The sequence below is a fragment of the Rhinolophus ferrumequinum genome, unplaced genomic scaffold (genome assembly GCF_004115265.2).
Source record: "Rhinolophus ferrumequinum isolate MPI-CBG mRhiFer1 unplaced genomic scaffold, mRhiFer1_v1.p scaffold_84_arrow_ctg1, whole genome shotgun sequence".
In the NCBI taxonomy this organism is placed as follows: domain Eukaryota; kingdom Metazoa; phylum Chordata; class Mammalia; order Chiroptera; family Rhinolophidae; genus Rhinolophus; species Rhinolophus ferrumequinum.
In genome coordinates this window covers 2,022,455-2,094,543 of record NW_022680440.1, presented here as the reverse complement: position 1 = coordinate 2,094,543, position 72,089 = coordinate 2,022,455, and the positions used below count along the sequence as shown (strand labels likewise).

Below are 72,089 nucleotides of genomic sequence, written 5' to 3'. Positions count from 1 at the left end.
AGAACAGAATATTTGCAGTTCTGAGAACTGTGGCCAACAGCCATGGACACGCAGCCCAACTAGTTCTGGCAAAGGGGAAGAAGCTGTGGGGACATGACTGGCTGTGGTGGTGGTCACCACCATTGCTCTGGGCCACCTCTCACAACCCACCCCGCCCCTCTCCCTACCTATCTGGGAGGATCCCTGCAAAAGTAAGGTTGTGCCACTGAAACACACAGGCACTGATTCCGGTGCAGGAAGAGCTTGGGAACTTCAAAAGCTTTCCACATCCCCCCAAAGAGGCAGTGCCCTGTGATCCAGGTGAACTGTTCACAGAGGAGAAGCCCACCTTCCAGGGAATTCCCCTGTTGTGTGAGAAGCCAGAACAGTGCAGAGAAAATATAACACTACAGCGTGAGAGAGAGTAAAAGGCTACAGTCGGAGAGAAAATAAAACATTCTACCAACAAAACAAAAAGAAAACAAAAGACCTCTTCCTATCAACCTGTTTCAGAACCCACTCCTGTAGATGCCTAGGAAGAGAAATAATAATTCATTAATTGCCGCAAATAACCAAGATAACAAGACAGCTCAGAAAGAAAATGAAAACTCTCCAGAAAATGAACTTGAAAACATGGAAATATGTGACTGAAATGACAGAGATTTCAACATCGCAGTTTTGTTTTTGTTTGTTTTTTTTAAAGATTTTATTGGGGAAGGGGAACAGGACTTTATTGTTATTGGGGAACAGTGTGTACTTCCAGGACTTTTTTCCAAGTCAATTTGTTGTCCTTTCAGTCTTAGTTGTGGAGGGCGCAGCTCAGCTCCAGGTTCAGTTGCCGTTGCTAGTTGCAGGAGGCACAGCCCACCATCCCTTGTAGGACTCAAGGAATTGAATTGGCAACCTTGTGTTTGAGAGCCCGGGCTCTCAAATATCTTAACATAATAAAGGCCATATTTGACAAACCCTCAGCTAATATCATAATTAATGGTGAAAAACTGAAGCCCTTTGCTCTACATTCAGGAACATGACAGGGCTGTCCCCTATCATCTCTGCTTTTCAACATAGTATTGAAATTTCTAGCCAGAGCAATCAGGCGAGAGAAAGAAATAAAGGGCATCCAAATTGGGAATGAAGAACTTAAATTGTCACTTTTTGCAGATAACATGATGGTATATGTAGAAAACCCTAAAGAATCCACCCAAAAGCTATTAGAAACAATAAACAAGTACAGTCGAGTTACCAGCTACAAAATCAATGTACGAAAGTAAGGACGTCCATTGCATTCCTATATGCTGATAACGAAATCTCAGAAAAGGAAATAAAAAAAAAAAAACCTCTTGCAATTGCAGCAAAAAGAATAAAATACCTAGGAATAAACTTAACCAAGAATGTGAAAGACCTATATGCTGAAAACTATAAGATATTTTTAAAAGAAATTGAAGAAGACCCCCAAAAATTGAAAGACATTCCATGCTCATGGATTGGAAGAATCAACATAGTTAAAATGGCCATATTACCCAAAGCAATATACAGATTTAATGTAATCCCATCAAAATCCCAATGGCATTAAAAAAAAATAGAACAAAAAATCATCAGATTTGTATGGAAACACAAAAGACCCCGAATAACCAAAGCAATCCAAAGAAAAATGAATATTGCTGGAGGTATCACCTTCCCTGACTTCAGCTTGTATACTACAGGGCAACAATAATCAAAACAGGACGATATTGGCAGAAAAACAGACACATAGACCAACGGAATAGAACTGAGAACCCAGAAATAAAGCTATATATATATATGGACAGGTAATTTTCGACAAACAAGCCAAAAACATAAAATGGAGAAAAGACAGCCTCTTCAATAAATGGTGCTGGCAGAATTGGAAAGGCACATGCACAAGAATGAAACTAGACTGCTATCTGTAACCATGCACCAAAATTAATTCAAAATGGATCAAAGACCTAAACATAAGATCTGAAACAATAAACTGCATAGAAGAAAACATAGGTATTAAACTTATGGACCTTGGGTTCAAAGAGCATTTTATGAATTTGACTCCAAAGGCAAAGGTAGTAAAGGTTAAAATAAATGAATGGGACTATATCAAACTAAAAAGTTTCTGCACAGCAAAAGAAACCATCGACAAAGTAAAGAGGCTACCAATCGAATGGGAGATTTTTCCAAACAACGCCTCTGATAAGGGGCTAATATCCAAAATATACAAGGAACTCATACAACTTTACAACAACAAAACAAACAATCCAGTTAAAAAATAGGCAGAGGACCTGAAGAGACATTTCTCCAAAGAGGACATACAAATGGCAAATAGACATATAAAAAAAAATGCTCAAAATCACTAATAATCAGAGAAATGCAAATAAAAACCACAATGAGATGTCACCTCACCCCAGTCAGAATTGCTATCATCAGCAAGACAAATAGTAACAAGTGTTGGAGAGGCTATGGAGAAAAAGGAACCCTCATACACTGTTGGTGGGAATGCAGACTGGTGCAGCTGTTGTGGAAGGCCGTGTGGAGGTTCCTCAAAAAATTAAGAACAGAATTATCATATGACCCAGCAATCCCTCTCCTGAGTATCTACCCAAAAAATCTGAAAACATTTATCCATAAAGACACGTGTGCTCCAATATTCATTGCAGCTTTATTTACGGTGGCCAAGACATGAAAATATCCAAAGTGCCCTTCAGTAGATGAATAGATAAAGAAGTTGTGGTATACATACACAGTGGAATACTATTCTGCCATAAAAAAGATGAAATAGTATCTTTTGCGGTAACATGCATGGATCTTGCGATTATAATGCTAAGCAAAGTAAGTCAGACAGAAAAAGTAGATAACCATATAATTTCCCTGATATGTGGTATATAAAACTGAAAACAACAAAAGAACAAGACAAACAAATGAAGAAACAAAAACTCATAGACACAGACAATAGTTTCGTGGTTATCAGAGGGTAAGGGGATGGGAGATTCTTGAAAAGGGAAAACAGGATCAAACATATGGTGATGGATGTAGAACTGGCTCTGAGTGGTGAACACATAATGTGAGATATAGATGATGTATTACAGAATTGTACACCGGAAATCTATGAAACTTTACTAACAATTGTCACCCCAATAAACTTTAATTTAAACAAAAAAAGAAAAGGAACTACAAAATATTTACAAAACAATAAGATGGGAATAGTAAGTTCTCACCTATCAATAATTACTTAAATTAAGTATATTAAATTATCCAGTCATAAAATATAGAGTGAATGAATGGATTTAAAAAAAAACAACACAAAACACACAAGTACATGCTGCCTGCAAGATATTTTAGCTTTAACCTTAAAGGTCACATATAGACTGAAAGTGAATAGATACAAAAAAGATATGCTATGCAAATGGAAAACAAAAGAGCAGAGGTAGCTATCACTATGTCAGACAAAATAGACTGTAAGTCAAAAACTGTAACAAGTCAAAGAAGGTTATTATACAATGATAAAGGAATCAAATCATTAAGAGGATATGTTAGTATATATGCTCCAAACATCAGGGCACTGCACCATACTGAGCAAATATTAACACTTTGAAAAAAAGAAATAGGGGTGGCCGGTTAGCTCAGTTGGTTACAGTATGGTGCTAACACTAATATTGTGGGTTCGATCCTTGCATGGGCCACTGTGAGATGTGCCCTCCTTAAAAAAAAGAAGAAAAGAAAAAAGAAAGAAATAGGCAGGAACACAATAAAAGTAGGGAATCAATACCCCACTTTCAACAATTAATAGATCATCCAGACTGAATATCAGTAAGGAAATATGGGGCTTTAACATATTGTACCAAATAAGGAATGTAAAGAACGTTCAACACAACAGCAAAAGAATACACATTTTTCTCTAGTGCACGCAGAACATTCTCCAGGATGGATTATATATTAGATCACAAAACAAGTCTTAATACATTTAAGAAGATTTGGATTCATATTGTGTTATGTCTGATCACAATGATATGAAACTAGAGGTCAATAATAGAAGGAAAACTGGAATATTTACAAATATGTGGAAATTAACACACTTCTGAACAACCAATGGGTCAAAGAAGGAATCAAAAGAGGGATCAAATACTATTTTGAGACACATGAATATGAAAATATACCAAAACTTATGGGATGCAAAAAAAGAATTTTTTTAAAAAAGATTTTATTGGGGAAGGGGAACAGGAGGGAACAGGATTTTATTGGGGAACAGTGTGTACTTCCAGGACTTTTTTCCAAGTCAAGTTGTCATTTCAATCTTAGTTGTGGAGGGCGCAGCTCAGCTCCAGGTCCTAGTTGCTAGTTGCCGTTGCTAGTTGCAGGGTGTGCAGCCCACCATCCCTTGCGGGACTCGAGGAATTGAACTGGCAACCGTGTGATTGAGAGCCCACTGGCCCTTGTGGGAATCGAACCAGCAGCCTTCGTAGTTAGGAGCATGGAGCTCTAACCGCCTGAGCCACCGGGCCGGCCGCAAAAGAAAAATTTTAAGAGAGAAGTTTATAGTGGTAAAAGCCTACATTAAGAAAAAATAAATAACCTAACTTTTTTCCTCAAGGAAATAAAAAAATAACCAACTAAGCCTAAAGATGGCAAAAGGAAGGAAATAACAAAGATCAGAGCAGAAAAAATGAAATAGACACTAGAAACATAATAGAAAAGGTCAATGAAACTAAGAGCTGTTTTGCTTGAAAAGATAAGCAAAATTCTGCCATAAGAAAAGATGAAATAGTGCCATTTGCAACAACATGGATGGATCTTGAGATGATTATGCTAAGCGAAATAAGTCAGACAGAAATAGTTAAGAACTGTATGATTTCACTGATATGTGGCATATAAAACTGAAAGTAACAAAGGAACAAGACAAACAAAGAAAGAAATAAACCTCATAGACACAGACAATAGCTTAGTGGTTACCAGAGTGTAAGGGGTTTTAGAGGGGTGGTAGGTGAGGGTAAACGGGATCAAATATATGGTGATCGAAGGAAAACTGACTCTAAGTGGTGAGCACAATGTGATATATAGATGTTGTATAACAGAATTGTATCCTTTACTAACAATTGTCACCCCAATAAATTAAAAAAAAAAGAATTGTATCCTTGAAACCTATGTAAATTTACTAACCATTGTCACCCCAATAAACTTTAATTAAAAAAAAAAAGAAAAGAAAATATAAGATAAGCAAAGTTGATAAACCTTTAATTAAAGAAAGGGGAAAAAAGAGAAGACTCAGCATATAAATGAATCATAAAAAAAACACTATAAACAATTGTATAACAACAAATTGTATAACCTAAAAAAAGGATAAATGTCTATAAACACACAATATACGAAGATTAAATCATGAAGAAAATGAATAGATCCATAAATGGTAAAAGATTGATCAGTAATCGAAATTCCCCCAAAATGAAATCACTAGGATAAAATAGTTTCATGGGTGAACTATTTAAAGAAGAATATTTAATATTTACCAAATAGTTCAAGAAGAATGAATGCATCTCTTCTCCAACTCTCCCAGAAAATTGAAGAGGGAGGAACACTTTCACACTCGTTTTACAAACCATTAACGTAATTAACCTAATAACTTAACTCATTAACCTAATAGTGAAGCCAGACAAAGACACCACAAGAGGAAAAAAATCACAGGCCAATATGTCTGATGAACATATGTGTAAAAATCCACAACAAAATTCAAGCACTGGATTCAGCAGCATATTAAAATGATCATACACCAGTTACATGGTCCAAGATAGTGGATTAAGTACATGCTATTGCCTCCCAGGATCATACCAAAATTACAAATAAATTATAGTGCAATCAACCTCAAGAATCATCTGAAGCCCAGCTGAACAGAACTCCTACAACTGGAGATCTGGGAAAGAGGCCACATCAAGACTGGTAGGAGGGGTGGAGACAAGAAACGGGCTGACCCCAAACCTACATGTAGTGATTGAACACTGGGAGGGACACTGCCTTGGTAAAGTTCCTCCCAAAGGATAAAGGGGTCCGAGCCCCATGCTGGGCTTTCCAGCTCTGGGGTCCTATACCAGGAAGTGGAATTTCCACAAAAACTTGCAGTGAAGATTAGCAAGGACTCTGTCCCTCACAGTGCGACAGAAGATGGTTGGAAACCCAAATGCCCTCTAAAGGGGATTGCATGCAGACTTACTGGGTTGCAAACACTCATCTGGTTTCTGATGGAGGGACAACAACTCAAGAGGCACCAGAGACATACAGGGAAAGACTGACTTGTGTGGGTTTGGGGTGAGGGGTGGGAGGACCAGCCATTGTTCCTGTGTAGAGCCTGCCTCACATGTAGACATTTTCCTGCGTTGAATTGCCCCCAAAAGGCCAAATCTGAGATTGCATTGTTCTGGTAAAATTTACACAAGCCTACCACACTGGTTACACCCTGGGTCCCAGCCCCACATACCTGGTGCTGCATCGCTGGGAGCTACTGAGCACCTGGCCACACCCCTTGAGCCTCAAAAGCCTTTTGCAGCAGCAGACAGCCCTTGGCGACCCAGTTTGTGAGCAGTGAGCCACAACCTTCACCACAGCCTCTTTTGGGTGGCTCTCGAAGATCCGTGAGCCTGAGGGAAGCAGTGGCTGTCAACGATATTCTCAGGGTGTTTTTGTGAAGTGGCCATGAGCCCAGCACCAATGCCAGAAATGAAACTGCATTAACTTTGTAAAAACCATCACCCACGCCTCGTAACTCCCTGGAACTCTGTTATGCCTACTTAAGGCTGCACTGCCAGGGGCCCTCTCAACACCTGGCCAACAGCCTGGCCCCAAGAACCTAAGAAGATTCTTTCAACAACTTAGCATTATGGGCAGCTGGCAGGTAACAACAGACATGGGGGGGGGGGCATAGGCCTTTTGCTAAGCTGCCCCAAGCCTAATACTGGTGGCAGCTGGCCTTCATTCACAGAAAGGTCACTCACACACACCTATAGGTCCAATATAGGCAGCAGCCAACTACATAGCTCCTACTGGGTAGCCCCGGCCCATCAAAGGCAAAGCTGAAATAGGTCTGCACAGGAGCTCCTTCCAAGAGACACGAGAAACAACACACCCAGAGCCTGGCTTCAGACCACACCAGAGCACTACCTGGTTAGCCCCACAAGCAGCACAGCCAAAGAGTGGACTAAACAGGCATAAGAACCTGTGGGAGCAAACCCCACTCAGAAGGGTCAACCCCCACAGCACAACACATACACTATCGGCATAGCCAATATTCACAGTCACAGTCTTTACAGCCTGTGAGTCAACCCCACCCACTGATGTGCCAAATGCAATCTAGGCTCAAGTACAACAGGAGAATATACACAACACACACAAGGGACACTCCCAGAACACATGCACAGGTGATCAGGGATATTGTGCATTGGACCACACAGGATACAAGCTATGTAAGGCACCCAGCAAAAATTGAGACACATAGGAGACTGGCCTAATACAGAGAAGCAAACATGGAGAAGCAGACAGAATATAGAAACAGAGAAACATATCCCAAATAAAAGAACAAAAGGAATCTCCAGAAATAGAACTGAGCAAAATGTAGGCAACCAACCTACCAAAGACAGAGTTTAATACACTGGTTATAAGAATGCTTAAAGAATTAAATAATAATTTCAACAGAAAGACAGTAAACATAAAGAAGGACATAGAAACCATAAAAAAAAAATAAAATAAAAACAGTCAGAAATAAAGAATACAATAACGGAAATGAGGAAACACTAGGAAAAAAATCAACAGCAGATTAGATAAAGCAGAGGATCAAACTGATGATTTAGAAAACAAGGTAGTAGAAACCACCGAATTATAACAGTAAAAAGAAAAAAAGAATTAAAAAAAAACAAACCCTGAAGATAGTTTAAGGGATCTTTGGGACAAAATCAAGCATAAAAACATTCACAGGATAGGAGTACCAGAAGAAGAAGAGAGGGAACATATCGAGAAACTGTAATATTTGAATAAATAATGACTGAAAACTTCCCTAACCTGGTGAAGGAAATAGACATACAAGGCCAGGAAGCACAGAGAGTCCCAAACAAGATGAGTGCAAACAGGCCCACACCAAGACACATCATAATTAAAATGGCAAAGCAGCAAGAGAAAGACAACTAGTTACTTAAAAGGGAGCTTCCATAAGACTGTATGCTGATTTCTCAATAGAAACTTTACAGGCCAGAAGGTAGTGTCAGGAAATATTCAAAATGATGAAAAACAAGGGCCTACAACCAAGACTACTGTACCGGGAAAGGCTATCATTTAATATTGAAGGATAGATAAAGAACTTCCCAGACAAGAAAAAGCTAAAGGAATTTATTACCACCAAGCCAGTATTACAAGAAATGTTAAAAGGACTTCTTTAAGAAAAATAAAAAAAAAAAGATTTAAAAAATGTGAATAATGAGGGGCCAGCCCTGTGGCTCAGGCAGTTGGAGCTCTGTGCTCCTAACTCCGAAGGCTGCCGGTTCGATTCCCACATGGGCCAGTGGGCTCTTAACCACAAGGTTGACGGTTCAATTCCTCAAGTCCCAGCAAGGGATGGTGGGCTCCGCCCCCTGCAACTAAGATTGAGCACGGCACCTTGAGCTGAGCTGCCGCTGAGCTCCCGGATGGCTCAGTTGGTTGGAGTGCATCCTCTCAACCACAACGTTGCCGGTTCAACTCCCGCAAGGGATGGTGGGCTGTGCCCCCTGCATCTGGCAACGGCAACTGGACCTGGAGCTGAGCTGCGCCTGACACAACTAAGACTGAAAGGACAACAACTTGAAGTAGAACGCCACCCTCCACAACTGGGATTGAAAGGACGACAACTTGACTTGGAAAACAGGCCTGGAAGTACACACTGTTCCCCAATAAAGTCCTGTTCCCCTTCCCCAATAAAATCTTTTAAAAAAAAATGTGAATAATGAAATGGCAGTAATTGCATATCTACCAACAATTACTTTCATTGTAAATGGAATAAATGCTTCAATCAAAGACATTGGACAGCTGAATAGATGAGAAAACAAGATCCTTACATATGCTACCTACAAGAGAGTAACTTCAGATCAAAAGACACACAGACTGAAAGTAAAGGGATGGAAAAAGATATTTCATGAAAATTGAAACAAACAAATAAAAGCTGGGGTAGCAATACACTTATACCAGATAAAATAAACTTTAAAACAAAGATTATAAAAAGAAAGACAAAGAAGGACCCAGTAATCCCACTTCTGGGTGTTTATCTGAAGAAAACCAAAATATGTTCACCCATATGTTCAATAGCTAAGATATAGAGGCAACCTGGGTGTCCATCAATGAATGAATGGGTAGAGAAGAAGCAGTACATATATATAATGGAATATTACTCAGCTATTAGAAAGAATGAAATCTTGCCATCTGCAACAAGATGGCCCTAGAAGGTATTGTTCCGAGTGGAGTAGGTCAGACAGAGAAAGACAAATGCCATATGATTTCACTTACGTTTGGAATCTGAAGAACAAAATAAATAAACTGAACAGAAACAAACTCATAGACACAGAAAACATTTTGATGGTTGCCAGATGCGAGGGGGGTTCGGGATGAGTTAGAAAGGGGAAAGGATTAAGAAGTACAAATTTGTAGTTACAAAATAGTCATGGGGATGTAGGGTGTAGCATAAGGAATATAGTCAATAATATTGTAACAACTCTATATTGGGTCAGATGAGTACAAGATTTATCGTGATGATCATTTCATAAGTTTTGTAAATGTCTAAGCACTATGTTTTACACCTAAAATTAATATAACATTGTATACCAACAGTAATTGAAAATAAATTAGTTTAAAAAGTCAATTGCTTTCCTGTGCACCATTAAAGAACAATTGAAATTTGAAATTTTAAAAATGTATCAATTATATCATTTTTAAAAATGAAGCATTTAGCTATAAATCTAACAAAATATGCAGAGTCTGAATGCAGAATGCTACAAACACAAAGGGAAGAAATCAGCTATCTAAATAATTGAAGATACTTTTCAAGTTCATGAATTATAAGATGTCAATGCTTCTCAAACTGACATATAGATTCTATGCAATATAAATCAAAATATTTGCAAGTTACTTTATAGATATTAATAAACTGATTATAAAATTTATATAGAAAGGAAAAAGGACAAAAACACAAATATGAGGGACAAAAAACAAAACTGAAGAACTCACTCTACACAATTTCAAGATATGCTATAAAGGTACAGTAATCAAGACAGTGTGGTATTAGTGAAAGCAGATTGGTATGTAGATCAATGAATCAGTATTATTTATAAATGGATCCACAACAATATAGTCAACTAATGTTTTAATAGGGCATGTAAATAATTCAATGAAGAAAGGATAGTTTTTATAATAAATGGTACTGCAGTAATGTGGTGTCATAAGGGTTTGATCACCTCATTCTCACTCTGTTGTTGAGTGAGGGATTCCCATACATCTTTTGGTATGGCCCAACACAATGTATCTGACACTAGACAGATGAGATTGACAGCAATTTATTAGTTACATATAAACAGACTGGGAGTAAAGGACTCTGAACTACGCAGTGCCACAAGAGTTGCACTTCTCAAAAAAACCAGGGCTGTGGGAGGCAGGATCTGTATAAGATAGCCACTAGTGACCTCTGAAGCATATAATTGGTTTATTTGTATAATTCCTTTGTCTGGGAGTGAACTGAAGCCCACTACTTGGGGATATGCCTGTTTCCCATTAGAAACTTTTTTTGGCTGTGGGACCATAAACATGTGAGCAGATTAGGACGAGAATTTGCAGTTATGCTATTCAATGCCTTCCTGATTTCATCAGATGTAAAGTATTGAATGGCATATGCATAGTATTGAATCTTAAATTAAAGACTTCTACCACAATATGCAATATAAATTATCTTAGGCACAAATCTTATACCTTATACAAAAATTAACTCAAAATGTATCATAAATTTAACTGTAAAATTCAAAGTTCTAAGATGTATACAAAAAAATACCAGAAAATCTAGGTGACTTTGGTTTGATAATAACTTTTTAGATGTAACACCAAAAACACAGTCCATGAAAGAACAAATTGATGTTGTAACTTATTAAAAATAAAGCTTTTGTTCTGTGAAAGATTCAGATAAGATAATAAACATACAAATTACAAATTGTGACAAAATATGTGCAAAATCCACATATCATAAAGAACTTGTACCAATATATACAAAAAAAAAAAAACCTCTTAAAAGTCACCAATAAGAAAACAGATAACGTAATTAATACATTTCCCAAAGATCTCAACAGACACATCACTAAAGAAGATACACAGATTGGAAAGAAGCATGTGAATAAGTCATCAACATTATTTGTCATTATGGAAATGCAAAACAATAATGAATTTCCACTATACACTTAATAGAATGTCTAAATATTTTTTTAAATGAAAAAGAAAACAGAAACCTGACATTACTAATTTGCTCACTATGATGAGGAACAACAAAACCTATTTATTGCTGGTTGAAATACAAAATGGTACAGTCATGTTGGAAGAGGATTTGACAAAGTCTGATAACATTAAACAGGTTTAGCATATGTTTATTATAGATAATATAACAAATTTAGTGACTTAAAACAATGCAAATTCATTATTTAGTGACTAAAAACAACACAAATTTCTTCCCTTACATTTCTGGAGACCATAAATTCAAAATGAATTTAACTGGGCTAAAGTCAAGATGTTGGCAGGCTTCCCTCCAGAGATTCTAGAGGAAATTTTATTTCTTTGCCTTTTCCAGCTTCCAGAGCTGCATTCCTTGCATCCCTTCTTCTATTTTAAAAGCTAGTAGTGTAGCATCTTCATCTCTTTCTACTTTTTTCACATCATCTGCACTGTAGTCAATTTTCTCACTCTGCCTCTTATAAAACATTTGTGGTTACATTTATGGTTCATCCAGATAATCCAGGATAATCTCTTCAATTCAAGATTATTAACTTAATCACATATGAAAAGTCCATTTTCCCCCCAAATATAGTAACATTTACAAGTTGTAAGGATTAGGGCCTGGATATCTTTGGTGGCCATCACTCAGCTTGCCACACAATAGAATCCAGTAATTGTGCACCTACATATTTACCCAATTGATTGAAAACTGCTCACACAAAATCTGCAAATTAATGTTTATAGTAATCTCATTCATAACTGGAAACAACCAATATTCAGTAAGAGAGTACATAGACAAAGGGGGTATATCCATGAAAAGGAATACTATTCAGTAATAAAAAGCAATGAGCTATCAAGTCTACATCTAAATGCATATTGCTAAGTGAAAGAAGCTAGTTTGAGAAGGCTACATAGTGGATGACTCTATTTATATGGCATTATGGAAAATATAAAACTGCAGAGATGATGAACTGATCAGCGGTTTCTAGGGAGAAAAATATTCAATTGGAGATTCACAGGAGATTTTTATTAGAATGGTGAAACTATTATGTATGACACTGTAATGATGACTACGACAGTAAGCCCCATAAAATTCTATAGCTGGAGCATTAATAATTATCTATGCAAATTTTAAAAATTAAAAGGTCAGCAGACCCCTGGATGGAATGCAAAATGTGACAAAATAATCCAACTTTTATTACTGAAGGGAATATGAGAAAATTTACTGACCTAAGTAACTTTTGAAATGTGGAGTATGTAAACTAAAGATAAAAAGATCTGCACTGATAAAGTAGCTTCACATGGCTATGGATTAAACATTTTGTAACCACCATACATGTGTACTGGAATTGAAAAATTAAATAAATATATAACAGATAGCGAGAGGCAAGTTTCTCACTGTTGGAGTAGAAGATTACTGATAAGCAGGGGGAGGAGGCTAGAACAACCCGTATAATAATGAACTGGAGTTGGAAACATCAGTATGAACTCATGTTTATTGTCATGTAGATATAGATTTTTTAAAAAGATCATTTATTGATATATATGTATACATAGGTTAGCACACATGTTTTCTTTCTCTGTCAGCTGAAACAGTCCAGAAGCAATAATACCTCAGAAGCAATGAACAGACCTAGTGGCCAGATCTTAGTTTCTCTACTAAAAGGAACTAAGGATCCTTGGAAAAATGTCTGATTCTAGGATGGGATAAGGAAATATACAAGGTGAGTATGAAGAATTCAGAAAATAAGGAAATGCTCAAACAAACAAACCACAATGATAGGAATATCTCAAAAGGACATAATAGCCAACAGAAGTGGTCCCAATAGTCAAAACTGGAATAAATTGAGCAAATAAAATAAAATAAGGTTGTTTGGGATTATAACCCTAAGCATAACATAAATATCCATGAGTCCACACTGACATAATTAAATAATTTAATAAATAAAAGGGGGAATATACCTAAATCTTTCAAGAAGAAGAATTCAAAATAATTTATATACTCTTTGATACAATGCCTTCAAGTAAGTAAAGCAAAACGCCCCACCTTTTATGTGCAAACTACAAACAGTGACTTCCTTCCAAAGAGTATGGTATTGAAAGGGGGGAAAAAGTTACTTTACAACCCTACTTCAGCCTGGTGAATAAAATTAATTTCAACAGTTATGTCATGTTGGTAGTATATACTGTTGATATGATGTGTTAAAAATGACACTTTACGTCTATAGTTTTCCTCTTAGACTTTCATATCTCCCACTTCATTATGAGAAAAACACCTGAAAAACCCCAATTGACCGGTACATAGCAAGTACTCCTGATAATTCTCAAGTCATCACAAACAAGGGCAGTCTAAAAATCTATCACAGTGAAGAGGAGCCTTAAGTGACTTGATGACTATGTGTAATGTGTTAACCTCATGGGATCTGGAAGAGTTTATTAATTGTGAAAAATTGCCATGCTAATGTGAATATTAATAATAGGGTAAATGGATCTATATTATATGAAAAATCTATGTATATCTTGCAACTTTTTCTGTAAATCATAATCTATTATATATTTATTATAAGTAAAAAATGTAGGGTAACCCTATTTTTAATGTCCCAAGTATCCCAAGTAATTCTGGACTATTCCTTTAAGGCCTGGGATAATTCCTTTTCCTGAAAATACCATGTTGGAATCCATATTTCTACAATTTCCCACTTGGATCTCCCAGCTGCTTTGAGCTCTGACTTTGCAATGAATATCCACATTCAGCAATCTTTTCTCTCCATGGAAAATCAAACCAGCACCAAATCTAATTAAAAGTCCCCATACAAGGGACTCAGCATGAATTGAATCAATGAGTATTTTATCATCCTGTGTCTAGGGTGACCATACAGAGAATAATATATTATCCTTGGGAATAAAAACTCACATATCCTGTTGGTTTCTAAAACACAGGCTGCTGTACATAAGCATGTACTGGGAGGTTTATTAAAGCTTGTGTTTTCCAGTAAATACTATAAACACATTAAACATATATTATTTTTGAACAAAATAAAAAAATTATCTCCTCTTTTAATCATGATTATATATAAAGATAAATGAAGGGAACATATATTTTCCCAATTACCCATGTGCAATTTTACAATTAAAGAATTAAATTGTGCTAAAAACTCAAGTTTGGAACAACAGAATTCAGAAATATTACAAAATGACATTAAATTTGTGTATACTGGTTTCCCAAACTGTAAAATAAAAATAATTGATTTGGCTTATGGGTATTAGCATAATAAGACACTAAATACACTTAAAATTTTCTACTACAAACATCTAGAAATGCTAGAAAACTATTTAATAAACATACATAGCTTGCACAAAATAATGTGAGTAATGGAGAAATCCTCAGGTTCCAAGAGAAGAGAAATGAAACAAAGACCAATAAACAGAAAAGTTTATGCAGAAACTACCATAGGGGAAAGATAGGTTGATGGTCTTGGCAACCCAATAACTGCAATTTAATGCCTTCTTGGAGATAATAGACTATATCTAGGAGGAGCATTAGTTAGGAAATAATAAACTAAGTTCGTTATATAAATATTATATCTGTATTTCGAGTGAATTATTTAATTTGAAATAATTCATCTACCAGCATAAGATTAGAGAAAAAAATCTTAGCTCATTTCATTTGGGCTCAGTGGAGAAGATAAAAGTATTACCTCCTAAGAATACATAGTATAAACTTCTTCACACTTGTGATTGGTGTGGACAGAAAAGGGGCCACATGTTAAACCTGACAAGCTCAGGAGACTGAAAATAACCACATAGGATAGTGTGAACATAAAAATTCCTAACTAAGGTGGGCCATGGCGGGAAGTCACATCCTTGGCCTGTAGCTCCCTTGACAAAGGTCAAGCTTTACCTTAAGTGAGTCTATCTGTTGTCTTTTTGCATCTAAGATAACATACCCTTGAAATGTCAGAGCAATCCCTTTTTCTGGAGGCCCCCCCAGGAAGCACAACCCACCACACCAGAGCAGGAGACTACAAAATCCCTCATTGTTATCTTGTTCCCCAAATACCATCTCTATGTGCTGCAAAATGCTATTAACTATCCTTTACCCACCAATGTAAAATAAGTATCTGTCTCTCCAATTTACTTTTTATCCAATCCCAGAGATTCCCCCCTTTGCTTTGTCCCATCCCTTAATCTACAACCAATGGATTTCATGTAACCTTCCTCCTTTGATTCTAATGTATAAAATAAGTTGCAAAATGGCCATTTGCTGGAGCATTTTCTCAATCCATTGAGACTTTGCTTCCCGGCAATTGTCATCAGTTTAGCTCATAAGCTTTCTCTTAGGCTGGATGTTTTTTCACTGACATTGGGATTTTAATTTACTCTATTAACATGGTCTGTAATAGGTAATTTTATACATGAATTTGAGTGGGCCACAGGTTTCCAGATGTTTGGTGAAACATCATTCTAAATATTTTTGTGAGTATGTTTTTGGATAATATTAACATTTAAGTCAATAGACTGAATGAAGCACCTCCCTTCCATGATGTAGATAGACCTCATCCAATCATTTGTAGGACAGAATAAAGCAAAAGGTGGACCTTCTCCCAAGTAAGAAAGAATTCTCTTACCTGATGACTTTAAAACTGGAATATTTACTTTTTTCTACCTGATGACTTTCAGACTATGACATCAGCTGTTCCTGGTTCTACAACAGCCTCCTGGCTTGGACTCAAACTGGGATATCAGCTCTTTCTGTTTCTACAGTAACTTCTGGCTGTAGACCTTAACTAGAACATTGGCTCTACAAATTTTGGACAGCATTTGTAATTCCATTAGTCAATTCCTTATAATAAATTTATTTATAGATGATAGAGAGGTAGATAGATAGGCGATGATAGATAAATAATGATAGATAAATAGATAGCTAGATAGATAGATATCTTATTGGTTCTGTTTTTCTGGAGGATTTGGAATAATGCATGGTCTTAAGACATTACTATAAAAATTGGTCTCAGGCCAGTGATGTTCCTAGAGTGACTTACAGAGCCAATTCAAAAGCTCATTGTTAGGAATGTCCTCAATGCAGGTAATGAATAATTTCCACAGATGAAGCACCTTTAAAAATGAGCTCACAATCCAAAGTAATGAAGTCCATGAAAAAATAACCATACACGGTCTTCAGTGAGGATCAAAATAAATAGAATATTAAGACTCCCTTAGAATTTCAGATAATACAAGAGTATAAAATTAGTATATTTAAAATGATTAAACATATACAATGAATCAAAACCATAAGAACAAAACACTAATAAAAATTACTTTCAGAAATTTAAAAAAAAGAAATTTAAAAGATTTCAGAGATATACAGGTACAGAGAGACATTAAGAGATTTAGAAGACACAAGATCCAATTTATTTCGTATATGAATTCTTTAAATATAGAATAAAAGAGTAGCAATATTTGAAGAGAAAACAGCTTAAATTTCTCAAATTTGATTAAAAACACGTTTTCTCACATTCAAGAAATGCAATGGTTACAAGTCAACTTAATAAAAGGAAGATGATATATAGGTACATTGTAGTAAAATTTTAAAATATCTGAAATTCTAAAAGTTGTCAAATAAAAAAAATATTATTAGCAATGGAATCATAATTAAATTGACATCAGACATGCCATCAATAGCAACAAAATCTGAAAGAGCTTGATTACTTTCTTCAATGCACAGAGAAAATATAATGGTCAATGTGCAGTCATATACCCCTAAACTATTATTCAAGAGTATAGACAAAATCAAGACATCTTTAAACAGTTTTTGAGAGTTTACTACCCATAAACTCTAGTCAAAAGAATTATAGAATAACTAAATTTAGGGAAAAAAATTATCTCAAAAGAAAGAATGTAATGGGAAAAAGAATGATGAGTAAAAATATTGGCAAATAATTAGATATCCAACTAATTATTTATGAATAAATAATAATGACAATAATTCCTAATTTTAGAGATATAAAAGAGATGAAAATAATATACTAAACATGTATGTACGGCAGGAGAGGATAATAATTAAGTATTGCAGGTAAGTCCTTGTTTTATTCAGGAAATTGTGGAGATTATTAATTAATGATAGAATTTCTTAGGTCAAGTATGAATGTTAAAAACACAGCAGTTGCTACGGAAGGCAATAAAGCAGAAAAGCAGTCAGGTCGGAAGATAGGAAAGGTAGACATGAGTTCAAAATTGGGTAAAGATTTTAAAAATTCTGATGAAAAAAATCATGACCAATGGAAAAAGAGAGGAGAAATAAATTAAAGGAGCCAAGGAATAATATAATAAATAGAAAGTAAACATAAAATAAAATAAATCAAACGTAGTCAAACAGGATGGTGAGTTCGCACTTTAATCGTTCCCTCTGCTTCTCTGCTCCAGGCACATAGAAAAGACAGAAAACGTCAGATTGATTAAAAAAAAAACCACAACAACCACAGATTAAATAATAAGGAAGCCATTTTTATAGACTGGAACTACAATTGAAAAACAACTTTCGGTCCCACTTAGTGGGAGGCTGCCGCTGCAGAGGAATCACCCAAAGAGAAGCTGCAAAGATGCTGTCCGTGCGTTTCGCCGCCACTGTGGCCCGCACCATGTCTCAGCGGGCCGGGCTGGTCTCCAAAAATGTTTTGGAATCATCTTTCACTGCTGCAAGGAACCTCCATGCCACCAGTACTCCTCTTCGGAGGACTGGCACTGCCAAGATGTCCTCTGTTCTTGAGGAGCGCATTCTTGGAGCTGATACCTCTGTTGACTTTGAAGAGACTGGGCGCGTCTTAAGTATTGGTGACGGTATTGCCCGAGTACATGGGCTGAGGAATGTTCAAGCAGAAGAAATGGTAGAGTTTTCTTCAGGCTTAAAGGGTATATCCCTAAACTTGGAACCCGACAATGTTGGTGTTGTCGTGTTTGGAAACGATAAACCAATTAAGGAAGGAGATATTGTGAAGCGAACAGGAGCCATTGTGGACGTTCCAGAGTTGACGAGGAGCTGTTGGGTAGTGTAGTAGATGCCCTTGGAAATGCCATTGATGGAAATGGTCCAATTGATTCCAAGACCCTTAGGCGAGCTGGACTGAAAGCACCTGGGATCATTCCTCGAATTTCTGTGCAGGAACCAATGCAGACTGGCACCAAGGCTGTGGATAGCTTGGTGCCAATTGTCGTGGTCGGCGTGAGCTAATTATTGGTGACCAACACACTGGCAAAACATCAATTTCTATTGACACAATCATTAACCAGAAACATTTCAATGAAGGAAGTGATGAAAAGAAGAAGCTGTACTGTATCTATGTCACTATTGGTCAGAAGAGATCCACTGTTGCTCAGTTGGTGAAGAGACTTACAGATGCAGATGCCATGAAGTAACCATTGTGGTTTCAGCTACTGTTTCTGATGCTGCCCCACTTCAGTACCTGGCTCCTTATTCTGGCTGTTCTATGGGAGAATATTTTAGGGATAATGGCAAACGTGCTTTGATCATCTTTGACAACTTATACAAACAGGCTCTTGCTTATTGTCAGATGTCTCTGCTGCTCCACCGAAGCCCTGGTCGTGAGGCCTATCTTGGTGATGTGTTCTACCTACACGCCCATCTGCTAGAGAGAGCAGCCGAAATGAACGATTCTTTTAGTGGTGGCTCATTGACTGCTTTACCAGTCATAGAAACACAAGCTGGTGATGTATCTGCTTACATTTCAACAAATATCATTTCAATCACTGGTGGACAGATCTTCTTGAAAATAGAATTGATCTACAAATGTATCCCCCCTGCCATTAACGTTGGTTGCATGAGTTCCTTATATATTTTGGATATTAGCCCCTTATTAGAGGCACTGTTTGCAAAAATCTTCTCCCATTCAGTTGGTTGCCTCTTTATTTTGTCGATGGATTCTTTGCTGTGCAGAAGCTTTTAAGTTTCATATAGTCCCATTCATTTATTTTAGCTTTTACTTCCCTTGCCTTTGGAGTCAAATTCATAAAATGCTCTTTGAACCCAAGGTCTCATACACTGCTGGTGGGAATGCAGACTGGTGCAGCTGCTATGGAAAGCAGTGTGGAGGTTCCTCAAAAAATTATGAATAGAATTACCATATGACCCAGCAATCCCTCTCCTGGGTATCTACCCAAATTATCTGAAAACATTTATCCATAAAGACATGTGTGCTCCAATGTTCATTGCAGCTTTATTTACAGTGGCCAAGACATGGAAACAACCAAAATAGCCTTCAATAGAGGAATGGATAAAGAAGTTGTGGTATATGTACAGAATGGAATACTATTCAGCAGTAAGAAAAGATGAAATAGGACCACTTGTGACAACATGAATGGATCTTGAGATTATAATGCTAAGCGAAATAAGTCAGATAGAAAAAGCAGAGAACCATATGATTTCACTGATATGTGGTATATGAACCAAAAACAACAAAAAAACAAGACAAACAAATGAGAAACAAAAACTCATAGACACAGACAATAGTTTAGTGGTTACCAGAGTGTAAGGGGTTAGGGGGTGGTAGATGAGGGTAAAGGGGATCAAATATATGGTGATGGAAGGAGAACTGACTCTGGGTGGTGAACACACATTGGGATTTATAGATGATGTAATACAGAATTGTACACCTGAAATCTATGTAACTTTACTAACAACTGACTTAAACTTTAATTTAAAAAAATTTAATGAAAAAAAATTGGGATGCAGAAAAAGTGGTATTAAGAGGAAAATTTATATCATTACAGGACCTCTCAACAAATAACATAAATCCCAAATAAACAAACTAACATTACATCTTAAAGAAGTAGAAAAAGATGAACAAATAAAACTCAAAGTCACCAGAAGTAAGGAAATAATAAAAACAAGAGCAAAGCTAAATGAAATAGAGAACAAAGAGACAATAGAAGAAAACTAATGCAACAAAGAGCTGGTTCTTTGAAAAGATTAATAAAATTGAAAAACCCTTGGCTAGACTCACTGAGAAAAAAAAGACACAAATAAACAAAAGCAGAAATGAAACAGGAAAGTTACAGTGAATACAACAGAAATACAAAATATCATACAGGAATACTATGCAGGACTATATGCCACTAAATTCAATAACCTAGAAGAAATGGACAAGTTCTTAGAAATATATAGCCTTCCTAGATTGAATCACAAAGAACCAGAAAATCTAAATAGATAAATCAACAGTAAGGAAATTGAAACAATCATTTAAATCATGCCCAAAAGCAAAAGTCCAGGACCATATGGCTTCACTAGTGAATTCTACTAAACATTCAGAGAGGATCTATACCTGTCCTACTCAAACTCTTCCAAAAAATTGTAGAAGAGACAGTACTCCCTAACTCATTTTATGAGGCCAACATTACCCTGATACTAAAACCTGGCAAGGACAACACAAAAAAAGAGAACTACAGACCAATATCTCTGATGAATACAGATGCAAAAATCCTAAACAAAATTCTAGCAAATCGAATACAACAATGCATTAAAAAGATTATTCATCACGATCAAGTGGGGTTCATCCCAGGGCTCAAGGATGGTTCAACGTCCGCAAATCCATCAATCTGATAATACATCACATAAACAAAGTAAAGGACAAAAATCATATGGTTATATCAATTGATGCAGAAAAAGCATTTGACAAGATACAACATACAATTATGATTAAAACACTTAATAAAGTAGGTATGGAAGGAAAATACCTTAATATTATAAAGGCCATATGTGACAAACCCTCAGCTAATATCATAATTAACAGTAAAAACTGAAGCCCGTTGCTCTATGGTCAGGACAGGGCAGGGCTGTCCCCTATCACCTTTGCTTTTCAATATAGTGTTGGAAGTCCTTGCCAGAGCAATCAGGAAAGAGAAATAAATAAAATACATCCAAATTGGGAATGAAGAAGTTAAATTGTCACTTTTTACAGATGACATAATGCTGTATATAGAAAAACCTAAAGACTCCACCAAAAAGCTGTTAGAAACAATGAAAGAATACAGTAAAGTTGCCGGCTCCATAAGTCCTTTGCATTCCTATATACTAACAATGAAATCTCAGAAAAAGAAATAAAACAAAAAATCAATTTCTTTTGCAATTGCAACCAAAAGAATAAAATACCTAGCAATAAACTTAATCAAGGATGTGAAAGGCCTATATGCTGAAAACTATAAGACATTTTTAAAAGAAATTGAAGAAGACACAAGGAAATGGAAAGACATTCTGTGCTCATGCATTGGAAGAATCAACATAATTAAAATGGCCATATTACCAAAGCAATATACAGAATTAAGGCAATGCCCATCAAAATCCCAATTGCATTTTTAAAGAAATAGAACAAAAAAAAATCAGATTTGTTTGGAACCACAAAATACCCCAATTAGCCAAAGCAATCCTAAGAAAAATGAACAATGCTGGAGGTATCACACTCCCTGACTTTAGCTTGTACTACAGGGCAATAATAATCAAACAGTATGGTATTGGCATAAAACCAGACACATAGACAAATGGAATAGAATTCAAAACCTAGAAATAAACCCACATAAATATGGACAGATAATTTTTGACAAAGAAGCAGAAAACATACAATGGAGAAAAGAAAAGACAGCCTCTACAATAAATGGTGCTGGCAGAATTGGAAACCCACAGACACAAGAATGAAACTAGACTGCTATCTGTCACCATGTACCAAAATTAATTAATTAATTAATTAATTAATTAATTAATTAATTCAAAATGGATCAAAGACTTAAGCATAAGACCTGACACAATAAACTGCATAGAAGAAAACATAGGTACTAAACTTATGGACCTTGGATTCAGAAAGCATTTTATGAATTTGACTCCAAAGGCAATGGAAGTAAAAGCTAAAATAAATTAATGGGACTGTATCAAACTTAAAAGCTTCTGCACAGCAAAAGAAACCATTGACAAAATAAAGAGGCAACCAGCCGAATGGGAGATTTTTGCAAACAGTGCCTCCAATAAGGGGCTAACATCCAAATTATACAAGGAACTCATACAACTCTACAACAAAAAACAAACAACCCAATTGAAAAGTGGGCAGAGGACCTGATGGGACACTTCTCTGAAGAGGACATACAAATGGCAAATAGACATATGAAAAAATGCTCAACATCACTAATCGTCAGAGAAATGCAAATAAAAACCACAATGAGATATCACCTCACCCCAGTTAGAATGGCTATCATCAACAAGACAGATAGTAACAAGTGCTGGAGAGGCTGTGAAGAAAAAGGAACCCCCATATACTGTTGGTGGGAATACAGACTGGTGTAGCCGCTATAGAAGGAGCGTGGAGTTTCCTCAAAAAATTACGAATAGAATTACCATATGACCCAGCAATCCCTCTCCTGGGTATCTACCCCAAAAAAACTGAAAACATTTATCCATAAAGACATGTGTGCTCCAATGTTCATTGCAGCTTTATTTACAGTGGCCAAGACATGGAAACAACCAAAATGTCCTTCGAGAGATGAATGGATAAAGAAGTTGTGGTATATATACACAATGGAATACTATTCAGCTGTAAGAAAAGATGAAATAGCACCATTTGTGACAGCATGGATGGATCTTGAGATTCTAATGTTAAGTGAAATAGGTCAGACAGAAAAAGTAGAGAACCATATGATTTCACTGATATGTGGTACATCAACCAAAAACAACAAAAAACAAGACAAACAAATGAAGAAACAAAAACTCATAGACACAGACAATAGTTTAGTGGTTACCAGAGGGTAAGGGGGGTGGGGGGTGGGAGGTAAGGGTAAGGGGGATCAAATATATGGTGATGGAAGGAGAACTGACTCTGGGTGGTGAACACACAATGGGATTTATAGATGATGTAATAAGAATTGTACACCTGAAATCTATGTAATTTTGCTGACAATTGTCACCCAATAAATTTAAAAAAAGAAAAAGAAAAATAAACTAGAGAACAATGTCCCTTAGAAATATAGGTACAAAATTCCTCTGCAATATACTAGACAATGAAATCCAGCAACACATATAATTATATACCATGAGCAGGTGGATTAGCATATGAAAATCAATCAATTAAAAATATAAAAGAGAGAAATAAGATCATCTCAATGAACACAGAACATTTGCTAAAATCCATAGTCTTTCATGATTAAACAATCAAACAAATAAAAAAAAACACTCAATAAGTAGGAAGAGAAGGGAACACACAGCTAGCATCAAGTTTAATAGTGAAAGACTCAATACTTTTTATGTAGTTTAAGGGTGGCGAAGGATGTCTATTCTCACCATTTCTACTCATCATTGCACTGGATGTTTTAATCAGGGAAATGAGATAAGAAAAAGAAGCAAACGTCATCTGCAAGATCTTATTTATAGGAAATACTAAGGAATCTATGAAAAAACTAATGGAAATAATAATTGGGTTCAGCAATGTTGTAGCATACAAATTTATATACAAAAATCAGTTGTATTTTTATATACAAACAATAAATAATTTAAAATTTAAAAATGAAATTATGAAAAATTCCATTTATAATAGCATAAAAGGAATAAAATATTTGAGAATAAAACATTTAGTAATAAAATAGTTACAAAATGAATGTAAGATGTATGCTGAAAAGTAAAAAGCATATTTGTTCTGTTTGTTTATTTATGTCTAAATTTCTTTATTTCACATCAAACTGAAACAATGGCTTATCTGGGCATAGAAATCTACAATGTTTCTATATATTTTGCGCATATCGTTTCATTATCTTCCTTATTTAGTGTTGTTTAAGAGAAGTCTGATGGCAATCGGGTTAGCATTCCTAGAAATTTATACTCTGGAAAGTTTATGATTCTTTTCTTTATCTATTATTTTAATGTATTCAAATTACATTATCATGGGTCCAAGTGTAGAATCCAAAAAAACATATATCATTTCAATCCTCAAATTTCTGTTTTTAATCTGGGTTCTAAGGATTTCAGCATTTCATTACTTTGGAAATTATTCTTAAATTATTTCTTTTAGTATTTAGTATTCTCTTTATCTCTTCCTTCTTTGTAAAACTTTTAACACTCTGAGACTTTTGTGCTTCATATTGGAAGAAATTGTTGGCTCACTTTCCTAGGTAATCAAGTCAGTCTTTGCTTGTGAACATTCTGCTAACTCAGTTTTGTTTGTTTGTTTGGTTTTTTTAAGATGAAAATTTTAATTTCTGGCGTGTCTGGTTAGTTTTTTGTAATGATTTCACTATCCTATAACATTTCTGAATCTATTTCACACCTTCATATTTAACATTTGACACTCTCCTTAATATCCAAATCGTCATCTGATATAATGTCTCTTCACTAAAAGATATCAACATTTCTTGTTCTACAGTTACACTTGCAACAAATTCAGTTAATTTTCTTTTATCTGAATATATTTTATTTCAACTTTTATTCTTTTTTTATTATTAGTTTTAGACATACAGAACAACACACCGTGTTTCCCCGAAAATCAGACCTAACTGGAAAATAAGCCCTAGCATGATTTTTTCAGGATGACATCCCCTGAACAGAAGCCCTAAGGTGTCTTTTGGAGCAAAAATTAATATAAGACCCAATCTATTTTGGGGGAAAAACGGTAGTGATTTACATAACTCACAAAGTGATAACCAAAGCAAGTCTACTACCCACCCGGCATTGTACATAGTTATTAGAACGTTATTGACTATATTCCCGTCCCTTAACTATATATTTTTAAAATTTATAGTTGACATTCAGTATTATTTTATATTAGCTTCATGTGTACAGCATAGTGGTTAGATATTTACATAATTTATGAAGTGATTCCCCCAATAAGTCTACCACCCATCTGACCACACATACATAGTAGTTTTTGCAATACTATTGACTATATTCCCCGTACTGTATTTTACAGCCCCATGACTCTCCTGTAACTGTCAATTAGTACTTCTTATCACCTTCAACTTTCACACCCAACCCCCAGACCCCTCCCATCTAATAACCATCAGTTTGTTCTCTGTATCTATGAGTCTGTTTCTGTTTTGTTTGTTCATTTATTTTGTTCTTTAGATTTCTGCATGTAAGTGAGATCACATAGTACCGTATTTTGCTGTGTATAATGCACTACTATGTATAATGTGCACCCACATTTTTGGCCCAAACTTTCAAGGAAAAATTCTTTTGTTTTAATTTTTTAATGCAAATTTTTATTTGTTTACATTTAGGTACTTGTTTTTTGTATTATAAAGGAATTTTAGCATTTATTTTTTAACATATTACAGTACAAGAAGTTTTATGTAACAAAGAATTACAAACACTAGAACAGATACAAGGTACAACAAATTTTATGTACCAGTAAAAGCTTTACGATATTTATACATCATAGAAAACCAAGAACTCTTGATCGTTGCAAGTTCATCCTGAATTCAACAAAACCGATTATCGTATTCCAGGGTATTATTTTCAATATGGATATCAGATTTTATTACTGATTTCTAGAGTTATATTTTTAACTCATAAGCATAAATAAAACAATTAAAAACATTTATATAGATATGAAATTAGTACTACCCATATATAATGTGTATCCTTATTTTTCCCTCACAATTTGGGCAAAAAAGTGCATTATACATAGCAAAATACAGTATTTGTCTTCCTCAGTCTGATATATTTCACTAAGCATAATACCTTCTAGGTCCATCCATGTTGTCGCAAAGGGTAAGATTTCACTCTTTTTTATGCAAAGTAATATTCCATTGTATATATGTGCTACATCTTCTTTATCCAATCATCTATTGATCACCATTTTTGTTGTTTCCATGTTTTGGCTACTGTAAATAGTGCTGTAGTGAATGTAGGGGTGTATATATCATTTCAAATTAGTGTTTTGGATTTCTTTGGATAAGTCTTACCCAGGAGTAGAATTGCTGGGTCATAAAGTAGCTCTATTTTCAATTTTTTGAGGAAACTGAATGCTGTTTTCCATAGAGGCTGCACCAATTTGCAATCCAGCCAACAGTGCACAAGTGTTCTTTTTCTCCAAAAACTTGCCAATAATTGTTAATTTATTGATGATGGCCATTCTGACAGGTGTGAGGTGATATCTCATTGTAGTTTTAATTTGCATTTCCCTGATGATTAGTGATGTTGAGCATTTTTTCATATGTCTATTGGCCATGTGTATGTCCTCTTTGGAGAAATGTCTATTCAGGTCTTCTGCCCATTTTTTAATTGGATTTTTTGTATTTTTTGGTGTTGAGCTGTATGAGTTTTTATACATATACTGGATGTTAACCCTTTATCAGATATATCATTGGCAAATATTGCCTCCCTTTCAGTAGGATGTCTTTTAATTTTGTTGGTGGTTTCCTTTGCTGTGCAGAAACATTTTAGTTTGATGTAGTCCCATTCATTTATTTTTTCTTTTGTTTCCCTTGACTGAGGACATATATCAGAAAAATATTACTAAGGGTAATATCTGAGACTTTGCTGTCTATGTTTTCTTCCAGGAGTTATATGATTTTGGGTCTTACATTTAAGTCTTTAATACATTTTGAGTTTATTCTTGTATATGGAGTAAGAAGGTGATCCGGTTTCATTTTTTTATATGTGTCTGTCCAGTTTTCCCAGCACCATTTATTGAATAGACTGTCGTTACCCAAATGTATATTCTTGCTTCCTTTGTCATAGATTAAATGACCATATAAGCGTGGATTTATTCCTGGTTTCTGTATTCTATTCCATTGATCTATGTGTCTGTTTTTATGCCAATATCATGTTGTTTTGATCACTATGATCTTGTAGTATAGTTTGATATTATATAGCATGATACCTCCTGCTTTGTTTTTCTTTCTTAAGATTGCCATGGTTATTCGGATCTTTTATGGTTCCATATAAATGTCAGGATTATTTGTTCTTGTTTTGTGAAAAATGCCATTGGTATTTTGATAGGGATTGCATTGAATTGATACTCTGCTTTGGGTAGTATGGACATTTTAACTGTATCAATTCTTCCTATCCACAAGCATAGTATATGCTTCCATTTAGTTGTATCTTCTTTAATTTCTCTCTTCAATGTCTTTATAATTTTCTGGGTACAGGTCTTTTACTTCCTTGGTTAAATTTATTTGTAGTTTTTTTTTTTTAATTAAAGTTTATTGGGGTGACAATGGTTAGTAAAGTTACATAGGTTTCAAGTGTATAATTCTATAATATATCATCTATATTTCACATTGTGTGTTCAACTCCCAGAGTCAGTTCTTCTTCCATCACCGTATATTTGATCCCATTTACACTGATCTATCGCCCCCTACCCTCTGGTAACCACTAAACTATTGTCTCTGACTATGGATCTTTGTTTCTTTGTTTGCTTGTCTTGTTCTTTTGTTCTCCAACACTTATTATTATTATTTGTTTTGTTGATGATAGCCATTCTAACTGGTGTGATGTGATTATCATTGTGTTTTTTATTTGCATTTCTCTGGTGATTAGTGATGTTGAGCATCTTTTCATATGTCTATTGGTCATCTGTATGTTCTCTTTGGAGAAATGTCTATTCAGGTCCTCTGTCCTAGAAGAAATTGACAAGTTCTTAGAAACATATAATCTTCCTAGGCTGAATTTCATAATTCATTGGAAAATCTAAATGGACTAATCAACAGGTAGGAAATTGAATCAGTCATCTGAAATTTTCCCAAAAGCAAAAGTCCAGAATCAGATGGCTTTACTAGTGAATTCTATTGAACATTCAAAGAGGATATAATACTCGTCCTACTCAATGTCTTCCAAAAAATTGAAGAAGAGGCAAATCTCCCTAACTCATTTTGTGAGGTCAACATTACACTGATACCAAAATCTGGTAAGGATAACATACAAAAAATAAATTACAAACAAATATCTCTGATGAACAAAGAAAAAAAACTCCAAACAAAATTCTAGCAAATCAATTACAACAATTCATTAAAAAGATTGTAATTACGACCAAGTGGGGTTCATCCTAGAGGCACAAGGATACTTCAACATAAGCAAATTGATCAATGTGATATACCACATAAACAAAATAAAGGACAAAAATCATATGATTATATCAATAGATGCAGAAAAAGCCTTTGACAAAGTACAACATCCATTTATGATTACAACACTTAATGAAATGGGTATAGAAGGAAAATACCTTAAATAATAAAGGCCATATATGACAAAACCTCAGCTAAAATCATAATTAACAGTGAAAAACTGAAGCCCTTTGCTCTATGTTCAGGAACAAGACAGGACTGTCCCCTATCACCTCTGCTTTTCAACATAGTATTGGAAGTTCTAGCCAGAGCAATCAGGCAAGAGAAAGATATTTGTAGATTTTTTTTTTAATGCAATTGTAAATGGAATTGTTTTCTTAATTTCCTTCTCCTATTGTTTGTTATTGGTGTATAAAATGTGACTGATTTCTGAATATTAATTTTGTATCCTGTTACTTTGCTAAATTTATTTATAAGTTTTAATCGTTTTCTGGTGGAATCTTTGGGGCTCTCTATACATAGTATCATGTCATCTACAAATAATGACAGTTTTACTTCTTCCTTTCCAATTTAGATGCCTTGTATTTCTTTTTCTTGTCTGACAGCTATGGCTAGGACTTCCAGTACTCTGTTGAATAAAGGTGCTGAAAGTGGACATCCTTATCTGTTTCTTGACCTTAAGGGAAATGCTTTTAGCTTTCCCCCATTGAGTATTATGTTAGTTTTCAGTTTATCATATGTGGCTTTTATTATGTTGAGATATGTTGCCTCTTTGCTGAAAGTTACAAAGCATATTTGAAAGAAAGTAAAGAAGATCTAAATAAGTGGAAAGTAATCTTATGTTCACGTATCAAAACTATTAATATCAAAATGGAAATACTTCCAAAATTGATGTACAGATTAAATAAAATGTCCTCAGAAACCCATATTGCCTTTTTTTGTCTATATTTGCAATTTGGTCCTTAAATTCATAAGGAAACACAAGGCACCAAAAATAGCCAACAATATTAAATAGGATAAACAAAGATGAAAGATTCATATTTTTTTAATTTCAGACTTGTTATAAAACTATACTAATCAAGATGGTGTGGTACTAGCATAAGAAGAGACATATCAATCAGCAAAATACAATTGAGATTTCAGAACTAAATTCATATATACATAGGATCAACTGAATTTTTTTTCAAGGTGGACAAAACAAGTAAATTGGGTAAAGAATAGTCTTTTCCATGAATGATACTAGGGCAACTGGATTTCTATTTGTAAAAAAAATTAATTGGGCCTATTACTTGCACTATACACAAAAATTAACATAAAATAAGTAACAGAGCTAAATGTTTGCTCTAAAATTATAAAATTCTAAGAAGAAAATTTAGGAGTAAAATTTACCATCTTGGTTCAGGCAATTTTTTGTAGATGTGACACTGAAAGCACAAGGAGAAAAAAATATATATATATGTATATATATATATGTGTATATATATATATATACACATATATATATATTTGAGTACATTAAAATTTAAAAACTTTTGTGCTGAAAATAATACCAGCAAGAAAGGGAAGAAAAACAATGTACAGAATAGAAAATATATTTACAAATTCTATAATATATCTGATAAGGGATTTAAATCCAATTCCTCTTCAACTCAATATGAAAAATACAAAGAACCCAATATTTTAAATAGGCAATGAAAGTCAATGTACATTCATCCAGAGAAAATGTGCAAGTACCAAATAAGTACATGTAAACATGTCGATATTGTTACCATATTACCCAGCAAACCTGTAACTTGATACATACTTGAATTCAAGATAAATGAAAGCATACTCCCATAAAAAACATGTACACTAATGTTTAAAGCAGCATAATTCATAATAGCCAAAAAGAGAAAACAACTCAGTTGTCCGTCAAATTAGAAATGAATAAACAATGTAATGTATACTCACATAATTAATTTTTATTCAGCAATAGAAATACATACTGACACATGCCATGGCATGAATGGATCTTGAAAACATACTAAATGAAATAATTCATCCCAGAAATATAGTCTGTCATACTTAACCAAGTATTTGCTATTTATCATCTCCTTCATTTCTGTTTAAATTCCATTTAGCTGTCTCCACCCAGTGAAAGGTCCAAGTCACCCTTGGTATGATTTTCCTTTTTCCTGAAGAACTTCTTATAGCATTAATTTTAGGGTAGGTGTGCTTGAGATAATTTTTTTTTTTAGTTTCTTTTCATCTAAGAATGATTTTATTTTACATTCATCTCTGAAGAATAATTTCATTGGATATAGAATTCCGGGCTAGCAATTTCATTATTTTAGTACTTTGAAAATGTTGTTACAGTCCCTTCTGGCTTCCATTGTTTCTGATGAGAAATTTGCATTCATAAAAATTGTTGTTCCCCGACAGTAATATGTTGGTACTTTTCTAAATGCATAAAGATTTCTGATTTTTCAGAAGTTTGGTTATAATGTAACTGGGAATGTTATTCTTTTTTAACAGATTTAATGAGATATAATTTACATACCATAACTTTTATTCATTTACTGCAATTCAGTGGATTTGTATACATTCACAGAATTGTGCAAACATTATCAAAGTAAATTATACAACTCTTTTATTACCCCAAAAAGAAACCCCACTCCCTTTACTGTTACTTCTCCAACTTCCCATCATTTCCAGCCCTAGGCAACCACTACTCACTTTCTGTCTCTATAGATTTGCCTGTTCTGGACATCTTATATAAATGGAATCATAGAAATGTGGTCTTCTGTGATTGGCTTCTTTCAGTTAGCATTTTTTCAGGGTTCATTCATGTTGTCGCATGTCTCAGTACTTTATATATTTTTATTGACAAATAATATTTCATTGTAAGAATATGCTACATTTTATTTATCTATTCATCAAGTCACGGACATGTAGATTATTTACACTTCTGGCTATTATCAGTAATGCTACTATGAACATTTGTGTATAGTTTGTGTGTTTGTGTGTGTGTGTGTGTGCATATGTTCTTATTTTTCTTGGTTATATATCTAAGAGTGGTATTGTTGGATCATATGGTAACTCTATGTTTAATTATTTGAGAAACTGCCAGACCGTTTTCCAATGTATCTGCACAATTTTACATTCCCACCAGCAATTTATGATGGTTCCAATTTCTCCACACCTTCACAAACACTTGTTAATTCTCTGTCCTTTTGATTATAGCCATTCTAATGAGTGTGAAGTGGTATCTTATTTTGCTTTTGATTTGCTTTCCACTAATGGCTAATGATGTTGAGCATCTTTTTACTGCTTATTGACTATTTGTTTATCTTCTCTGCATAACTGTCTGTTAAAAAACAAACAAACAAAAAAACTAAATTTTCCCTTTTAAAAAAAACTAAAATTTGTATTTTTTCTCTTTATTTTTGAATTGTAATAGTTATCTGTATGATCTGCGGACAAGTCTCATTTCAGGTATATGACTTGAAAACATTTTCTACATTTTTGTGGGTTGTCTTGTATATTTTTTGATGTCCTCTGAGGTACAAATGTTTTTATTTTGATGATGTGTAGTTTATTTTTTTTTCAATGCAACCTTTGTTGGTTGCATTTTTGTTGTTATATCTAAGAAATAACTGCCTAATCCAAGGTTACAAATTTTTTATTAAAGTTCATTGGGATGACAATTATTAGTAAAGTTACATAAGTTTCAGGTGGACAATTCTATAATACATCATCTATATATCACATTGTGCATTCACCACCCAGAGTCAGTTCTCCTTCCATCGCCATATATTTGATCACTTTTACCCAATAAATTTTAATTTAAAAAAAGTTGAAGTGGGAGAAAATCCCAGATAATTTTAGAAATAAAGCCTTTAACCAAATAAGTAAGCCAAAAACTGGAGTTTTAAAATTCGGTGGGAACGTGCCAATATTGAAACACTTGGGCTTATATTTAGTGGCTTTGGATCATCACAGAAGTTATGGCCCAGGACTCACTCAAGCTGGAAAATACTTGTAGATGACATTTTAAACCTACTGGCTTAACCTTCATGATAATTGCAAAACAAATCTTCCCCATGTCCCACTCCCTTTAATCCCAGGGAAGTATGGAAAAGACTGCCTTGGGAAGAACAGAGCATTAAAAGTAAAAGAAAATGTGAAGTAAAAAAGAAAAGAAAGGAAAAGAAAAAGTCCTTGAGATGTTCTGGCATTTACACATTTTCACTCTGGGAGAACATGACTTGAGTCTGCCAAGAAGCCTCAGGCTACATGTTTGTTCTGAGGTTGTCCCCAACTGTGATGCTCACAGATTTGGAAATAGCAAATACAGTAAGTACTCTTTGAAAGAGGGCACATATATCTTTGTCTTCAGGAAATCTCTACAAAACTTTTCAAGACAAACCACCATCAAGCATTGAGAAGCATTTTCCGCATCAATAAAGTTGGCCACCTGAAGCAGTTCTGACACATGGTGGACAGGTGCATCAATGTTTCTGCAGAGGGAGCTGGAAGAGTGGACACCCTGACTGTCTCACCCTCCTCCTGATCTTTCTTCTTTTTTAAGCTTTACACTAGCCCAATCCAATCAGAAGCCCAACCATGACGAACCTATCTATTTAGTCCATTTAGGTCAACTTCTCAGGGTACTAATCAAGGTAGAAAGTAGAGGGAGGGACAAGTATATATTTGGAAGGACAAGTATAAGATAATCAGCACACACAAATGCTTAAAAAATGCTGAAGTCTCTCATCCAAAGAATTACTGGTCTAAATTACCACATAGGCTACGAGCACATATTAAAGAAATTCAAGAATTATGTCAACAAATCTCTGGGTCTGTATATGTATGTCCATGTAGAATGTCCGACAGAATAATTTGGCATTGTCATTCATCCTACCATACTTTAAAACATATTTGTCACTGGGATAAATTGCATTTAAATCACTAACAATCCATAGAGGGAAGAAAAAGACATCACCGTTATCCTCATTCTCTCCTCACTCTTCTTCAAAATGAAAGAAACATTGACCTAATGAAGTCACGTTCTTTTGGGACTTCATTTGCCAATAAATAGGATTGCTGTTTTAAAAGGCATGGAGTGGGTGTGAAGGTCTCTGTCACATCAATGAGCAGAGGGCCAGGGGATGACCTTAGGCAGGTACAAGATAGTTGTTCTTACTTTACTTCATTCTGGAGCATTAAAGCTTCTTCTCCTTCTTCTTTTTCTTCTTCTTCTTCTTCTTCTTCTTCTTCTTCTTCTTCTTCTTATTATTATTATTATTATTATTATTATTATTATTATTATTATTATTTCTGGCTCCTGAGTTGGCTGGGTGGTAAAATTGGACACTGTAGGCCTTGACATAAGCTATGTGCTTCATTCTAGTTAATATCAATCATGAGGATTAGAGGCACTCAACAAATTATTAAATCACAATCATGTCATGCATATATACCTAGAATTTGATGAAGAAAGAATATTAGAAGTTGGACGTTCCAGGGGCCTATGGTCAAATATTATGAGTAGTTAGAAAATTACATCCCCATTTACATCAGATTCAATCAACTCTGATATTTGAATCTGATTTTGATGATTGTCTTGTTATTATCCCTACCAGGAACAACCTATTTTAGTCCCCATTTCATTATACTGCAGAGATTTGTCTTTACCACTAGACAGAAGTCAAGGACCCTGTCTTATTCATTCATGTATTTCAACATGTATCAATGTCTGTTAAGTAGTAGGTACTCATTCTTTCATTAATACTGTCATGCAGACCACTGACACAACAAAAGACGGATTCTCCTAAAATCAATATGGAAACAGAGGCCTTAAATGACACATTAGACCAGTTTGATTTAATCAATATTTTTAGAGCATTTCACCTCAAAGCTGCAGAATATAAAATTTAATTAGTAATCAACAGCCCCCAAGAAATAAAAGTCCTGGACCAGATGGCTTCACAGGCAAATTTTATCAAACATTCAAAACAAGAATTTACACCTATTCTCCTCAAACTATTCCAAAAATTCTGAAAGGAGGGAAGGTTTCCAAGCTCATTTTATGAGGTCACCTATACCCTGATTCCAAAACCAAAGACATTACAAAAAAAGAGAAAATAATAGGCTGATAATCCTAATGAAATAGATGCAAAAATCCTCAACAAAATGTTAGCAACCTGAATGCAGCAACACATTAGAAAGATCACACACCACGACCAAGTGAAAGTCATTTTTGGTACACAAGTTTGGTTCAATATCTGCAATTCAATGAACATGATACACCACGTAAACAAAATGAAAAATAAAAATCCTATCGTCATATCAATAGATGCAGAAAAAGCATTTGACAAAATCCAGCATCCATTTATGATAAAAAGTCTAGCAAAGTGGGAATAGAGGGAACATATCTCAACATAATAAAGGCCATATATGACAAAGTCACAGCAAACTCAACAGGGAGAAGTGAAAAGCATTCTCCTTAAAATTAGGAACAAGACAAAGATGCCCACTTTCACCACTTTTATTCAACGTAGTTGTGGAAGCCCTAGCCACAGCAACCATACAATAAAAAGAAATAAAAGGCATCCAAATGGGCAAGTAAAAAGTAAAATTGTCATTATTTGCAGATGACATAATACTATATAGAGAGAACTCAAAAGATTCCACCAAAAAACTATTACAACTGATAAATAAATTTCGTAAAGTAGCAGGATACAAAATTAATATTCAGATATCAGTTGCATTTTTATACATCAATGATTAACTATCAGAAAAATAAGTTAAGACAACAATTCCATTTATAATTGCATCAAACAAACAAACAAAAAAGAAATACTTAAGCATAAATTTAACCAAGGAAGTAAAAGACCTATACATCAGAAAATTATAAGACATTGAAGAGAGAAATTAAAGAAGATACAAATAAGTGAAAACACATACTATGCTCATGGATAGGAAGAATTAACATAGTTAAAATACCCATACTACCTAAGGCAATATATAGATTCAGTGGAATTCTTATCAACTACCAAGGACATTTTTCACAGAAATAGAACCTAAAAGAATCCTAAAATTTATATGGAACCATAAAAGACCCCGAATAGCTACAGCAACCTTGAGAAATAAGAACAAAGTGGAATGTATCATGATACACTACATCAAATCATAGTACAAGTCTATAGCAATGAAAGCAGCATGGTACTGGCATAAAAACAGACATGTAGATCAATGGAACAGAATAGAGAGCCCAGAAATAAATCCATGCCTATATGGTCATTTAATCTATGACAACGAAAGCAAGAATTTATGTTGGAGTAAAGACACTCTATTCAATAAATGGCGTTGGGAAACCTGGGCAGATACATGCAAAAAAAGAAACTGGAGCCATATACAAAAATAAATTGAAAATGGATTAAAGACTTAAATGTAAGATCTGAAATCATAAAACTCCTAGAAGAAAATACAGAAAGTAAATTTGCAGACATTATCCTTAGTAATGTTTTTACTGATATATCCCCCCAGGCAAGAGAAGTAAGGGAGAAAATAAACATATGGGATTACATCAAACTGAAAATTTTTTTCACAGCAAAGGAAATCATCAATAAAACAAAAAGTGATCCTATTGAATGGGAGAAGATATTTGTCAATGATACATCTGATCAGGGGTTAATATCCAAAATTTATAAAAATCTCATTTAACTCAACACCAAAAAAAACAACCCAATTAAAAAATGGGCAGAGGACATGAAGGGACATTTTTCTAAAGAGGACATACAGATGGCAAACAGACATATGAAAAAATTCTCAACCTCATGAATCATTAGAGAAACACAAATAAAAACCACATAGAGCTACCACCTCACATCAGTCAAAATGGCTATCATCAATAAATCAACAGACAACAAAACTAAAAGAAACACCTGAAACTAAAAGAAAAGAGAATTACAAAATTAAAAAAAAAATACTGTCATTCAGAAACTTTTTTTTGAGTACCTACTATGTGATAGGCACTATACTAGAAGCTAGGAAACACAGCAGTGAACAAAGCCGTTAAAAAATATTGCCTATATGAAAATTATATTTTAATGGAAGAGACAGTTAATTTGAATTATATATATATAAATTATATATATATAAATTATATATATATATATATATATATATATATATATATATATATATATATATATTCAAGAATGAATACTAACAACAACAACAGCAACAAAACAGAACAGAAAAGAACTCTAAACAGGGTACACTAGAGCTAGTTATACTGGCTTACAAAAGCCAATTGTTATATTTTCCGGAATTTTACAAGGGAGTTCTCATAACTTTGGTAGCTTAAAATTGGCCATTGTAAAAGTATTTGCATCATGAACATCACCGAGAACTACAGATTGATTGGTTCCTGCGTCCTCCCAACCAAAAGCCAGCTGTTGAACATTTATCAGAATACCCATGCACCATGGACTACAGTGAGCTCAGAGCAGGGAGAGCTCTTCTGTTAGACAAAATGGCTAAAGAAAGCCTCACTGAGAAGGGAGCATTTGAGCAAAAGCTAAAGTGAGTCAGGGAACTGAGCCACACAGCTATCAGAGGGAAGAGCAATTTTGGCAGAGGACAAAGAAAGTGCAGAAGGCACAAGGACAGGTGGAGTAACAGGGGACAACAGTGGGTCATAAGGCCGGAGAAGCCATCCAGTCAGAATTCGTTACCTGCAGATCAGGGTAAGGACTTTGACTTTCTCTCTAAGTGAGATGCAGGGATCAGGATTTTGAGCAGTATGGTAACATGGCTCAATTTACATTTTAACAGGTTCATTCTGGCAGATTGAACCAAAGTGGAAATAGACCAAAGTGGATGAGGATAGAAGATACAGGGCTCGGAGGAAGTTAGTGCAGTAACCCGGTGGCCCAGGTGATGGAACAGTGGGTAGCACAATGTGTCTAAATGCAAGTAGTTCTTTCACATTATTATAATAAAACCTACAAGATTTGCTGAAAGATTAGATGACTCGAAATTTTCTTGAGTGACTGAAAAGACTGAATTGCTATTCACCAAAATGAAGAAGACTGTGAGAGGGGCAGGTTTGGGGTGAAGTGCGGGGGTAGGGTAGATCAGTAGCTCAAAAATCAGTTACAGTATACATGATTATTAGACATTTAGTGAGTGGATGTATTCAGTCTGAGACTTACTTTTGACTTCATACTGCTTTCCCCCCAGCTTTTCCACACGTTCCCTACCTGGAATAGTTGCTTGCAAACTACTAACTTCTCTGTGTATTTGGAGCAACAAAGTGACACACCTCATTTTGTTACTGGTCAGCTGTCCATTTCTGTCTCCGAAGCCCTTTGCTCTGTCTTGAGTGACCTGGCCCTGATAGGCATGGAACCATAGACTCAGTGGCTGAACCCGGGAAAACCACCCTTCAATTGTCAAATATTAATTTGGTCCCAGGCCCTGGGAAGGTATGGGAGGATCAATGTGGGGACATGGAGTTCTGACTGATGACTCTGCAGTGACCGTCAGTCCTGGGATGGCTGCCCAGAGTGGATGTGCTCAGGAATCTCCCACCGAAAGAACAGAAGTCGAAGGACACCAAATGAAAAAAATGGGGGTGGGGTGGAAGATTCTTGTCCACACTGAGCAAGTGTGAACCGACCAACATTGTATGGAGAGTCAAATGGCAAGCCTCCGTTTGCACATGTGGTGTGTGTCCCCAAGCAGCATCCACCTCTCTTTCAACCCAGTTTTTAACCTTGGGGCAGCACAGGATGAAAGGAGAACATGAACATGTGGCAGGATTATATATCTTCATTCTGTGTCTCAATTAATCAAAGATTTGCCGTAAAACTTAACTGACAGTGCTCCTCACCAAGACAAGTGATAAAATATGAGCTGATTATTTCCTTCTAATTTGTACGACAACTAAAATTCTAACTGTTAATTCTGCTAATTGTCCTCCCATGGGAGGCTGATTGGGCTTTCCTAATGCACTCTGTGACCGTCCTCTTCCCACAGGGTGGTTTGGTTGCCTTTATGGTACAAGATTCCCTGCCATTCATCAAAGCCCAAAGAGAAATGTGTGCTTATCATTCTAGCCCATCCCGATATGAGCCAGCAAGGAGCCGAGGCTGTACCCATAAATCAAACACTGAAAGTCATTTGGTATTTTATCAGGATGTCGGGCCATCTCTGTGAATGTCCCCATCTCTTAATGAACAATTAACTTGCTAAATCCAATAAGGCCCTGAATCTGAGCCACACAGGCCATGGTTGAGCACGTCCGGGATGAACCAGGAGGCGGCGTTCAAATCATCATGCACCGAGGAAGTCCAAGTGTACATGTGCTGTGCTGACGACAGGCTCTAAAGGGCAAAGATATCTGTCCAGGTCCTGCCTCAGAGAACAGGAAGGGAAAGGAGAAAGGAATTATCAGAAGCCAGTTTCTCTGCAAAACATTATATCGCAGAGCTTTCTTTTACTCCAGAATTGCATAGTAAATTCACAAATTACATATTCCAGGAGAGATTTTATTACACCTTCTTTGCATTTGAAGAAACGGAGACACAGTGAGATTAAGTGAAACACTAAGGTCATAGACCATAAGTGACAAGATTTGAATTCACCTCTATATGACCTCCAAGGTCTTAAACTACTGGACATCCCATCTATGCGTAAAAAAATTCCTAACTTATTGAGTACCTATTGTCTGCCAGGTATAATTCTGGAATCTTTACATATATTATTTCTGATCTTTTATTATAGCCCTCAGACCTGGATCAAAGTATCAAATCTACTGAGGAAAAAGAACTTCCCTGTGGTCACATAATCTGTCCAAGCCATCCAGCTGATTGAAGACAGAGCTGCGGTTCTGAGAGTGCCCAGCTGATCTCAGAGTGCATTTCGCCACCTCATGGCATGCCTGTACTTGCCAGTGCTAGCTGTGAAGATGAGCGTACACTTGCTCAGACCTACATAGAAACCTGACCATCAGTACATAGGTCCTTGCCTACCTGAAGTGGACTTTACCCAAAATAATTTTTGGCAGCAGGGACATAAGTTAAGCTGAGCGGACAGGCAAGATCAGAGCTGGTAGAGAAGTGGGGGAAGATGCTGGAAGAAGCAAAATGATAGGCGTTTGTCTATATGGTAAGCGATAGAACAAATTGTTATAAAAATTGATATGTGGAATGCTTATACAGTGTGCCAGGCATTACGTTAGCCAGAACACACCAGTGAACACTGCTTAACCTAATCCTCCAGAATGTGCAGGCCAGTAGGGGAAACCAAAAACATGAGCAGGTAATTAATTCTACAGTTGTGAAGCAAATGTGGTAATAAGGGTGAATCTGGAACCTATCGGGAAGGTCTCTACTAAGCTGCAGAGTCAGGACAGGTTCTCAGAGGAATTTATGCTTGGCAGCTGTTCTAGTGGTACAACTTTAGTTATTCCACTTTTTTCTTACTCTCTTTTCTAATTTAATTGAGGTATTTTAGCTCTCAACATCTGATACTATATTGCAGGTTTCTTTTACTCCACACTTGCATAAATTCACAAAGTATGTAAAAATGAGACTACTCTTGTGTTATTTTTGTAATTTGTTAAGATTTCTTTATCTTTGACCTGGAGTCTCCTTCTAACTACTGCCTAATCCTCACTCTCTTCCTCCCTTTCTAATCCAAACATTTCCCACATGCATTTCTCTACTTCCTGACCATATTAAAGTTCCACAAATACAGCTTCTTTCTCCAACATTTTAATAACATTCTTCTAATTAAGGTCACCATTTAATACTTACTGTTAAAATACAAAGAGTACGTTTTTCTTTCTTTTTTAATTAGTTTCAGGTGTACAAAACAAGGTAATAGTTAGACATTTATCATTTATATCCCTCACACAGTGATACCCCCCTGCCCCCATCCACTACCCCTCTGACATCGCACACAGCCATTACAATTTCCACTGTGTCTATTTCTAACGCTGTACTCCACTTCTTGTGTGTGTATATATATATATACACACACACATATATATAATTGTATATGTATATATATATATAAAATTGTGTGTGTGTGTGTGTATATATATATATATATAATTGTAGTTGACATTCATTATTGTTCAGCTTCAGCTTCAGGTGTACAGGGCAGTGATCAGGCATCTACATCATCCCTGAGGTTCTCTCCCTAATGAGACAAGTGCCCATCGGATACCCTACAAAATCTTTACAACATTGTTGATTATATTCCCCAACCTGACTTTCGTATCCCCATGGCAATCCTGTGGTTACTGACTGTGCTTTCTAATCCCCTCACCTTCCCCCTTATCCCCACACCCCCCCCATCTAGTAACCTCAGTTTTTCCTCTGTGTCTCTGAGACTGTTTCTGATTGGTTCATTCATGTATTCTTTTCTTTAGATTCCACATATAAGTGAGATCATATGGTATTTGTCTTTCTCTGTCTGACTTATTTCACTTAGCATAATTTTCTCTAGGTCCATCTATATTGTTGCAAATGGTAAGATTTCATTCTTCTTTATGGCTGTGTAATACTCCATTGCATAAATGTACCACAGTTTCTTAATCCAGTCGTCTACTGATGGGCATTACAGTTATATCCATGTCTTGGTTATTGTGTATAGTGCTGCAGTAAACATAGGGGTGCATAAATTTTTTTCGAATTAGAGACTTGGATTTCTCTGGATAGATACCTAGGAGTGGAATTGCTGGGCCATAAGATAGATCCATTTTCAGATTTTTGAGATACCTCCATACTGTTTTCCATAGAGGCTGCACCAATCTGCAATCCCACCAACAGTGCATGAGGGTTCCCTTTTCTCCACATCCTCACCAGCACTTGTATGTTGATTTATTGATGATAGCCATTTTGACTGGGGTGAGGTGGTATCTCACTGTGGTTTTTATTTACATTTCTCTAATGATTAGTGAGGTTGAGCATTTTTTCATATGTTTGTTTGCCATCTGTATGTCCTCTTTAGAAAAATGTCCCTTCATGTCCTGTGCCCATTTTTTAATTGGGTTGTTTGCTTTTTTGGAGTTGAGTTGAGAGAGTACTTTATACATTTGGGATATTAACTCCTTATCGGATACATCATTAGCAAATATTTTCTCCCATTCAGTACGATCCCTTTTTGTTTTATTGATGGTTTCCTTTGCTGTGAAAAAAATTGTAGTTTGATGTAATCCCACATGTTTATTGCTTCTCTTATTTCTTTACCGGAGGGGATATATCAGTAAAAATCTTACTCTGGGTAATGTCTGTAAAGTTTCTTCCTATATTTTCTTCTAGGAGTTTTATGGTTCCAGATCTTATATTTAAGTCCTTAATCCATTTTGAATTTATTCTTGTATATGGTGTAAGCAGGTGGTCCAGCTTCATTTTCTTGCATGTGTCTGTCCAGATTTCTCAGCACCATTTATTGAATAAACTATCTTTACCCCACTGTAAAATTTTGCTTCCATTGTCGTAGATTAAATGACCATATAGGCGTGGATTCATTTCTGGGCTCTCTATTCTGTTCCATTGATCTATGTGTCTGTTTTTATGCCAGTACCATGCTGTTTGATTACTGTAGCCTTGTAGTATAATTTGATGTCAGCTATCGCATACCTCCCACTTTGTTCTTGTCTCTCAAGATTGCCGAGGCTATCGGGTCTTGTATGGTTCCATATAAATTTAGGATTATATGTTCTATTTCTGTGAAAAATGTCCTTGGTAGCTTGATAGGAATTGCATTGAATCTGTATATTGCCTTATGGAGTATGGACCTTTTAACTATATTAATTTTTCCTATCCATGAGCATGGTATGTGTTTCCATCTATTTGTATCTTTTTAATTTCTCTCTTCAGTGTCTTATAATTTTCTGAGTACAGAGCTATTACTATTTTGGTTAAATTTATTCCCAGGTATTTTATAGTTTTTGAAGCAATTGTAAATGGGATTGTTTTCTTAATTTCTCCTTCTGATAGTTTATTATTGGTATATACAAATGCAACTGATTTCTGAATATTAATTTTGTATCCTGCTACTTTACTAAATTCATTTACCAGTTCTAATAGTTTTTTGGTGGAGTCTTTGAGGTTCTCTATCTGTACTATCATGTCATCTGCACACAGTGACACTTTTACTTCCTCCTTACCAGTTTGGATGCCTTTTATTTCTTTTTCTTGTCTGATTGCTGTGGCTAGAACTTCCAGCACTGCGTTGAATAGAAGTGGAGAAAGTGGACAACCTTGCCTTGTTCCTGATCTTAGGGGGAATGGTTTTAGCTTTTCCCCATTGAGTATGATCTTAGCTGTGGGTTTATCATATATCACCTTTATTATGTTGAGATATGGTCCCTCTATTCCCACTTTCTTAAGAGTTTTTGTCATAAATCGATGCTGGATCTTGTGAAATGCTTTTTCTGCATCTGTTGATATGATCATATGATTTTTATTTTTCATTTTGTTAATGTTGTGTATCACATTAATTGATTTGCGGATGTTGAGCCACCCTTGCATAGCTGGAATGAATCCCACTTGATTATGGTGTATGATCTTTTTAATGTATTGCTGAATTCTGTTCACTAATATTTTGTTGAGGATTTTTGCATCTATGTTCATTAGGGATATCGGCCTGTAGTTTTCTTTTTTAGTAATATCTTTGTCTGATTTTGGAATCAGGGTGATAGTGGCCTCATAAAAAGTGTTTAGGAGCCTTTTCTCCTTCTTGATTATTTGGAATAGTTTGAGGATAACAGGTGGTAATTCTTTTTGGAATGTTTTGTAAAATTCACCTATGAAGCCATGTAGTCCAGGGTTTTTGTTTGTTGGGAGCTTATAGATTACTGATTTAATTTCTCTGGTGGTAATCAGTCTATTCAGGTTTTCTGTTTCTTCTTGAGTTAGCCTTGAAAGTTTGTATGCTTCTAGAAAATTGTCCATTTCTTCCAGATTGTCTAATTTGTTGGCATATAGTTTCTCATACTAATTTCTTAATTTTTTTTTGTATTTCTGTGGTGTCTGCTGTCACTTTTCCACTTTCATTTCTGATTTCATTATTTTGGGTCCTCTCTCTTTTTTTGATGAATCTGGCTAAAGGTTTGTCAATTTTGTTTATCTTCTCTCAAAACCAGCTCTAGGATGCATTGATATTTTGTAATTTTTTTTTAATCTCTATTGTATTTATTTCCGCGTTGATCTTTATTAGCTCCTTCCTTGCACTCCCTTTGGGCCTGTGTTGCTGTTCTTTTTCCAGATCCCTTAAGTGTGAAGATAAACTGTTGATTAGTGATTTTTCTTGTTTCTTTAGGTAGGCCTGCATTGCTGTGAATTTCCCTCTTAAGACTGCTTTCGCTGCATCCCATAGATTTTGTGTCATCACGTTTTCATTTTCATTTGTGTCAAGGTATCTTTTGATTTCTTCCTTGATCTCATGGTTGACCCATTCATTATTTAGTAACATGTTATTCAGCCTCCATGTATTTGTGCGTGTTCCAGTTTTTTTCTTGTAGTTCATTTCTAATTTCATAGCACTGTGGTCAGAGAAGACAATTGGTATGATTTCAATTTTCTTAAATTTATCAAGGCTTGTTTAGTGGCTTACATGTAGTCTAGCTTGGAAAATGTTCCATGTGTGCTTGAGAAGAACGTGTATTCTGCTGCTTTGGTGTGAAATGTTCTGAAAATATTGATTAAATCCAACTGCTCCAATATGTTATCTAAAGCCATTATTTCCATATTGATTTTCTGTCCCTTGTTGTCAGAGAGGTGTGTTGAAGTGCCCTACTATGATAGTGTTACTGTTGATCTCCGTCTTTATGTCAGTAAATATCTATTTTATGTAATTAGGTGTACCTATTTTGCATGCATAGATGTTTACTAGGGTTATGTCCTCTTGTCAGATCGATGTCTTTATTATTTTGTCTTTTAACGTAGTCTTCATTTTAAAGTCTGTTTTGTAAGATATAAGTATTGCAACTCCAGATTTTTTCTCATTTCCAATTGCATGAAATATGCAATTACTTCAACCTTTCACTTTCAGCCTGTGTATGTCTTTTGATCTGAGGTGAGTCTCTTGTATACAGCATATGCAAGGGTCTTGCTTTCTTAATCACTCAGCCACCCCATGTCTTTTGATTGGAGGATTTAATCCATTTACATTTAAGTGATTATTGCATAGTTATTGCCATTTTTAAAATTTGTAGGTAGATTGTTTTCATCTTTCTTCTGCTTACAGAAGACCTTTTAATATTTCCTGCAATGTTGGCTTGGTGGTAATGAATTCCTTTATCTTATTCTTTTCTGGGAAGCTCTTTATCTCTCCTTCAATTTTAAATGATAGTCTTGCTGGATAAAGCAATCTGGGTTGTAAGCCTTTGTTTTTCATCATTTTGAGTACTTCTTGCCACTCCCTCCCGGCCTGCAGAGATTCTGTAGAAAAGTCATTTGATAGTTTTATAGGAGTTCCCTTGTGTGTAACCTGCTGTGTTTCTCTTGCTGCTTTTAGGATTCCTTCTTTGTCTTTAACCTTTGCCATTTTAACTATAATGTGTCTTGGTGTGGACCTGTTTGGCTTTTCTCTGCACTTCCTGGGCTTGTATGTCGGTTTCCTTCACCAGGTTAGGGAAGTTTTCAGACATTATTACTTCAAATATATTCTCAATCCCTTGCTCCCTCTCTTCACCTTCTGGTATTCCTCTGATGTGCATGTTGTTGCATTTGATGTTATCCCAGTGGTCTCTTTTCCATTTTCATTCTTTTTTTGTTATTGTTGTTCCATTTGGTGATCACCGCTAACTTATCTTCTAAGTCGCTGATTTGATCCTCTCCTTCATCTAACCTGCTGGTAATTCCTTCGAGTGTGTTCTTTATTTCAGTTATTGTATTCTTTAGTTCTAACTGGTTGTTCATTATGATTTATCTATCCTTCTTTATGTCGTCACTAAATTCCTTAAACATTCTTATCATCAGTGTTCTGAACTGTCTCTGATAGGTTGATTACCTCTATTTCATTTGGTTCCAGTTCTGGAGGTTTCTTCTGTTCTTTTGTTTGGGACATGTTTCCTCGTTTCCCCATTCTAGCTGACTCTCTGTATTTGCTTCGATGTATAGGTAGATCGCCTAGGGTTCTTGGTTTTTGCTGGTTTGTCTTATGTAGTATGTGTCCTTTATATTTGACTTGCACCACTTCCCTATTCTCCTGTGCTTGTGCTGCAGAGGTGACCCTTGTGTTGTGTATATTGTCCTGTTAAAATTGAACTTTAATTGCTTTTAGCTTGTCAGTAGGTGGGATTGACTCCTAGGCTGACTAGCTGTGAGACTTGGCTCTGCCCACAGTGGATGTTCTGCTGGGTGAGGGTTGACCGCTCAAATGAGGCTTGGCATCTATGGGCTCTTGTGGCTGCAGAGAATTTCCTCTAGGTGTGTCACTTATAGGTCAGACCCCGTAATACTCTGGTTTGGTCCAGAGTTGGGCTCTGGGTTTATTGAATCTTGTGCCTCTTGGGCTGGGCCCAGGTGTAGGGTAATTTCAGAACAAAGCAAATTACCAAGCACAACTACAACAGCAACAATAGAAAATTAAAAACCAAATACACTCACATGTAAAAACAACCGATAACCCACACTCAACACAGGCAAAAATATCAAAAATACAAAAACAAAACAAAACAAAAAAAGCAGTGCCAGTCTTGGCTTAAGCCCAGCAAGGAATCTCCAGGTTGTCCTATGCTAAGAGTCCTCTGTGTATTGTGCAGGCAGAGCCAGTCACCTGGTGCCCAGAGTTACCCTGGGACTGGAGTTCTAGATGAGTCGGCCTATGGGGTCTGGATGGTAGTTTTTAAAAAGTCAGTGCAGTTTCTGCTCTTGCCTGTACATATGTGCATTGAGAGTAACACAGCCAGCCCTGTGCCAAGACTCCTGAGTCTTAAGGCACTTCTTCCGTGTGTGTGTGTGTGTGTGTGTGTGTGTGTGTGTGTGTGTGTGCAGGGCGGGAGATTTCTGAGCTGCTGAAAGCCCCGAGCTGCATTTGCTACCTACTGCTGACCCCTGGGTGTGTCTCTGCAGTTCTAATTGCCCTGCTGTAGGTTGGCCAGAAAGGGTGGGGACTGGGGATGGAGGAGTCTTCTCTCTTCCAGCCCAGCCATGTCACACTCCTCCCAGCTTCTTGCTTGGGTCACAGCTGCAAACCAGATCCTCCCAGAGCCTGAGGCTACTGCTCCTCTGTAATCTGACATTACTCTTCAGTTCAGGGGCTTTCTTGAGTCTCTGGAAGGATGGGGGTAGGATTGGGAGAGTTATGGGAGGGTCCCAGGTATGGTGTTTATGTCCTTTGTCTGACCTAGGGCCCGTCTGGAGGTCTCAGCTGAGGTTACTTCCTCAAAGACTGGATATGCTGCTCTCTCGGCAGGAGAGATCAGCTGTGGGCTGCAGGGAAAGAGCCCACCTCCTGGCTCTTGTGGTCTGTGTTCTGTCCTGGGGCCCCCTGCATCTCCGCAGCCCTGGGTGCGGGCCGCATCTCCCCTCCTCTCCCTTCCCTCTTCCCCTGCTCGCCTAGTTTGCCCACCTCCAAGTAATCCACGTCCGAGTCTCTTAGCTGTTCTGTGTGATGAGCAGACAGTCCTTTGATGGGTTATAGATGTGCAATTTGTGGTAAGTTCTGGAGGAGAACTCAAGAAGTCCACCTCACTGCCACCATTCCTATGACGCCACCCCAAAGAGTACTTTTTTCAAAGTTTTCCTTCTTGGAGACCACTGGTATATTTATTCTCTTTTGTTGCTGTAACAAATTACCACAACTTAGTGGCTTAAAACAACAGAAATTTACTATTTCACAGTTCTAAAGGTCAGAAGTCTGTCATGGTTCTTACTGGGATAAAATCAGTGTCATCAGAGGTGCAGTCCTTACAGAAATGCAATGGAAGAATTCATTTCCTTGATTTTTCTAGATTCTACAGGATGTCTGCATTCCTTGGTCATGACTCTACAGAGGTGCCAAAAAAATGTATACACATTTTAAGAAAGGAAAAAAAAGTATATTAAAATTGTAATACTCAATATATACCGATAACAAAAGATAAATACAAGTCAGTTGTATGAGTTGTTTTGGCACCCTCAATATTTTCAGATCATTTTGCCCCCCTCTTCTCTCTCCTTCTCCCACTTTTAAGGACCCTCGTGATTACACTGGACCCACCTGAATAATTCAGGTAAACACCATATATCAAAGCCCTTAATTTAATCACATCTGCAAAGTCCCTTTTACTCTATAAAGTAGCTCATTACATGGTACAGGGTAACACATTACACCGTTTCTGGAGATTAGAATGTGGACATCTTTGGCAAGCCACTATGCTGCCAAGCACAACTGGTAATTCTTTTGATTGAAACTATCTTTTCTATTGGTTTGTGTGACTCCATCTTCCCCTGCTTCTCCTCCTATCACTTTAACTATTTCTTCCATGTCTCCTTCCTTCATTCCTCATATTTTCCCACCAGTCAATAAAGCTGAATACCTTCTATGCTTTCCTGATGACCTCAACAAGATTGCTGCTGCTAAAGAAAAGAGTGGGTGTGTGAATTGTTCTGCTAACAGTAATTTCTCCCTCACTGTTGAGGTCTATTATATTCTTAGCCATCAACAAGTAACATGAGAGATAGTTTAGATTCCTCATTTTCCCTCATCATACCATACAATCTTTAGCCTCAAAGTAGATTTTATTTTAAGTCCAGTGCATGCTCTAAGAATGGCAGTTTTCTAGAATTTTAAGATTAAACAAAGTTGAAGTCCATCAAAACTGTTAAAGCCTGCAAATGAATTCAGCAAAATTGCAAGAAAGAAAATCAGCATACAAAAATCAGTAGCATTTTTATACACTAACAACAAATCCAAACCGGAAATTAAGATAATTCCATTTATGATAGCACCAAAAAAAAGAAAATACTTAGGAATAAACTTAACCAAGAAGTGAAAGATTTGTACACTAATAAAATTAAAGTAGGCACAAAGGATTGGAAAGACAGCCCATGTTCATGGATTGGAAGAATTAATATTGTTAAAATGTTCATAATATTCAAAGTGATCTACAGAATCAATGTAATACCAAAATTTCAATGGGATTTTTCTACAGAAATAGAAAAAACGTACTCTAAAATTCATATGAGATCACAAAAGACACCAAATAGCCAAAGTGACTTGAGCAAGAACAACAAAGTTAGAGGCATCACTCTTCCTATAAAAATACATTGCAAAAATACAGTTCAGCACACACAGAGCAATGGAACAGAATAGAGAGCCCCAAAATAAACTCACACATATACTGTCAACTGATATTTGACAAGGGTTCCAAGAATAGAAAATTGAGAAAAATATTCTCTTCAAAAGTGGTGCTGGAAAAAAAATGTATATTCACCTGCAAAAGAATGCAATTGGACCGTAACATTATACCATAAATAAAATCAACTCAAAATGGAGTGAAGAACTAATTGTGAAATGTGAAACAATAAAAGACCTAGAAGAAAACATAGGGAAAACGCTCCTAGACATTGACCTTGGCAATAATTTTTTTAGATATGACACCCAAAACACAGGCAACTAAAGCAAAAATAGACAAATGGGATTATGTCAAACCAAAAATCTTATGCACAACAAAGAAAACAATCAACAAAATAAAAAGACAACATTTTATTTTGTTGATTGTTTTCTTTGTTGTGCATATGGAATGGGAGAAAATATTTGCAAACTATGCATATTAAAAAATATAAGGGACTCTTACAACTTAATTGAAAACTTTTTAAAAAATTAAATGGGCAAAGAACCCAAATAAACTTGTTTCCAAGAAAGACATATAAATGACCAATAGATATATGAAAAGGTGCTTAGCAGCACTAATTACCAGGAAAATGTAATTCAAAATTCACCTGTTTCTTGACTGTCTTTACCTCATCCTCCATCATGACAATGCTCTGTGTCACACACTGTTTCTGGTATGGCAATTACTGTCAAATAAAAACATTACAGTGTGTCCTCATCTACCTTATTCACCAGATCTGGCACCGTGTGACTTCTGGCTCTTCCCCAAAGTAAAAATGACCATGAAAGGTAAACATTTTGAATTGATTCAGGACATCGAGGCAGCCATGACAGCTCAACTAAAGACACTCACAAAAGAGGACTTCCAGAACTGCTTCAGAAAGTGGAAAGAATGATGGAATAAGTATGTTTTCCTTAAGACAAGGATGTTCACTTTCATCAGTTTCATTCAGCACACTCCTGGAAGTCCCAGCCACAGCAATCAGACAAGAAAAATAAATAAAAAGCTTCCAAATTGGAAAGGAAGAAATAAAACAATCATTTGCAGATGACATGATACTATATACAGAGAACACTAAAGATTCCATCAATAAATAATTAGAACTGATAAATGAATTCAGTAAATTAGCAAAATACAAAGTGTATAGTGTTCTATTTGATGTGGGGGTTGCCATTTCCTGCTTCTGTCTGTCTGTTTGTAATACTGCTCATGGTTTTGTATTCTTTTGCTTTTTTGTTTCAGGTTGAATAGCTTCCTTCAGTATTTCTTGTGTTAGAAAATTCCCTCAGCTTCTATATGTCTGGAAAGACCTTTAATCCTCCTTCATATCTAAAGGATATCTTTGCTGGATATGTAATTCTTGGCTCATAACTTCTGTCTTTCAATAGTTTGAATATTTGATTTCACTGCTTCCTGGCTTGTAGAATATCTCTTGGAAAATCTAATGATAATCTAATGGGCTTTCCTTTGTAGGATACCGTCTTCTTTTCCCTGGTTGCTTTGAGGATTCTTTTTTTGTTGTTAATTTTTGACAGCTTCAGTACAATGTGCCTTGGAGAAGGCCTATTGGGATTGAGGTAATTAGATGTTCTATTTTACTTCTTGGATTTGAGGATCCAGTTCTTTCCACAAATTTAGGAAGTTCTCATCTATTCTGCATTTGTTTGAATATACTCTCTCTTCCCTTCTCTCTTTCTTCTCCTTCTGGTATGCCCATTATTCTTATATTGCCCTTTCTGATGGAGTCAGAAAGTTCTCGCAGAGTTCTTTCATTTCTTTTAACTCTCAGGTCTCTCTCTTCTTCCATCTGTGTTATTTCCAGATTTATATCTTTGATGTCACTTATTCTTTCCTCCATCTGGTCAGCTCTGTTACCTAAGCTGGCCATTTTATTCGTCATTTCTTTTATTGAGTTCTTACTCTCCAGAAATTCTATTTGGTTCTTTTTTAAAATTTCAATCTCTTTGGTAAAATGCTCATTTTGTTCTTTGACTGTGTTTCTGAGTTCATTATACTGTTTGTCTGTGTGTTTTTTTTTTCTTTTTTTCCATCTTGTTGAGTTGTTTCAAAAATGCAATCTTGAATTCTCTGTCATTTAAGTCACATATTTCCATGTCTTTAAGTTCACTTTCTGGAGATTTTATTTTCTTTCTGAGCTGCTTTTTTACCTTGGTTATTCATGGTAATTAATTAATTATTATTTCTCTTCCTAGACATCTACAGGAGTGGATTCCACAACAACTTGATAGGAAGAGGTCTTTCTTTTGTTTTCCAGTAGGTGTTGGTAGAATGTTTTATTTTTTTTCTGACTGCAGCCTTTTATTCTCTCTCACATTGTAGTGTTATATTTTATCTGCACTGCTCTGGCTTCTCACACAGTGGGGAAAGGGGTTCCCTATAAGTGGGCTTCTCTTCTGTGAGCAGGTCACCTGGGTCACAGGGCACTACCTCCGTGGGTGGGTGGGGGGAATGTGAAGAGCTTCTGAAGTCCCAAAGCTCTTCCTGCACCAGTTTCAGAGACTGTGTGTTTCAACGGCTCTGTTTACTTTTGCAGGGATCTGCCCAGATAGGTGAAGCAGTGTCAGGTAAGGTTGTGAGAGGTGGCTCTGAGCAATGGCAGCGACCACCAGCACAGCCTGTCCTGCACTCAGGGATCCCTCCCCTTCACTGGAACTAGTTGCGTTGAGAATCCGTGCTTGCAGCGCTGCAGTTCTCAGAACTGCAAATATTATGTTCTTTTGATGTGATACTGCTACTGTTCTGCTTCTAGCATTGGGAGGGTGAGTTGGGGAGGAGAGCTCTGAGAGGCTGCAGTGGAGTCACCTAGGTTCCGTGCCTATGTCTGCTGTCCTCTGCTTGGCAGTGAGGGCTTAAACCATCATTTTCATCCTTCTTCCCTCAGTCTTTGCTCTGAGGTTTCTACTGTGAGCATTGGGTTCAGCTGTGTTATATGCTTACCCCTCCAGTGGGACTGTGCACCATAAAAGGAGTGCTAGCAGTCCGAGTACTTCCCTCGCTCATGACTGTGGTAGCTCCCGAATGCAGGGAGCTCTGAGCTCCAGTCTGCATCCTGCAATGCCCCCACGCAGCCTATTTCTCTGCATTTCCCTCATTCCTCCTCCCCACCTACCAGTTTTCCCACACAGAGATGATTTACAGCATATCTCTTAGTCTTGCCTCTCTGCTGTGCAGGGAGTTTTTTGTGAAATTATTGTTGTAAATTCCAGTGGAGATTTTAAGAGGCTTATGCCAACATTTCTGTGATGTAATCTGGACAAACTGCTTCTAAAGATCATTTGGAAAAGTATCATGTCTCGAAATGCCAAGACTACTCTGAAGAAGAAAAATATTGGAGAAGTGACACTACCAGATACAAAGATTTAATACAGAGCTACAGTAATTATAATCAACATAGTGTACTATTGGCATAAAAATACACAAATAAATCAATGGAAAAAATAGTATAATCCAGAAATAGAACCACACATATGTCTACAACTTATATTTGAAAAAGGTGCAAAGGAAATATAGTATAAAAATGATAGACTTCAAAAAATGATGTTGGAACAATGGAGTATCCATATGCAAAATAAAAAAGTTAATAAATTAATAAACTATTAAGCTTTGATTTATGACACTCCCTATCTACTAGTTAACTCAAGAGGAGTTACAGAACTAAACTCAAAATCTAAAACTAAAGCATCCAGAAATAAACATAAGAGAAACAGTTTTATGAATTTGGGTTAAGCAAATAATTTCTAGATATTAAACCACAAGTATATTCCATAAAAAACACAAATTGATAAATTGCATGCCATCAAAATTAGAAACTCTCACTCAAATACATTGTTAAAAATTAAAAAGACAAGTCAAAGACTAGAGTGCATATTTTCAAAGTATATAGTTAATAAAAAACATGTGTCCAGAAAATATAAAGAACACAATGTTCAATAATAAAGAGACAATAAAACTCAATGTTTCAAATAGGTAAAAATCTTAACAGACAGGTTCACCAAGAACATAACACAGGTGGCAAAAAAGCATGAGAAAACATGTTCACCTTAAAAGTCATTAGGAAAATACAAATTAAAAGTTCAATGCAATACCACTACACATTTTCTATTGTAGTTAAAATTTAAAAGGATGTAAGACATATTAAGGATTTTGTGTCATAGCCAAAAGATATTTATTCCTGGAATGCAAGGATAGTTCAAGATATGAAAATCAATTTGCATAGTACCACACTTTAACAGAGTGAAGGGGGTAGAACTCACATGATTATCTCAATTGATGCAGGAAAGCACTTGAGAATATTTAACACCATTCATGATTATAAAAAGTAACAAAATTGTAATAGAAGAACATTTACAAAAAATATTAAAGGATATATATCCCACAGCTACCATGGTACTCAATGGTAAAGACTGAAAGCTTTCCCCCTAAAATCAGGAATAAGTCAAGGATGCCACTTTTGCCACTTCTATTTAATACAGTGTTGGAAGTTCAAGATGGAGCAATTAGGAAAAAAAGAACAGAAATAAAATGCATCCAAATTAGAAAGGAAGAAATAAACTATGTTGGTTTGCAGATGACATGGCCTTTTATGAAAAAAAAGAAAGAGAGAGAGAGAGAAAGAGAGAGAGAGAGAGAGAGAGAGAGAGAGAGAGAGAGAGAGAGAGAGAGAGAGAAACACATAAAGATTACACACACACACACACACACACACACACACACACACACAAACACACAAACTGTAAAAACCAATAAATAAATATGGCAAAGTTACAGGCTACAAGATCAGTGGTGTTTCTATACACTAACAATGAACAGTCTGAAAAGAAAATTAAGAAACAGTTCCATTTAAAATAGAATCAAAAAGAATAAAATACTAAGGAATAAACTTGACCAAGGAGGTAAATAACTTGTATACTAAATATTATACAATATTGCTGAAAGAAATTAAAGAAGACATAAATAATGGAAAGATCCTATATTCATGTATTAAAAGACTTAAAATTGTTCAGCTCAATACTACGGAAAGTGATAATATTTACACATTCAATGAAATCCCTATCAAAATCCCAATGACATTTTTTTTTTAAGAAACAGAAACAATCAAAAATTCATATGGAATCTCAAGCATCCTGAATAACAAAAAACAATCTTGAAAAAGATAAATGTTAGATATCTCATGCTTCTTGATTTCAAAACTGACTACAAAGCTACAGTAATTAAAACCATGTGGTACTAGAATAAAGACAAACATAAGAAATAGAATAGAGAGCCCACAAATAAATTCAGACAGATACATACAGTCAACTGATCCTGTACCATAGGGTGCCAAGTATCCAAAACCATTCACTAGGGAAAGAAGTCTTTCAACAAATGGTGAGAAAACTGGATATCTACATGTGGGAGAAAAAACTAGTACATTTTTACCTCACATCCTATATTAAAATTCACTCAAAAAGGAAACATAGGGAGAAGATTTGTGACATTGGATTTATCAATGACTTCTTGGATATGACACCAAAACACAGGCAACAACAAAAAAAATAGAAAAATAGTATTTCATCAAAATTAATAATTTTTGTGCATCAAAGGACACTATCAATAATATGAAAAAGCAACTCACAATATGAGAGAACATATTTACAAACCGTATATCTGATAATGGATTACTACCCAAAATATATAAATAACTTTAAAAATTCAACAACAAAATAAAACTATTCAAAAATGGACAAAGACTTGAATAGAATTTTCTCCAAATAAGATATACAAATGGTCAACAAGAACATGAAAAGATGCTCAACTTCAACAGTCATTAGGGAAATGCAAATCCAAACTGCAGTAACATACCACTTCATACCAATTAAGATGGAAATTAATATAATAATAATAATAATAATAATGTATTGGTGAGGATGTGGAGAAATGAAAACCCTTGTGCATTGCTGGTGGAAATCTAAAATGGTGCAACCACTATGAAAGGCAGTTTGGAAGTTCTTCAAAAAGTTAGAATTACCATATGACCCAGCAATTGCACTTGTAAGTATATACTCATAAGAATGGAAAATATCTTTGTCTTCAATTTCTTTTAATAATGTCTTGTAGTTTTCAGTATTTAGGTCCTTCACATCCTTGGCTAAGTTTTTTCCTAAGTGTTTTATTTTTTCTGTTATAATTGCAAAATGAATGTTTTTCATTTTTTTTCCTGAAATTTCATTGTTGGTATATAGGAACACAATGGATTGTTGTATATTGATTTTGTATCCTGCAACTTCATTGTATTTGTTTATTGTTTCTAGTAGTTTTTTGGTGGAGTCTTCAGGGTTTTCTATATAAAGAATCATGTCATCTGCAAAAAGTGACAATTTGACTTCTTCATTCCCAATTCGGATGCCTTTTATATCTTTCTCTTGCCTGACTGCTCTGGCTAAGACTTCCAGTATTATGCTGAATAGCAGCAGTGATAGTGGACACCCTTGTCCTATTGCTGATCTTGAAAAAAAATCTTTCAGTTGTTCACCATTGAGTATGATATTAGTTGAGGATTTGTCATATATGACTTTTATGTTGAGGTTTCTTTTGTTCTATACCTATTTTATTGAGGGTTATAATCATAAATGGATGTTGTATTTTATTGAATGCTTTTCGTTTATCTATTGGTATGATCATATGATTTTTACCTTTTTCTTTATTAATGTGATGTATTACAATGATTGATTTGTGTACGTTAAACCATCCTTGCATCCCTGGAATGAACACCACTTGATTGTGATGTATTATCCTTTTAATGTGTTGTATTCAATTAGGTAGTATTTTGTTTAGGATTTTTATATCTGTATTCATCAGAGATATGGATTAGTAGTTTTCTTTTGTGTGTGTGTTGTCTTTGCCAGGTTTTGGTATCAGGGTAATGTTGGCCTCATAAATAAGTTAGAAAGTATTGCCTCTTCTTCAATTTTTGGAAGAACTTGGGAATGATAGGTATTAAATCTTAAATCTTATTTGAATGTTTGGCAGAATTCACTAGTAAGGTCAACTGATCCTGGACTTTTACTTTCAGGGACGTTTTTGATAATTGTTTCAATTTCCTTGCTGTTGATTAGTCTATTTAGATTTTCCAGTTCTTTGCAATTCAGTCTAGGAAGGTTATTTATTTCTAAGAATGTGTCCATTTCTTCTAGGTTATTGAATTTCATGGCATATAGTCTTTCATAGTGTCCATTGTAACCTCTCTTACTTCATTTCTGATTTTGTTTATTTGAATCTTTCCTCTGTTTTGCTTTTTTTAGTCTAGCCAGAGGTTTGTCTATTTTATTAACCTTTTCAAAGAATGGCATAACAAATATCCAACAGATATATGAAAAGATGCTCAACTTCACTAGCTATTAGGGGAATGCAAATAAAAACCACAATGAGATACCACCTCACACCTGTTAGAATGGCTATTATCAACAAGACAAGTAATAACAAGTGTTGGAGAGACTGTAGAGAAAAAGGAACTCTCACACACTGCTGGTAGGAATGTAAATTGTTGCAGCCACTATGGAAAACTGTATGATAGTTCCTCAAAATATTAAGAATAGAGTTAGCATATGACTCCACAATCCCCCTTCTGGGTATCTACCCCAAAAACTTGAAAAATTTATTCATAAAGGTATATGTATCCCTATGTTCATTGCAGCATTATTCATGGTGGCCAAGACATGGAAACAACCAAAGTATCCTTTGATAGATGATGGGCAAAGAAGATGTGGTACATTCATACAATAGAATACTACTCTTCCATAAGAAAAGATGAAATACTGCCATTTGCAACAACATGGATGGATCTTGAGAATATCATGCTAAGCATAAGTCATACAGAAAAAGTAACTCATGTGGGATAAGAAAACTGAAAGCAAGAATGAACAAACAAGAAAATAAACAAAACCTCATAGACAGAGACAACAGAATGGGGCTTATCAGAGAGAAAGTGGGGTGGGGAGAGGTAAAAAAGTGTAAAGGTTGTCAAATATATGGTGATGGAAGGAGACTTTGGGTGATGAACACACAATGTAATATACAGATGATATATTATAGAATTGTACACTTGAAACCTATACAATTTTATTAACTAATGCCAACCCAATAAATGTAGTAATTTTTTTTTAAAGAATGGAAAACAATGTCTTGAACTGATATTTATACACCAGTGATCAGAGCAACATTATTCACAATACTCACGAGTTGGAAACACCTCAAAAGATGTTTGGAAACATCTCATACAGATGATTGGATAAACAAAATATAGTATATACATATAATAGAATATCATTCAGACTTAAAAGGAAGGAGATTCTGACACACGCTATAACGTGGATAAGTCTTGAAGACATTAAGGTAAGTGAAATAAACCAGTCACAAGAAGACAATATACATACAATATAACTCCACTTATACAAATTATCTAGAGTAGTCTAATTCTTAGTAACCAAAACTGGAACAGTGATTGCCAGGAGCTGAAGGCAAGGGAAATGAAAAGTTAGTGTTTAGTGAGTACAGATTTCAGTTTGGGAAGATGAAAACTGTGAAGATGGATAGTGGTTCTAGTTGTTCAACAATATGAATGTACGTAATACCACTTACTATGGACTAAACTGTGTCCTCTCCAAATTCATATCTTGAAACTCTAATCCCCAATGTGATGGTATCTCGGAGGTAACCTGTTAATTAGGTTTAAATGAGGTCATGAGGGTTGAGTTCCCATGATGGAAGTAGTGTCCTTATAAGAAAAGTAAAAGAAAAACACCAGAGCACTCTCTCCTCCCACCCCTACAAGTGTGGACACAACATGAAGGTGGCTGCAAACCAGAAAGAGCTCTCTCCCTGAGGGACCGAAGTGTCTGGCACCTTGATGTTGGACTTTCCAGTGTATAGAACTGTGAAAAATTAATTCCAGTTGTTTAAATTACCCAGTCTATGGCATTCAGTTATAGTATCCCAAACAAACTAATAGAACACTGAATAGCACACTTAAAAATGGTAAAAATGGTAAATTTTGTTATGCATATTTTACCACAGTAAAAGAAAAGAAAAGGAGTGAAGCAACTGGAATTCTTCCACAATTTTATAAAATGTTACTACTACTTTGGGAAATAGTTTGACAGCTTTAAAAATAACAAACCACACATCTACCATTTGATCCAGCTATTTCATTTCCCCCCTAAAGAAAACAGCATACATCTTTATAAACAAATATTCATAGCAGCTTTATTTTTAATAGCCAAAAATTTGAAATAATCCAAAACCCCATAAACAGGTGACTAGTTAAGTAAATTGAGATATTTTCATATGGTGCCATATTACTTGGCAATAAAAAGGAATGAAATAATGATACGACAACATGAATGAATCTTAAAATAATTATTCTAAGTGAAAGAAGACAGACCAAAAGAGAATGTATATGATAATAATCCTTTTATATAAAAACATAGAAAGTAAAGTTAATCAATAGTGACAAAACAGGTAAGTTGTTGTCTGGAGAAGAGGATGCATGGAGGGATAGACAGTTTATCATGAAGAACAGGAAACTTTGGGAAGTAATAAATACCTTTATTCTCTTGATGGTGAGGTGTTTTTTTTTAGTGTATGCATGGGTCAAAATAAATCAAATTGTACAGTTTACATATGTTCAGATTATTGCATGTCAATTATACCCACACAGACCTGTTAAAATGCTATCAGAAGCATGTTCATCTTTCTCCATTCACACAAGTTTTCATACTATTTTTCTAACCCACCATGAACAGTTTTGCTTCAGGCCCTTTGCATCTACATGACTCACATGTTTGCTTCCTTCAGGTATTTACTCATATTTTACTTCCTCCTTGAGCCCCCCTGTGTTTCCTGTTCCTGTTGTAAAAAATCACTTAGTAGCTTAAAAACATCACAAACTTATTCTTCTACAGTTCTGGATGTCAGAAATCCAAAAGGAGTTTAAGGGGCTAAATAAAGTCAAGGTGTTAGCAGTACTGGTTACATCTGGAGGCTCCAGGGGAGAATCTGTTCCTTGACTCTTCCAGCTTCTAGAGGCTCTCAGTGTTCTTTGGCCCTGGATACATGTCTTTAATTTCTGCTCCCATCATCACATTGCCACCTTCTCCTCCATTGGTCCTCTTACCTCCCTCTTATAAAAGGACCTTTGGGATTGCATTTATTGCTCACTCAGGTAATCAAGGATGATCTCCCCATGTCAAGGTCTGCAGAGTCCTCTTTGCCAAAGAAAGTAGCATATTCCCAGGTTCCATGCATTAAGATGTGGACATCTTTTGGTGTGGAGGGGTGCATTATGCAGCCTCCTACACCTCCTTGCTCACCTATCCAGAATCTTAATAGCCTTCACACATTATATCTTCCTATATCTGCTAGAATTTTTACTGTTTTCCTTTGGTATTTTTAACTACCTAAAATATAATGTATTTTACTCATTTATTATGTGTCTTTCCTAGTAAACTCTAATCTCTGTGAAGGCAATGATTTGTTTTGTCCACTACTGTATTTCCTAGGGCCTGGAAAAAATATACATATTCAATAAATGATCATTGAAGAAGAGAATGGATTCTGTCTCAGTGAACATCACACATGCCTTGCTTCTCATATTTCCTCTATCCACTCAGAATATCGAAGAGTGGGTACTCTTGCTGATTAAATTCTGTATGGTGTCACTAGTCATTGACCCAGAGACTGTTGAGGGTAATTTAGAAAATAGGGTAATTTAGTTATCTCCCAAATTATAATACTTCTTTGCCAGCATCATGAGGATAATCACGTCATGTGATATTTTGAAAAATGTGGGGTCTGAAAAGTGACAGTACCATTAATTACAGCAGTGGTTGGAATTAACTCCAAGTATTGCCTCAAACGCCCCCTCATACCCCTGCTTGACCAGAAGCTCTCAAAGGGTGAGACCTCGTGTTTGCTTTTCTTTGACACTGTTTTTCTGTAAGAGTTCAGGGAACACTGAATGAATGGAATCGAATTCAACTCAATAAAGCCCTTGCTCATTCTTCATTCTAATAAGATAGATTTATGTTTAAATTCTAATGTTGTCTTTTTAAATAGATTTAACATTTCATGAGAACTTTGCAAACAAAAGACTGCTCAAGTTACAAATGATGTTTTTGGATTTTTCCCTAACAGATTGGACCATATTATTGATATAAAAGGTATATTTTCACCCCAAAATTGGTTAAAAAAATCTAGTAACCAAAGTTTTAACCAAAGGTTTTAGAGCTGATAGTCTCCTACGTTCCTCAAAGTTAAATGCAAACTTATCCCCAAAAAGGTTTACTGGGGAAGGGTACTAAAATGCAAACAAAACTAGATTTTCAGAATGATGAAATGGTGTCTAAAATTTAGTATTTATGGAGCACTTACATGCACCAAACCTTCTGCAAAACACTTCACATACTTAATCTCCTTTTGCCATTAAGAAAGCTGAGGTTCAGAGTGGTAAAGTACACAGCCCACTGCACCCCCAAACCATGCTATTTCCACCATCTCATAATGACACCAAAAGTGAGGAAAAGCCCTTGGGAAACAGCAAAGGATTATGAATTGTTAGTAGTGATGAGGATGATAACAATGGAAATAATAATGATGTGAAGACGTCCCGGTAGAGCTGCTGTCTCATGTCCACTGAGTCACGCCACTGAATCAGTTTCCTATCTAAATTTGTAACTTCATCTTTCTTTTATTTATTTACTCCTTCATTCAGTGGATAATTATTTAGCTACAAAATAACTTTGACAATGCACAATATGAATGTTAGTTGTCATCCCCCAGAAGACCTACTCCCCTGGAAGGCTTACTTTCAAAAGAACTCAGGACTATTCCTGTTGAGCCTTCCCAGATCACTTGTGATGTATCATCTCTACTTTCTTTCCATGCACTATAGCTATTGTTTCTTGCTGGAATTTTGGAAGATATGAAAGTGAAATGGTGTATATAAATGAATCAAGAACTGGAAGGTTGGCCCTGTCCCTTCCTATCTTCTCAGAATATAACTAATTATCAGTATTTGAAAATGTTAAGCTCAGTGGTAGAATACGCCCAAGCCCAGAGCTCTGAGATAGCCAGGGAGCACAAGCTGTGTGCAGCCCCACCACTGACTCCTTTTTCTACCTACCATATCCATAGCCACATTAAAAGCTGGCATAAAGCACCACTCCCTCACCGCTAACCTGGCTCCTCTGTAAATCTGCTCTTTCTGAAGAGATCCAGAGGCATGAAGAGTAATTGATCAGCATTACTCCAAAGGCCCCAAGAACAGAAGTCTGGTATAGGTAGGAAGGAGAAAATAGGCTCATGATGTCAGGACCAGAAAATTGTTAAGTCCAAAGAAGTTGTTCAGACTAAAGAAGAACCTCCAAGTACCAAAGAATCAGCTAAGTCAGGAAGGGGCAGAGCCTGGTAACCATACTGCCCATTAGACAAGCAAGAAGGTCTTAGAATCTCTCATCAAAGAGAAGAGTCTTGAATTCTGCCCATTCTCTTTCATACTACCTGATGAGAATGAATGAGTTTCATCCCAGGCACCATGTAGCCATGAAGGGGTTAGAGGCCCACAGGAAGCCCATATACCTGGCTAAGTCACTGGTAGGGGATTCCTTTTCTTAAAAGTCTGGGAAATTAGAGGTTTTGCTTCAGAACTCTTTCTCAAGAGGTTGACTGATGCAATGAAAGAAACAAGAGCTCTGGAGTCAGCCAGACCTTATTTCAAGTGTTGATTATTATGCAAATTTGGACCAGGTAGCTACTTAACACCTTAGTTCACTTTCCTCATTTGTTAAAAGAGATCCATTTTGTACTTCTTTATTCTCTCTCTCTCTTTTTCCATTTTATTTATTTATTTTGACATTAAATGTTATTTTATACTAATTTCAGGTGTGCAGCATAGTGGTTAGACATTTATATAATTTAAGAAGTGATCCCACTGACTAGTCTAGAACTCACCTGGCACTATACACAGTCATTACCATATTATTGACTATATTCTCTGTGCTGTACTGTACATCCCCGTGGCTATTTTGTAACTACCAATTTGTACTTCTTAACGCCTTCACCTTTTTACCCTGCCCCCCAAACTCCCTCCCATCTATCACCCTGATAAACCTAGTGCTAATCTGACACCATACATTGTTATTACAATGTTATTGATATATTCCTTATATGCCCTGCATCCTCATATGAGTAATAAATGTGAAACAACCAATTTGTTTCACATTAATTACACATTAATTACTCAATTCCTTAATCCCTTCCCTTTTTCACCCAACCCTCATCCCAGCTCCCATCTGCCAGCCATCAAAATGTTCTCTGTATCTATTAGTTCGTTTTTGTTTAATTTATTTTATTCCTTAGATTTCATGTATAAGCTGAATTACATTGTATCTCCCTTTCTCTGTCTAACATACTCCACTCAGCACAATACCCTCCAGGTCCATCCATGCTGCCGCCGGTGGCAAGAACCCATTTCCATATTCCAAGAATATTGCTATGGCTAAGCAATATTCCATTGTATATATGTACCACCTATTCATTATCCATTCTAGTAACAGACACCCAAGCTGCCTCCCCATCTTGGCCATTGTAAACAATACTGTAATGAACATATGGATGCACACGTCCCCTCAAAGTAGCATTTGGGTTTCTTTGGATAAATATCCAGAGGTGGGATTACCGGATTCTTATTTGTCTCTTGTTACAGCATTTGTGTCTGGTATAAGTATTGTTTCCTCAGCTTTTCTATTTTTTCCATTTTCATGTAACATCTTTTACCCATCCTTTTGTTTTAAGTGTGCCTTTTGATCTGAAGTGAATCTCTTGCAGGCAGCATATGTAAGGGTCTTGTTTTCTTATCCATTCAGCCTCTCTATCTTTTGACTGGAGCATTTAATTCATTTACATTTAAAGTAATTGTTGATAGGTATGTAATTATTGCCATTTTATTATTCATATTTTCTATCTTTTTTATTCTCTTAATCTTAAAGAAGTCCCTCTAAGATTTCCTGTAATACTGGTTTGGTGTTGATGAACTCCTTTAGCTTTTACCTATCTGGGAAGCTCTTGATCTGTTTTTCAATTCTAAGTAATAGCTTTGTTAAGTAGAGTAATCTTGGTTTTAAGTCCTTCATTTTCATCACCTTGAATATTTTGTGCCAATCCCTTGGCCTGCAAAGTTTCTGTTGAGAAATGAGTTGACAGTTTTATGGGAGCTCCCTTGTAGGTAACTAGTTGCTGTTCTCTTGCTGCTTTTAAGCTTCTCTTTGTCTTTAACCTTTGGCATTTTAATTGTGATGTGACTTGGTGTGGGCCTTTTTGAGTCATCTTCTTTGAGACTCTTTGCTTCCTAGGCTTGCATATTTATTTCCTTCACCAGGTTAGTAAAGTTTTCTGTCATTATTTCTTCAAATAGGTTTTCAGTTCCTTGCTGTCTCTCTTCTTCTTCTGGTAGCCCTATGATGCAAATGTGGGTAAACTGATGTTGCCCCAGAGGCCCCTTAGACTCCCCTTATTTTTTTTGTTTTATTCTTTTTGCTGTTCTGCTTGGGTTTTTTCTATTACCTTATCTTCTAAATCACTGATTTGATCCTTGGCTTCATCTAATCTATTGTTGATTTCCCCTAATGTATTCTTCATTTCAGTCATTTTATTCTTTATTTCTGATCGGTTCTTTTATGTTTTCCATCTCCATTTTTTTTTCTGTTCAGCAACTATTGATTCCCTTTCTTTCTTTTCTTTTTTTAATTAACATTCACTGGGGTGACAATGGTCAGTAAAATTACATAGGTTTCAAGTGTATAATTCTGTAACACATCATCTATTTATCACATTGTGTGTTCACTACCCAGAGTTAATTCTCCTTCCATCACCATATATTTGATCCCATTTCCCCTATATACCCTCCTCCCTGCTTACCCTCTGGTAACCACTAAATAATTGTCTGTGCCTATTGGCTTTTTTTTCTTCTTTTGTTTGTCTTGTCTCTTTGTTGCTTTCAGTTTTATATACCACATATCAATGAAATCAAATGATTTTTGACTTTTTCTGTGTGACTTATTTCACTTAGCATAATAATCTCAAGATCAATCCATGTTGTCGCAAATGGTAGTATTTCATCTTTTCTTATGGGAGAGTAGTATTCCATTGTGTATATATACCACATCTTCTTTATCCAATCATCTATCAAAGGATATTTTGTTTGTTTCCCTGTGTTGGCCACCATAAATAAAACTGCTTTTATCCTTCTCCATTTTCATATTTCCTATTTATTTGTTGAATTTCTCCTTGAGACCATTAAGCATCCTTATAACCAATGTTATGAACGCTGCATCGGTAGATTGCTTGTCTTCATTTTGCTTAGATCATTTTCTGGAGCTTAATTCTGTTCTTTTATTTTGGACATGTTTGTTTCCCCATTTTGGCTGTCTCCCTGTGTTTGTTCTATGTATTAGGTAGGGCTGGTATGCCTCCAGGGTCCTCCAGGTGTGTCCCTTGTGTGGGTTGTTTGTTCCTTCCTACTGTAACTGAGCTTTGATTTCTGTTTGAACATTAATGGGAGGGATTGACCCTCAGACTGATTGGTTGTGAAGATTGGCTGTGACTACAGTGGAAGAGTTGTGATGCAAGGACTGATCCTACAGAACAGGGTTTATTTTAGCAGGGTTCTGGTGCTTGCCCAGCATGCCCTTTGGGTGTTTTCTCCTTGTAGGAAATTCTGTGATGCTCCAAAACTGGCCACTAGTCACGTCAGTCCTAGGACCTCCTGGGAGGGTATCCATTGCAGGTCAAATTTAGTCACCTCTGCTCTGCCTGTGGATCACATGGTATGATCCACAAAGCAATATACAGATGGCCACTGTCCCCGGTGGGCTTGGAGGTGCCTGAAGTGGCCATTCTGTGAACTGAGGCTAGCTGTCACTAATGCCAGGCGTAGGGCTGCTCAGTCAGTGCCTGGGACATACTGAAGCCAGAGTATGCTTGTTTGGGTTCTGTGAACCTTTGAGAGATTTTAGGAAAACCCATGTATCAGCTAAGGGAGATTGTTTGTCAGAAAAGCCACTGGAAGAGGCTTGGGTGTTCCTGAAATTTGGGTGGAGCAAGGTTTCAGAAAATCCCTAGGGCAGAATAGACAAAAGGTGATAACAGTTTGATGGTGACTCAGATATGGCATCTTCCTGTGTCTGCATGCAGGGATGGGGCAACAAAGAAACAATGGCTTCTTCCAGCTCTCCCCCTGGCAGAAATCTGCCCCTCCAGTACTCACCCTGAGGCTAGATGATTTAGTTCCTCTCCAGTATGTCCCTGGTGACATTCCTGCTGCTCTCCCTGTGCTGGAGCTCAGAGTGAGTCCTTCAGTGAGTAAGTCTGTGTGAGTGGTCCCTTTAAGAGGAGTACCTGGGACTACAGCCGTCCTGTGGCTCACTTTGCCACAATGTCTACTGACTTTCACCACCAGAAGTTATAGGGACTTCGCTTCCTGGCACTGGAACCCTAGGATGGGGAGTCTTGTATGGGGCTGGGACCCCTCACTCTTCCGCAGCCAAGATATCCCTCCTGATTTTTAATGGTCACACATGGGTGTGGGACCAGATTGTTCCAAGTCTCCACCCCTTCTACCAGTCTTGAGGTGACTTCTGTATGTCTGTAGTTGTAGGGCTTCAGTTCAGCTAGACTTCAGGAGATTCTCAAGAATAGTTTTTCTGTAGTTTAGTTGTAATTTATGTGGTTTTAAGAAGAGATGAGCATAGCATTTACCTATTCCACCATCTTGACCAAAATCCAGTACTTTATTATCGTCTAACAGAAAGTCTTTTACCAACACACAGAAATATTTATTCTGGAAAGAGCTGGTAATCAAAGTTTCATTATAAATGCAAGAGAAGACTATGCTAATGTTGACAATGAAATTAAGTAAACCAAGCAAGTAGTAATGCCAGAAAAATCTGTTGAAAGCTAGTGTATCAAATAACAAGCTAGAATCTTGTTTCTTCCAGTCTCTGGGCTCCCTTCTTTTGATTAACCCCACCAATTGAGGAAACCTGGGCATATCTCTGCCCATGATGACTTGAGAAGACCCATGTCCAGCAAGAACACACATGGCAAATTTAGATAAGATGTTGCCTAAAGGAGGCCTTTCCCATGGCCATCACAGGCAAATGGAAACCCCCTTTGGCCCCAAATAGCCTGTTCACAGACTTTCCAGTTGCTCTCTTCATCCACCCCTGTTGCCTCCGAAAAGCCCATCAGTTCTTCAAAGCCAACCCCAACCTTCTGACTACATCTGGCTCTTCCAGCTCCACAGTCTCGCCTTTGACCTCTCCTAATATTTATGGTACACAACACATGCAGTGACAACTCTATCCTGCCATATCAGCCATTTAACTATTTCATGTCCATTATGTCTCTAATTAGATTTTTGTAATGAATTATATTTATTTCTGAGACTAAATCAATATAGTCTTATTACATATTTTTGAAATTAGAAAAACAGATAAAAAAGAAAAGAAAAGTCACTCTAACTCTGTCACTCAGAAACAATTACTGTTAATATTTTGTTGTATGTTTTGTGGCCTGTTTTCTAATTGTTGGGGATGTGTTAGTGCAACCAATTCCTCACACAAACTTCAAAGCATGGTTTGGTTTTTTTTTCATGTGGTCTTTAGAATCTAACATAGTGGTATGTACCTAGCAATAAAGGTTAGTTATTATCCATATTAATAAAAATCCAAGGGCAAAATAAGTTGGCAGAAAGAGAAAAGGCTTTGGGACCAGCTACATGTGTATTCGAACTTCAGACCTGCCCCTGCAATCTTGAGTAATCTTTGGTTAACTTTTTTGAGCCTGCGACTTTTCATTTGTAAAATGGAAGCAACAATTTCTTCCTTATATTTTGAACTTAAAGGAAAAGCAAATACACACTGCTTGCCTTGTGGTAAGTGATAATAATTATTAATAATAATGTTGAAATAGTAATAAAAAAAATGAATGCCATGAAAACAAGATAAAGACAGAAGAATCCTTCTGCTATTCCAATAGCTGAACTGTAGAATTTTTTTCAATTTTTTTTTTAATTAAAGTTTATTGGGGTGACAATTGTTAGTAAAGTTACATAGGTTTCAAGTGTACAATTCTGTAATAAATCATCTATCTATCACATTGTGTGTTCACCATCCAGAGTCAACTGAACTTTAGAATTTAATGTAACACACACACACACACACACACACACACACACACACACTCAAGAATATCCCTAAACAAATGTGTATTTTACTTATTGTCATAAGACATCTGCTGACTTTTAATTAGAAACAAAAATATGGTGGCAAACTATACCGTTTAGTCATAGGAAAAGTGTATAAACATTTGTGAAGAAAATGGAAGTTAAAATTCAATACAAGAGTGTTAACATTCTAGAAATGTTGGTGATGTTTTAGTATATTCCAGCATAAAGCTTAGCACAAGTTCTAGCCAAATCATTAACTTTCATGCATTCATTTCTGGTCTCCTGTACTGTACTAAAAGGTCTATGTCAGGCACAGTGGGCTACTTTATCAAAAACACCAGCCCCATCAACAACAAAATGACCAAAAAGGTTGGATTGGTCGAAAGATTCTTTGGCGAGTGTGTCTTAGCAGATGAGTCAGATTTTACTAGAAGTGATGGAGGAGAAAAGCAATGACATGCGTACAGGCATTCCATCTCAGCACGTGAGGAAATGACCCCTGGTTTCTAGCTCCCAAGAGGAACTAAAAGTTGCTAAGATGAAGGAGTGTTGAGGGGCCAATCCCCAAGGCTGATGACTCTGGAAGCAATCTTTTTCAGCCTCGGCTGCCAGTAGAATCACATTGGGGTGGCGGGGACTTTAAAAGTCAAGGTTCACGGACCATATTGTAGACAAGTTGAATCAAAATTTCTGGGCATGGGACTTAGGCATCAATATTTTATACACGTGCCCAGAGGATTGCAGCTCTCCTTGCTAGGATGTGATTGAAGGTCATATGATTGGCTTAATGTATTATCACCACCCTCAACATCAGAGAAGCCTGGCTCCTGTCGGTGCCTGCTCACAGTGTTCATGGTATACACAAGTGCTCAGTGAAGCAGCAGTGGCCCTACTCTGTGGGCTCACTACCACCTCTGACAGCGAGCACTGCTGGCCCTATAGATATTGTCACACCACCATCCCAAGGCACTGCCCACCAGCCAGGACCAAAGTATGTTCATGGATCTGTTTAGGCTTATACCAAATATTTCTACACCTACAAGTATCCAATTCCCTCCTTCCTGTATGGTAGAAGTAACCTAAAAAGTATTCTGTGAAGTCTGGTTAAAGTTAATATTACCCAACAGTTAAAATATAAGACTACTCGAAGTTCCCCCCACATGATCTCAAGGCCTGCAGTCATTTGGGGAAAAACCAATTGTGCCTCCCAATGCCCAGCAGCTCCTCTCCAACCCTTAGCATTCTGACAAGGGGTAGGCCTCCTTCTCTTTCTAATCGGGGGGCCTTTTCTCAGTGTCCCCAGTGCCTTGCTGCTCATGCAGGCTATCCAGGTACTTGTGAAGAGTCTGTGTTTTGAACTAGCTGACTCTGTAAGTTGGCTATCACAGTGTAGGGAAGAAAATATGCCTGGAGTGGCCTCCCCCAGTCCCTCCTGCACCTGAGCATCACCCATGTGGGTAAATAGATGGGGCCACTTCCCTACAGTGAGAGGCCTGCTGTGTGCACACAGACCAAGGCCTGGCTGATCCAGCCAGTGAAGGTACAACAAAACGCTTTTAGATTCAGTTTATTACTGATATGCACAGCACAAGGAAGAGTGGCCAAAGTGTCAGCTCTCATGTCTTCTCCCACACCTTAACAAGAGGGGCTGGGTGCCTGAGTGAGTGGGCACCTGTTCCTGAGCAGCCTGTCTGGACTCCAGCTAAGGGCTTTCACAGGCTGCAGCTATACCTTGAGGTGGCAGGCAAAAATCCCCATGTGTTATCAGAACTGGAGGTGATGAACGATTGTGCCATGACAGCTTCCCATCGGGACAAGTAGGAGAGGGCCACTGAGCAGGTCCTCACAGCCCTCCATCCTCTTCTGTTCCAAGAGGATCACAAGGTTTCCTGCCAAGATTCTGAGAAGCTAGAGTTCAAGCTTTTGGCTACATGACTTATGAGGGCAGTGGTAGGTCACCAGAGCACCATGGTGGAGCCATCTCTGCCACGCCCACATACCACCATATAACACTTTGCCTTTTCCTCAGGAGCCATACTCATCTGTTGGGCAGATGTCTTTGGCTGCCTGCCCTGCCAGGGGCAGAGTTGTGACGCAGAAACAGGGGGCTCTGAAGGCTTAGAGGTCTAATTTGCTGGTCCTGGCTCCAATGTGGAGAAGGAATGGAAGGGGTAGGGACAGCAATGAGGCCTGTTCCATTAATCCAGAGAGAGATGAAGGTAACCAGAACCAGAGTGGGCTGTAAGGGAGAGAAGTAGGCGTAGATTCCAGGCAGGTCTGGAGGCAGCATGGAAATGTGCCTCTTGGTCATGGCGTGTGGAGAAAATGGGAAATGAAAAAGCCAAACCCATGCTTGGGCCTTCAGCTTGGGTGCTGCCGTTCCTGAGCGAGTCAATGCTGGCAGAAGTGCATCCTAGAGGAAGGTATCTAGCTCTGACCTAGGCTATCTGCACTCAAGGTCAAGGGCCTCAACAGCAGTGGGCCAGGATATGTGAGCCAGCACTGCATGATTTTGTTATCCAAAGACTCAGAGGATGCACATTCAGGAAGGATGCCCAGACACAGTGCAGCAAGGTGAGGGTGGCAGAAAGGACAAATAGACAGGAACCCACGATTAAGACAGGAGCTCAGGGCCCGTGGGAGCAGACAGGAGAGCCATCTGAGCCAGTGGGAGGTGCCAACTGCAAGCTGAGCTGTGAAGGAGAAATAAGATGTATTTCACAAAGGAGATCTGGCGGGAGAAAGTGTATCTGAGGAACAAAGCAGCTGGTAAGTCCCCAGAATCAGGTGTGACGCTAGGATGTGCTCAGGAGCTCACCAGCAATCGTGGCAGAGGAACAGTGATCCAGACTGACAGGGCACACACGAGGTCAACGGAAGCTCCCAGGATTGTGTGTCCAGCTGCCTCACCCACAGGCATGTCTGCTCCCAGGCTGACTGGGCCATCGTCTGGGGAGACGGTACCAACTCTGTCCCCAAATAGCAGCACTTAAGCTGTGGGAAGTCTGAGACTGGAGATATTCTGCAGGAAGGAGGTGATGGTGCAGTGATGGCACCGTGTAGGCATCTGTGTACTTCAGCTATGGGGCTTTACATGTCAGTTCTGTACCTTAGAGGGAAACTACTTCTGATCTTGGATTTGGATAATGGAGAAAGGAAGATAAATAAATTCAATGTCAGCTCAGCAATGACAAGTGGATTTTCCCCATTTACTAAAGTGAATCAGGATTTCTAAGAACATTTAAACTTAAAACATAAAAGAAAAAAGGATCCTTTTTTTTTGTTTTAATTAAAGTTCATTGGGGTGACAATTGTAAGTATAGTTATGTAAATTTCAGGTTCTCAACAATTTCAGTGGCACTAAAATTAGTGAATCTAGACAAAGACTTTCCTCTGCCTCTTATTCTACTTTAAATCCTATCACGGGTTTCTTACAGCTTAGTGTTTTGTCATCTGGATTCAAGCGTCCTCAGGAACAGGTTTCTCCCTGTTGTCCATCAGCTCTGCAGACTGTGACCTCCCTTCTCCAGGGGCCTCCAGGACCTAAGAGGAGTTTCCACAGTTTGCACTGCTGGGTCTGGTTCCTGAAATTTCCTACAATGGGCTATGAGGGGCAGCACACACACTTTACATTTGCATTTTCGTGAGGCCCTGCAGTGCATTTGCAGCCCTTTACTTGCTAAGCACCCTTCAAGATTAATCACCCCACACTTTCCATCAATCAATAAATTCACATTGTTTTGTTAGAAATCATATGTGTGCCTAGAAATTTTGCCTTGTCCTCTATAGAATCATGCTCTAGTTTAGTATTTTTTACTATAAAATTAATGAATATTCATTACTTTTACTTTGGGAAATACAAACACATGAAGTGGAATCATATACAAATATAGAGTTAAAACAAAATTCAGTGTCCTTCAGGTCTATCGCCCAAGTTCAGAACCATGCCTCATGCAATCTCACACAGCCCCCATGAAGCCCCGAGTCCTGCTTCTGCCCTTCTCATGGCCTAGCAGCCTCTTCCTGTAGCCTCCTCTGCATTTCCTAAAGCTTCTGGATGAACCTGTCACCCAGCTGTATTAAAGGTGTAAATTCACCTTTAATTTCCACTGGAGGCAAAGTTTCTGGGGTTCCTGAGGAGGCACCGCAAGTGAGACTGCTTCTAGGACCTAAGGAGGAGGACCTCACGCCTGGCCAGGATGCATGTCGGGTGAATATCTACCACTCAGGGTTTCCAGGAAGCTGACAGACAACTGTCTGCCCTGGCAGGACATTTGGCCTGTCCTGAACATCCATGGAGACATCTGGTTCACGTCAAAAGAGCCTACATACCAAGGTCTGACAATTAAGTTCGCAAACTTGTTGCTAACGTTTTTTGGTATCAGAGGGATTATTCATTATGAATTTGTACCAACTAGACAAACAGTTAACTAAGTTTTCTATTTGAATTGCTGAAAAGGCTGGTGAAAAAGTTGGACTACTTGAATTTTTTGCCAACAGTTCATGGCTTTGCATCACAACAATGCACCAGCTCACACGGCACTGTGCGTGAGGGAGTTTTTAGTCAGGAAACAAATAACTGTATTGGAACACCCTCCCTACTCACCTGATCTGGACCCCAATGACTTCCTTCTTTACCCAAAGATAAACGAAATATTGAAAGGACGACATTTTGATGACATTCAGGACGTCAGGGTAATATGATGACAGCTCTGATGGCAATTTCAGAGAAAGAGTTCCAAAATTGCTTTGAAGGGTGGACAAGGTGCTGGCATCCGTGCATAGCTTCCCAAGGGGAGTACTTCGAAGGTGACCGTGGTGATATTCAGCTATGAGGTATGTAACACATTTTCTAGGATGGGTTCACGAACTTAATTGTCATACCTTGCATTTAGTCCTGTCCAAAACTTCCACAGAGACATTTGGTTCCATGCCAACCCGTTTATATAACCCCTGTGCCATTGCCAGTTAGGTTAC

General features: G+C 36.6%; 1 protein-coding gene across 1 annotated transcript; it reads left to right on the top strand.

Annotated features, from left to right (window-relative positions):
• The first annotated feature begins 18,053 nt into the window (after positions 1–18,053).
• Positions 18,054–38,712, top strand: LOC117020068 (ATP synthase subunit alpha, mitochondrial-like). The gene is given in 5 exon segments (XM_033102264.1): positions 18,054–18,476; positions 18,479–18,659; positions 18,662–18,862; positions 18,865–19,280; positions 38,533–38,712. Coding segments are annotated over 5 exon segments (1,401 nt in total).
• Positions 38,713–72,089: the final 33,377 nt, after the last annotated feature.